The 72,089-nt window shown below is 43.4% G+C and overlaps 1 pseudogene; it reads right to left on the minus strand.

The window, feature by feature from the left end:
- Positions 1-37,131: 37,131 nt before the first annotated feature.
- Positions 37,132-37,250, minus strand: LOC124614688 (annotated as a pseudogene).
- Positions 37,251-72,089: the final 34,839 nt, after the last annotated feature.

Consider the following 72,089-nt stretch of genomic DNA (forward strand, 5'->3'; position numbering starts at 1 on the left):
TGTGGGTTCAGTTCCCGGTATTGCCAGGGATTTTTCCTTGGTTGGAGGAATTGAACGGGGAGCGCTCAGACTCGTGATGATAACTGAGGAGCTGTTGCTGCTGCGGTCTTCCATCTTAACATTAGTTTGATTGCTGCTGTGCACGCTAGTCTATCCGATGCAAGCCGCTTCATCTCTGAATAACTGTACCTACATCCATACCAATACTCCGGAATCTACCTTGCAGCTTGAAACGGGGGGGGGGGGGGGGGGGGGGGCGTAATTTGTGTACCAGTCTCGCTGATAGTTTCTGCGATGCCAGCGCCGAAGGAAAGAGGAAAAGGATCTAATATACAGTTGTTTACAGATTAGTCTCCAGTAGAGCTTTATCCGCACCTCAACAAGCAGAAAAGCCCATATCCGTACAACTGAAAGAAAGAAAATATCCCCAGTCCACCGTCAAAAGCAAGGACTGAAGATAATGGTCTCTGACATCATCTCCCTCTTTTTTCTTCCCTAAGGAGAAACTTAACTGCATGTAGCTAATCCAAAAAGGATCGTCAGTGGTGGTTGTTAACGGAAAATGATTGTTTGTTTCTGTGCTCAAGCAGTACAGAACAGTCTTTTCTCGAATTAAGAGATAATGCGCTGCTTATGCGAGATGGAGCAATAGCTCACACAGCCAAACAGGCAAGGTACATCTAAGAGAACGTTCCCTGTTGTTTGGGGATGACTGGTCTGGCAACAGTCCTGACGTAAATCCTGTAGACACCTATGTGTCAGACTGCAAGATGCAGAGAACTTTTTCCACGCAACACAGGCTAGCTTATTGCACGTTTTCAGAAGGAATGGAACTCAGTAGCCTCTGAAGAGACAGCAGTGCTAACGGGAAGTCTTCACAAACAGGGACTTCATACAAATACTGAAAGAGTGGACAGCTGACTGTCCAAACTATTCGTTCAAATGGAGAAATGTGCTGCCTTTGTTAAAAAAAGGTCTCTTAACAAACATTCTAGAGCAACATGTGGGAGAATCTTTCCATCCCTCTTGTATTATTATATACCTATTTCATTGCATAGCACTTTTTAGTACCACTTGTAAGCATTCACCTGGGTTCTGGAAATAATCTTGTAATTGGATACCATCGCGTTCTTTCTCTTTATTATTGGCATTATCATGTATTTACTTTCATTAAAGTGAGCTGTCATTCTCATTTAGAAATGTTGTGCTAGGCTTTTACATTTCATTTCGATTATCCAACAACGACATTTCTCTGTAGACAACGGCATCGCCGTCAAACAATCTGACAGTCCCGCTGATCTCATCTGATAAACCGTACTGTGAAGCTAATATGCAATTAACTGTCGCTTACAATATTGTAGCAAGCATCTGAAAGTGTACATCACCGTTGGTTAGCAACATGCAGCAAAAAAAGCAGCTGAGTGGAAAGTGACATACCATGCAACGAAAAGAGAAAATGTTAGCTATTATGCAAATTCATATGAAACTTAAACATTAAATATACAATAAATCTTTAGTCACCATTCATTACGCGACAAAAACTCCACGACTAACAACAACGCATTCTCAGCAACGACTCTTCACTGGCGTCGCGGTATTTAGGTTCAGCTTTGTACACTGTAACATGTATTCTGAATGGTCACCTGACGATGATCTGATATTCGAAATGCATGGTAATAATAAAATACACATGACATTTAGTAATGCTTGTTTTGTGTTCCTAGTGAAAACTTAACTTTCATTTAGGATCTCTTCTATTCCTCAACAACGTACATTATTTTGGGTTGTGGACAGTCTGTTCCTATTAGACAAACACAAATTCGTATTACTGTAGAATTCTTAACAGTCGAGCTTTCGAATGGATGGAAATTACCTTGAACGAAATGATTTTCATTCTTGATTCGCATATCGTTTGCTTACAGAGTTTATTGTGAATGGCGGAGTAATTAAGTACGAAGGCCACTGGTGACATTTCCCGAAGCTGAGTGATATTTCACTTTACTTGTCGCGTAACCTTGAGGAGGCTTGTAGATATTTCAGAACTAAAAAGAATATTAAAGCTACAAGGATGTAAAAGATCGGTGGAGTAAGTGACCATGAAGTCTTATGTGACGCATCCATCGTATGAAATACTCCAAGTATTCTCGTCAGCCAATTACGTAAGTCGCAAGATCGCGCATATTGGGCCAATGTTTAGGATGGACGCAGTTCAAATCCCGATTCCGTCTTTTAGACTTAGGTTTTTATGTGGTTTTTCCAGATATTATAAGGCAACAGGAAGGGTTTCTTTCTGAAGGACAGGGCTGAATTTCTTTCCAAACTTTATCCAGTCGGAGCTTTTGTTCCGTCGCTAATGACAGTATCACTGACCCGCTTTTGAATCTTGATCTTCCTTGCTTACTTTTGTCACAGTAGTAATATCCAATATTCTATTTTATTCATGAAGAGGGAAACGCGATACGTTCTCAAAATGGTAATCTTAAAAGAAGGCACTGTGTGAAAATGTTCCTAGTCATCACTTCCTCTAACATTTTACTCCACGTACACTGACAAGATACGCCAACTCAGTAAGATGAGTTACCATGCTGTCGCGTAAACCTGCGAGAAGCGAAGATTTGTAATTTCCAGATTATTCTACTCTTATCTTGACGGATCAGCACATTGAGAAGATTCAGTAGTAAACCTTATAGAATCAGAATATTCCCTTGGTTCATCTGGATAATGTTGTTTAACATGTTTAAGTGGAGATAAGAATTGTCCTTATAGTGGTATGCGGTTATCAGCTATCTTACACAGATAAAGCAGAACTCGTAAACACATTTCCACTGGTGAGAACCAGCTTTGGAGTTTAATTGTGCTGATAAATCTTCCATTTACAAGTTCTTAGTCTGAAGGTGTGATACGAGATGTCATACAGCCAGAGAAATTCTCCATTACCACGATGGCCATCTGAACTAAATATCCCTTGTTAGCAATGGTGGTGGTCTTAACATTCATATTCGTAAAAAGTGTTCTGAGAGTAAAATGCCTTTTTTACTAAAAATTGTGCGTACAAATAATTTGTTTCCTGCATCATCTGTGTTAGGCGTTTTCAACCGTTTGAATGAGTGATTGTAACACAGTTTCTGTAACATAATCAGGAAAGTGATTTGATGTATTAGACATACATTTTGAAATTGGCTGCGTTAATTAACGTCCTTTCTTCTTTTACAGGTTGGTTGGCATGGGCTGTAGTGCAACTAGCAATCTTTCGCCATCAAATAAATATCATTAGCGGCCGCGGAGGTCACAGGATCCAGCATGGAAAAAATATCAAAGTAAGTTACTGTAGGAATCGCAAAAGCCTTACAGATCTTTCTTACGTCATTCTTCCTTTAGACTGATTGAAGGACAGGCACGTGTATAAATCTCTTTGATATTGTTTATCATGCTGTATTCCAAATATATGCAGTATTTTCAGTCATGTATGAATATGAACCAAGCCAGAGAGAGAGAGAGAGAGAGGCACTGGGAAGGAGGGGAGAGAGAGAGAGAGAGAGAGAGGCAGCAACTGAATACAAATTTTACATAGAGAGATTATTACCTTGCTTTTGTTTTCAAGCTATACAATGGCGATTAACATTATGTTAGTGAACCTACACCTGAAGTCGATCATAAGACTCAAAACGCGCAGTTCAAATTCATATTGGGGTAAATGTCATATCAATTTTGTGGTGATTTCCTGCTTAGCCCGCAGTTAATGTAAACCATGATCATTGTCTTTCTATCACAGTCTTCGTTAACATCCTCACATTCTGTCCTATATAAAAAAATTTCTAGCAGTATCGGTCGATAAATTCCTTCCGTTCAGTGAAGACAATAAATGAAATAAATCCTGGTACCAATTGTGTACCATTTTTTTTGTACAGAATTTGTACAGAAACCAGATGGCAGTTACAAGAGTCGAGGGACATGAAAGCGAAGCAGTGGTTGGGAAGGGAGTAAGACAGGGTTGTAGCCTCTCCCCGATGTTGTTCAATCTGTATATTGAGCAAGCAGTAAGGGAAACAAAAGAAAAATTCGGAGTAGGTATTAAAATTCATGGAGAAGAAATAAAAACTTTGAGGTTCGCCGATGACATTGTAATTCTGTCAGAGACAGCAAAGGACTTGGAAGAGCAGTTGAATGGAATGGACAGTGTCTGGAAAGGAGGATATAAGATGAACATCAACAAAAGCAAAACAAGGATAATGGAATTATAAATAGTCGAATTAAGTTGGGTGATGCTGAGGGAATTAGATAAGGAAATGAGGCTCTTAAAGTAGTAAAGGAGTTTTGCTATTTGGGGAGCAAAATAACTGATGATGGTCGAAGTAGAGAGGATATAAAATGTAGGCTGGCAATGGCAAGGAAAGCGTTTCTGAAGAAGAGAAATTTGTTAACATCCAGTATTGATTTAAGTGTCAGGAAGTCATTTCTGAAAGTATTCGTATGGAGTGCAGCCATGTATGGAAGTGAAACATGGACGATAAATAGTTTGGACAAGAAGAGAATAGAAGCTTTCGAAATGTGGTGCTACAGAAGAATGCTGAAGATTAGATGGGTAGATCACATAACTAATGAGGAAGTATTGAATAGGATTGGGGAGAAGAGAAGTTTGTGGCACAGCTTGACCAGAAGAAGGGATCGGTTCGTAGGACATGTTCTGAGGCATCAAGGGATCACCAATTTAGTATTGGAGGGCAGCGTGGAGGGTAAAAATCGTAGAGGGAGACCAAGAGATGAATACACTAAGCAGATTCAGAAGGATGTAGGTTGCAGTAGGTACTGGGAGATGAAAAAGCTTGCACATGATAGAGTAGCATGGAGAGCTGCATCAAACCAGTCTCAGGACTGAAGACCACAACAACAACAACCAATTGTGTCTTTTTTTGCGAACAATGACGTCACCATATGAGTCACTCAGACACGGCCTAAGGTCCCACCTCAGAGTTTATAAAGCAGAAGAGTTGCTGGAACACAGTGCCCTATTTCTTGTCGTGAGTGATTCCCAGATACCGCAGCTGACAGCAGACGAAAGACAAGTGTGAGAATTTCGGATACGGTCCGGCACAAAGTTTCACTGTGTGAGCGAGTTTCGTAAGAGCGTATACTCCTCTGAAGAGAGAAAGATATTTCAGAAGAAATAGATGTTATTTAAGAAACCATGTGAAAATGTAGTTATGTAACGAATTTTAATACGGCATGTTAGTCCAACGGAATACGCAAATCATCGACATTGAAACAGCGGTCGCAAAAAAATGGTTCAAATGGCTCTGAGCACTATGGGACTTAACATCAATGGTCATCAGTCCCCTAGAACTTAGAACTACTTAAACGTAACTAACCTAAGGACATCACACAACACCCAGCCATCACGAGGTAGAGAAAATCCCTGACCCCGCCGGGAATCGAACCCGGGAACCCGGGCGTGGGAAGCGAGAACGCTACCGCACGACCACGAGATGCGGGCAACAGCGGTCGCAGTTAGTAGTTACAGCTCTTCAGCTTATTGGTATATGTCCATGACGCATTCGGTGTTCTATCGATAAAAAAAGCGCGAGGAAATTCGGCAACATTTCCGCCAGAGAAGAAAAGGTCTGACCGATATTGAGGAGAAGAAGCGGAATAATTTAAAACGCTTCCTTCATTCAGTAGCAGCTTTCCCAGCTGATCTAGGAGGATGTCTCGAACATTTGACATCATGAAGACGTAACAAACTGTGTAAACTGAACAAACAAAAAACAGCATATTTCCAAGGGATAAACACTAAAACGTTTGAGCATTTTGCAACCTTGTGAAAGAAGTTAGTTCGAGGATATCAATGTCAGAATGGAAGACCGCGGAACACCCACTCGTCAAAAAACTACTTGTACACAATTTGCTTCAATTAATTTTTTTATCAGCACCAAAAGGAGCAAGGGGAAATCTTTGCATTAAAATACAACACAAAATGCACCCAATGACAGCGAGTGAATATATCATGTTGCAAGTAAAAAGTGGAGGATTAAGTACGTGTGAAGCATTGGATAGTGGAAAAACGCGTGGGTAAGCTATAATCAACAGCAGTGAAAGCCGAAAGTAAAGAGAAGACAACGAACAACGTGCCCTGACAGCACAGTTTTAATTTACGGGCACGAAAGGAATCAGCGCAAATGGTTCGAGGTTTTTTGGGTCGCAGAGTTACAGCCCGCCCGGCGGGCGCTGTGTGGGAGCACTTTCAGTTTTTATGCCTCGCGCTTCCGCGAGAACGGGTATGCTAATCTGGGCTCGAAGGCGCGTTTTTATCTTCTGCGAGAGCTCGAACTCTGACCTTTACCATTTGTTTATCAGCGATACTCAAGGTTAGCAGCTCGCGCTCACTTCTAACGCCGCGGGGGCCATGTGGTGTAGGAGCTGTCGTGAATACTTAATTTACCACAAATTAAGCTGTCCAAAAGAAGTGGAAAGGTTTCGGCATTGGCGTCAACATGAAAGCGAGAAAATGTTTCACCTAATTTCTTCTGAGAGGGAACAGATTATTACAGGAAACGTTAAGTGTGGCTTCTTGTCAGAACGACAAGGCACGTCAGTTCCTTACAACCAGACCTAAAAAATATATCTGACGTCATATAGGGGAATGCGTTATATACATATATATACCCACTTAACATTAATTTCGTTCGCGGTCATAGGTCAGATTGTCATGCGATCTTTGTTGGAACAGCGAAAGTAACGCTTATGGTGTGTGGTTCCATCTCTTCTACCTTCAATGGCTTGCTACGATATTCTCTGTCCTTCTGATGCTACCATCACGGATTGAAATCTGATGTACACTCAGGCTCGTTCAGTCAATACGGAAATTTCTTTTCGTAGTTGACAATAATAAGGCAACAACCAAAACATTATTTCAGTTACGAAGAAGGGATTGAAAGTTAGTGACTATTAGGGTGATGAGTAGAATGAAATAGTGACCTTTTGTGGTTGGGAGAAGAAGCCTTTTACGAGAAAGTTTTCATATATGATAGTGGATACAGTCTTCTTACAACCTTGGTCAAAAGGTTGTAGATTGTAATATGGTCCTGAGCACTGTGTGAAGGATTAGAGAAAGTGAAGTATGTGGTTGATGAGAACCACATAGTTCCATTCGTTCCTGGTCACTGGAACCAAGGAAGCATGCTTTCTTTCCACACCGGAGGAATGAACCACAACGCCTCAGTTTTAATTTTGTATGTTCTGCATTCCACTGAGCAATTGTTTTTGATTCGATATACGTTTCCTGTGTTTCCCCATCACGATTAAGGTGAATGGTGAGGTAGTTTCTCTTAAAGAGACCCAGCCAGTTTCGTCCATCTTTGTCTTACCCGAGTTTGCCCTCCCTCTCTGAAGCTCTTGCTGGCAACGGGGCGTCGAACCCTTGAATCATTTCTGTTTTCTTCCTTCCTTCCTTCCACACCGCTGGCATAGACAGCATTCCTCCCATTCCGGTCCAGGCGACTTCTTTTTCCAAGCTATGAAACTGGAGTCATATTCGGACAGGGGCTGTGTTCTATCCCTAGCCCCCCCCCCCCCCCCTTCACATGCCCCATCCCCCACCATGGTATATCAGATTTAGGTTTCCCCTTGAGTCCCTAAATTGAGTCAATCGAATCCCTGATGACACAGGCCAATTCCTTCCCAACCCGAGACTACCAAGTCGGTAGTCGATGGTTGGAAACACAAAATCATTGTTACAGCCTACGGAAATCAGTTCACAGATGTTGGCCTCTGATGGAATCGTGTATACGATTGGAGTTAACCCCCTCAGCATCAGTTAAATCTTGAAGATGGTGTACTGAATCACCAAAGCTGGTAGCCATATAATAAATAACATCGAAAGGATGGCTGCAGATGTTCCATTTTATTACACAAGTGAACGGCCGAAGTCCTTTCAAATCACCAGTCAGATGGATGGACATACAAAATCTAAAAACTTGTGTCAACCAAGATTCTGTAGCCAGCTCGTTATTTTGTTTGGTACGATAATTTCAGAGAAATTGCTTCGCAGACTGTCACATATAAAATCCTGTTCAATTGCCCATTAAACAGGCTGATCCAAAACTGATTGGTGACTGCCAGCGCTGTTTCTGCAAAAATACATTCACATTAGATGACAAATAACTGAGACGGCGTGGGAATTTAATGTAAATGTCCACGTATTATTTCTAATGGGCGTATAAAAATACTATTTATAAATGACCCTCGAAGTTAATCAGATATAACCGGATATAGATAATATGTGATTCTACGTGCAATACCTTCTGAAGAAGACAGTTTTAAAATTTTGGAAAACATGGTCAACATTTAGTAAACCTGTGTCTTCCAACTGGTTGGCTGTTATTTCCAGTCCATTGAAGCTCGTAATAAGGTTAGTTAAAATGTGACAGAAAAACTTTACGTCGTATAAAGACACCTGCAGGACAAACTGAAAATTTTAAGGTGTACAGTAGACTGAGACAAGGGAAGATCGTTTCACACATTTTAGTTAATCTCGTCTTAGAGAAGACAGATACAGAATTTTCTAAAACTAATCCAAAGGCATCCAACTGCAGGAGGTGCGTGAACATTACTAGACGTACTTACGCAGACGATGAAGCATTAATAAGTAATTCCAAATCAGAATTAATTAGAATGATGAAAAATTGTTACAAAAACACTGAGAAAACAAAAGTGACGCACCTTGGGCTGTAGATGAATTCATTTTCTAGATCGTTCATCGCTCCAAGTTATTTGGAAGTTTTTTCAGTAACAAAAACGGAACGAATAGAGAAACAGATGCCCATCTAGCAAGAGCGATTAAAACACTTCTTAGATTCATCAAAAACTTTGAAGAAAAGGTCACTTAGCAATAACTGCAAATACGCTTGTATCAATCGATTATTCTACCGGAAACATAATACGAAGGTGAAGCATTAATATTTATTAAGAAAAATTAAGAAAAACTGTTAACATTCGGAAGAAAAATACCGAGGAAAGTTTTTGGACCCATGTATGATGAAAATAACATGGAATGGTAGATAAAAAAAAAAACGAAGAATTAAGAGCGCCGTACAAATAACATTATCGAAGTGTTAAAGAAGAGAAGATTGTATAGAGTATCCATGTAGCAAGAATGGTAGAAAACAGACTACCTAGAACAGCTTTCTACAGAACAACAGGCGGAATAAGAGGTAGACGAAGAACCAGAATTAGGTGGTCAGATAAGATTTGGGAGGAAACAGTCAGGCGAATGGTCGATAAGGTCCTTGCTATAAGTAAAGTATAAGCAAATTATAATTTTTTAACGCGCATTCGAATGCTATTGAAATCATGAATACAGCGACAGTATAATCTTTGTTAATGTTGGCGTTGAAACTGTTCGCAAAAGTGTGCGAGAAATGTGATAAAGTTGAAAGGCAAGGCGGCTGGGATCAGCTATTGTGGTGCAAACTCCGCCAATTAGGGCTCTCATGCCAGACTCCGTGGTTATACGCACTAAGAAAATACGTCTACGATGCAGAGATGAAATCGCTTCAAGATGGGGTACGGATACAGCGGTCGGCCAACTGAATCATCTGAACCACTTGTGCACTGCCCAGTATGGATTGACGCTTTTCAGAAAACTGAAAGCAATAGCTTGTGGTTGTCTCGAAGAAGTCAGTGGCAAACTGATTCTCGAGTCGTAGATGTAAAGCAGTTAATGGAACGGCGTCAGAAAGTGTGCACAAGAGCCACAAAATCTGGAAAGCTCACAAAGGAAACCTGTCATCGCTTTTCGGATAAAGTTTTGAAACAGGCCGGCCCCGGTGGCCGAGAGGTTCTCGGCGCTTCAGTCCAGAACTGCGCGACTGCTACGGTCGCACGTTCGAATCCTGTCTCGGACCTGGATGTGTGTTATGTCCTTAGGTTAGTTAGGTTTAAGTAGTTCGAAGTTGTAGGGGACTGATGACCTCAGATGTTAAGTCCTATAGTGCTCAGAGCCATTTGAACCATTTGAAATTTTGAAACGTTATGTAAAAATGGAGTCTTTTCTGTGCGTTATTGCTTCGTAAGGTGGGCAAAAGAGTCCCGATGGAGCTGTTTGTCAATGAAATCGGAGCACTAACGGGTTCATTAAAAATAATTCCGTCAAAGTGAATGCCGTTATGTTGACCCATACGACATATTTCTTTACCGACAATTGAATAATTGCATTCACCGATTATAGAAGTGCTCAATTCTGCTCGGCAGCAAAGGGGAAAACACAAGGATAAGCGCCGCAATTAAAATACACAATTTATTCCCTAATCAGTTGCAGACTCTAGCTTTCGAGAAAGTGGTTCGATTTGTGTGGTTGCCGGCAAATTGCCGCCAGGTTGTGAGGTATTTAGCAACATTGCTTTTGCTGTTGATATTCACATTAAAAATGTGACTGTGGCATATTTGGTACAGCACGTTGCTCGTGGTGCTCTGAACTTTGATGCGCTGAATGTTTCTTAGGATAGATATCACCCTCAGGGATGAACTGGTACTCTTGAAGTATAAATATAAAAATCAAAGCAAAAATCTAAAAAATTAAAATTAATACCTTTTCTACTTCTAGCTAGCTGTTTCCGGTCACGCTTTGATGTGGCTGAGTCTGGTTAAATGGAAAAGAAGCAAAAGAGAATGCCCAAGTTTCTAGTATGTATGGGAATTGGATGTAAGTCGTAATCTCCTTCTCTCCCCTGTCCCTGTCCGTCTCCTACTCCTCCTTTCTCTGTCCACCACCTCCTGGCCCCTTTCTCTGACCATCTTTTCCTCCCTCCTCTCTCTCCAGCTCCTCCATCTCCCTCTCTGTTCCCCTCTCTCTGTCCCATACATCCTCCTCACTTTCTATACCAATCTTTTCCTCTCCTCCTTTCCTCTGTCTTTCTCCATTTCCACCCTCCCCTCTGTCTATCTCCTCTTTTCCCCTCTCCCTGAAATTGGGCCTTGTTTATTTTTACTGCTATTCTGTAGTAGTATTCTAATCATAAGCCGGTAAGCCAAAAATAGAACTTTCCTGTTTGCTAACAACGTTTCACTATGCCCTTCCGAACGTTCATTAGAGTATTGTGCAAAAATTTAAAGTAAATCGGCCAAGAACTTTTTGAGACATTTAGTAATAACGTTTCCCCTCTATACATCACATATTTATTATATATATTAAGAACAGGTACATAAAAACACTTGCCTTTTCGAATGCAACTTTGTGTCAAAATTTCAAAGCAGTCGGTGAAGAACTTTCAGAGATTTACGATTTTTTACAAACGAATTTTTACATTTTTATTAACTTCTCCTATGATATTATGTATGTTTGTTTCGTAAATAAAATCGCTTTTTCTTGCTGCAACTGTGATTTATTTTTCCCAGACGCGTTTCGCCTTTTTCTTACTCTAAGCCATCGTCAGTGGGGGTCTAGTTTGTTATTCTTAGATTAACAAACAGTTCACGTCAGGTTCTTTTATTTAAATAAGTGATCATTCATAGTTTTTTGGCATCTACGTTTCCTCTCATCTGGTCTGCAGGTGGTATTACCACTTCGTTTCCGAAACATAAGCACAATTTTATATTCCGAACATTTTTTTTCACATTGTTCACCATGTTTATCCTTATTCTTTGTCGTGCACTCTTACTGTTTTGCCACTAATTACAGCTATCTGCTCGAAAAATTCACTTTCAAAGGGTAGATATTGTGAGTACGTTATGTGTTTCCTCCTATGGTCTATTCATGATGTTTATATATGTGTGTGTGCGTGTACAGAGACTGAGCTGAAGTGAAGAGTGTGTATATGTATTTTTTAAACTTTTTTTTAATAGATGAGCCACAAACAAAAATTGAAAAACTACCTACTGACATCAACAGTGTAACACTTGTGATGGCGGATACAAAAGACAAACAGGTAGAACATTTGATGGCAGATACAAAGAACACATGAGAGCCTGGAAATATGGGGCAAATCACTCCACATTTGCAGAACACCTAAGAGAACATAACCACAAACCAACCACTAGAGAAGAAGACATGAAAATAATTAGAATCAACAATAAAAAACATCTCCTAAATTTGCCAGAAAATTACTACACACAGAAAACCAAAGCAAAAAAGAAAACCCTGCTGAATGATCAAGTACACATACCAAACAATTCATCGTTTACATTAATAGATAAAATAATAGAATAACACTCCAAAAGAGGATAATATAATAATAATAATAATAATAACAATAGTACCACCCAACACTTGTCCATGAACCCCTCCACAAAACATTTAAACCGAAACTCAAATCAGCTGATCACCGAAGCTTTCAACCACTCTCTCACAGCTATTACATTCATATTCAACACTCTACAATTCAAACCACCAAACCCTCGCCCCCCCCCCCCCCCAAACACACACACACACATAAAAAACCACGTACAAAGTCTTCAGACCTCTCTCCCTCCCTCCCTCTCTCTCTCTCTCTCTTTCTCTCTCTCTCTCTCTCTCTCTCTCTCTCTCTCTCTCTCTCTCACACACACACACACACACACACACACACACACACACACTGATATAAACACGCACCGAGATATAAGCATCATGAACAGATGCTAGTTTTCAACATATACTTCATTAGGTAGGCAACATGTAGGTAAATAAACCCAATTGGAGGAAACACATAATGATCTCACAATATTTCCGCCTTTAAAAGCACAGTTTTCAAACAAATAACTGGAACTAGTCGCAAAAGAGTAAGAGTGCACCACAAAAAAGAAAGAGAAACATAGTGAACAGTGCGAAATAAAAAGTTCGGGACATAAAATTGTGCTTATGTTTCGAAAATGAAGTGGTATTGCGACCTTCAGACCAGATGAGGGGAAACACAGATGACAACAAACTGTAAGTAACCATTTATTTACATAAAAAACGCGACGTGAACTGTTTGATAATCTATAAATAACAAAACTGTATCGTTCTAGATTCCACTGAAGATGCCTTAGAGCACGAAAAAGAAAAAACACGTCTGGGAAAAATATATTACAGTTGCAGCAAGAAAAGGGGGTTTGATTTACGAATCAACTATTTCTGTGCTTGCTGCGGAGGACAGCCACGCAAATAAACTTTTGATTTATATATCCCTAGTACGTCTATTAAAACACGAAAATACTCGAATGCAACATAGTGTCAAAATTTCAAAGCAGCCGGTGAAGAATTTTCGGAGATATGAGATTTTGAACCAGCAAACATGAGCTCTTTGCTAACAATGTAACCCATTATATATACGCACCATATGGCGCCCCAGTAGGTACATAAAAACACACTCTTATTGGAGTGCAATACTGCGTCAAAATTTCAAAGCAGTCGGTAAAGAACATTCAGAGACATATGATTTCAAACAAACGAACAATTAAATTTTCATTTTTATATATTACTTTTAGTTAAATAAGAATGTGTAAGATACGCAATGATTTTAAATGGTTATTTATTTTGTCAATAACTGCGTTTTACTTCGCGATGTCACAAAAATATGGCTGTTACATAATTCTGCGATAACAAAAGACAAAAAAGGCAGGTTTGGTTTGGAACTCGCGGCGGGAAAACTCGAAGGTGTACTCTTAGCCTGTGCGCTATAGACTCATTTAGTTTTACGTCACGTGAGGTGACTGATGAAGTCGCGTTGAATCGTTAACCTCCATTTTACTGGAAACCACTGTGTCGACATCTAACAAGCCATAATATGCGTCTTTTCATTTTCACCCTTCTTTAATCCTGTGGGGTTTCGGCGGTGTCAGAGTGACCTATGGTGGGTTGCGCCTGCAATTGAACAGCGTTTGTGGAAACAATTATCTGTCGAAAGGCTTGACGTACCGGCGTAGTCTGACATGAGAACGCCATTTGGCGCCGTTTATACCGCAGTGGCTTTGAATTTAAGCGCGTTTATCGACTTTCTTTTGCAAAAAGGTTCAACGCCAACATTAATAGGCTTTACATCGCTTTACTCGTGTTTTGAAGAGCTTTCGAATGCAGTGTTCTATTTAAAGAACACCATATGTGTTTCAACATCTCGGCTGATACAAGAGTTAAGAGTAGTATCTATTAAAAATATATTTATATTTATGTATGCGGAGCCCCTATGCCTGCCACCAATTGAAAAATTTCATTTCGATATCCTGACCTGTTGGCGAAGTAAAAAAACTGCATATTTTAGATGATTCTCCCGGCACATGGTGCCCTAAATTCTACATAGGTGCGAAGCAAGACCTCTACAGTTGAATCTTTATGTACCATACATTTCGTGTCTTGTACAGAATTCTTGTAATGACCGCAGCTGTAGTGAAGCAGCTTTTTATTTCGGCTTCGCCTAAGACTTGTTGTGAAACGGAGGCAGTTATCTTACAATCAGCCAGTTGTGACGGACGAGAGTATTCCTGGCACGGCTTGGAGTTGAGGGCATTTACCGAAGGTGGACGACCCGCTGGGAGCTGCCCAAAATAGAGCGAACGCTTTGCGCCCAGCCAGAAAGTGGCACGTGCTAAGTAAACTCGCACGCTCTCCGTCCGTACGGTATAGCTCCCAGCAATGCGGAATCTTCTGGCCGCACGTGCTGGCAATTGAGGAAGTCGTCAACGTCATCATACTGCGTTGGGTGGACGTTACTTGCGTTTTCCAGTTTTAGAAAACCAGATTTTGCTGTCACTTTCGCCGACTGCTTCAGAAACTTGTGCGAACCAATGTCTCGTTTAGTTACTAAACTAAGAAGTGAGTGTTGAAATGTTGGAGCAGACTGTAGACTGTGCTGCTGTCGATAATAGACATTCTTTGCTGACCCCAATTGCGACAGTCTGTTCTATACTGTGTGCGGATGTAGCACCACACGGATGATAAGCGGGTGTGTCACAGGAGAAAATTCCTTATAACTGCAAAGTTTTTAATTGTAAACCACGAGACTGAAAAGCAGAGCTACCCATGAACGATTCCCGACATGCAGCACATCTTTGCATCCTCTAGTACCTCTCTCGTACCTTTCAAACAGCACGGAAGTTCTGCTGCATATCTTACTAGACCGGTACTGCTGGAAGAATGGGTAACTCAATCGGAAAAGGTTCTGGGTTCGAGCCCCGATCCAGCCCACAGTTTGACTCTTCCAGGAGGTTTTAGATCAGTGCACTCTCCGCTCGAGAGTGAAAATTGATTCTCGTTGTTGTCAAAGACTATTACGTTTTCGTCACGTAGTAATGATGGTGATAATACTGTTGTATTTTACTTTCATTTTACCTCGAAGTTTTCAAAAATGGTTCAAATGTCTCTAAGCACTATGGGACTTAACATCTGCGGTAAGCAGTCCCTTAGACTTAGAACTACTTAAACCTAACTAACCTAAGGACGTCACACACATCCATGCCCGAGGCAGGATTCGAACCTGCGACCGTAGCAGCAGCGCGATTCGGCACTGGAGAGCCTAGAATCTCTCGGCCAAAGCGGCCGACCCTCCAAGTCTTCAAAGGAGGATGTAAGATGAACATCAACGAAAGCAAAAAGAGGATAATGGAAATTAGTTGAATTAAGTCAGGTGATGCTGATGGAATTAGATTAGGAAGCGCGACACTTAAAGTAGAAGATGAGATTTGCTACGTGGGCTGCAAAATAACTGACGATGGTCGAAGTAGAGAGGATATAAAATGTATCCTGCAACGGCAAGAAAGGCGTTTCTAAAGAACAGAAATTTGTTAACATCGAGTAGAGATTTAAATGTCAAGAAATATTTTCTGGAAGTATGTGTATGGTGTGTAGCCATGTACGGAAGTGGCCAGCCGGCGTGGCCGAGTGGTTCTGGGCGCTTGAGTCTGGAACCTCACGACCGCTACGGTCGCAGATTCGAATCCTGCCTCGGGCATGGATGTATGTGATGTCCTTAGGTTAGTTAGGTTTAAGTAGTTCTAGGGGACTGATGACCTCAGATGTTAAGTCCCATAGTGCTCAGAGCCACTTGAACCATTTGTACTCAAGTGAAACACGGACGATAAACAGTTTAGGCAAGAAGAGAATAGATAATGGTTCAAACGGCTCTGAGCACTATGGGACTTACATATGAGGTCATCAGCCACCTAGACTTAGAATTACTTAAACATAACTATACCTAAGGACATAACACACATCCATGCCCGAGGCAGGATTCGAACCCGCGACCGTTGCAGCAGTGCGGTTCCAGACTGAAGCGCCTATAGAACCGCTCGGCAACAGCGGCCGGCTAGAGAATAGAAGCTTTTGAAATGTGGTGCTACAGAAAAATGCTGAAGAGTAGTTGGGTGGATCATGTAACTAGTGAGCAGGTGATGAGTAGAATTGGGGAGAAAAGAAATTTGTGGGACAACCTGAATAGAAGAAGGGATCGGTTGGTAGGATAGATTCTGAGACTTCAAGGGATCACCAGTTTAGTACTGGAGGTGAGCGTGGGCGGAAGGGGGGGGGGGTGTAAAAATCGTAGAGGGAGACCAGATCCAGAAGCATAGAGCGTCTGTCCATATGAAGGTTTTTGCTTCAAATTCCTGTCACGTCCCTGAATATTGATCATAGCTCCTAGGAGTCCGCTGCTCGTGGTCTCACGATAGCGTTCTCGCTTCCCGAGCACGGGGTCCCGGGTTCGATTCCCGGCGCGGTCAGGGATTTTCTCTGCCTCGAGATGTCCTCCGTTAGAGAGGATACATGCATGCACCCTCCGTCGCATGGAATCCCTGATGCGCTGATGCAACCCTGGAGAATGGCGTATTGTATCGCAGCCGTCCACAATACGAGCACGAAGAGTCTCTACATTTGGTACCGGGGTTGCGTAGACAAGAGCTTTCAAATGCCCTCATAAATGAAAGTCAAGTGGGTTGAGGTCAGGAGAGCGTGGAGGCCATGGAATTGGTCCGCCTCTACCAATCCATCGGTCACCGAATCTGTTGTTCAGAAGCGTGCGAACGCTTCGACTGAAATGTGCAGGAGCTCCATCGTGCATGAACCACATGTTGTGTCGTACTTGTAAAGACACATTTTCTAGCAGCACAGGTAGAGTATCCCGTATGAAATCATGATAACGTGCTCCATTGAGCGTAGGTGGAAGGACATGGGGCCCAATCAAGACATCACCAACAATGCCTGCCCAAACGTTCACAGAAAATCTGTGTTGATGACGTGATTGCAGAATTGCGTGCGGTTTTTCGTCAGCCCACACATGTTGATTGTGAAAATTTACAATTCGATCACGTTGGAATGAAGCCTCATCCGTAAAGAGAACATTTGCACTGAAAAGGGGATTGACACATTGTTGGATGAACCATTCGCAGAAGTGTATCCGTAGAGGCCAATCAGCTGCTGATAGTGCCTGCACACGCTGTACATGGTACGGACGCAACTGGTTCTCCCGTAGCACTCTCCATACAGTGTCGTGGTCAACGTTACCTTGTACAGCAGCAACTTCTCTGACGCTGACATTAGAGTTATCGTCAACTGCACGAAGAATTGCCTCGTCCATTGCAGGTGTCCTCGTCGTTCTAGGTCTTCTCCAGTCGCGAGTCATAGGCTGGAATGTTCCGTGCTCCCTAAGAATCCGATCAATTGCTTCGAACGTCTTCCTGTCAGGACACCTTCGTTCTGGAAATCCGTCTCGATAGAAAAGTACCGCGCCACGGCTATTGCCCCGTGCTAATCCATTCATCAAATGGGCATCTGCCAACTCCGCATTTGTAAACATTGCACTGACGGCAAAACCACGTTCGTGATGAACACTAACCTGTTGATGCTACGTACTGGTGTGCTTGATGCTAGTACTGTAGAGCAATGAGTCGCATGTCAACACAAGCACCGAAGTCAACATTACCTTCCTTCAATTGGGCCAACTGGCGGTGAATCGAGGAAGTACAGTACATACTGACGAACCTAAAAATGAGCTCTAACATGGAAATTAAGCGTTTCCGGACACATGTCCACATAACATATTTTCTTTATTTGTGTGTGAGGAATGTTTCCTGAAAGTTTGGCCGCACCTTTTTGTAACACCCTGTAGAGAACAAGAGCGCTCCTTTCGCACTTGTCTGGGCCACTGCTGACGGAACGTGCTTGGTACTTTCAGTATTACGGTTGAGGAAGGCAGCGGCGGGTTGTGTGACGTAGGGCGCCCGCCTGCCACCGCTGGGCCGTGGCGCCTCCTGATTTAGCCTGGCGCGCGCCGCGGCCCACGTGACTCACCAGGCACGGCGTCACGCACCGCCGACCGCAAATGGCGCGCCGCGTCCTCTGCCAGAATCATCTCACTTCTCCTCACCTGCTCTGAGGTGACAACAGTCGTGGAACAGCGATATTCACACACACAAATGGCGGTAGCAAAGCCTACACTAGGTATAAAAGGGCGGCGCGTTGGCGTTGCTGTCATTTGTACACAGGTGATTCATGTGAAAAGGTTTTCTACGTGATTTGACCGCACGACGGCAAATGACGGACATTGAACGCGGTATGGTAGTTGGAGCCAGACGCATGGGACTTTCTATTTCGGAAACCGTTAGGGAATTCAGTATTCCGAGATCCACAGTGTCAAGAGCGTGCCGAGAATACTAAATTTCAGGCGCTACCTCCTACCACGGACAATGGAGTGGCAGACGGTGCGGCGGCGCGGTTCTTTCCGTCCCTTTACGACGTACCTGCACCTACCTGTGAACATTGTCTCAGCATATCATCAGTAGGAAAGCCGAGTGAAACCTACTGTACTTCGACGTGAACCAGGCTGCAATTAAAGTCACTAATCTACGTTTCTGGTGAAACACGAAATGAAAGGTTGGAAATTTTGTCTTCAACTAATATATTCTGAAACTTAGGTGAACAAGTATCACTGCCAAGCCCGTGCTAGTCTTAACACAGTCACTCACAATCCCTTTCACTCACGTTAGCAAGTTTATGGTATTGCATTTCCCGAAAACGTAATAGCTACAAAAATACCGATTGTTTTTGATTGAGAATGCTCGCCATATATTAAGTCTGTCGGTACCAAATGCAGTCACAGTTTTTAGCCACCGACATGCTAAATACGCCACGCGCAATATATGTCTTTTCTCGTCACAAAGTTCAACTAAAAATTCCGAAATTTCTACACACACATCGGAATAATTATGCCGACACTTTCCAACACTTTTGGTGTATGAAACACTGCTAGATCCGGCAACTTATCGTTTCCATCGGAATTGCTACTACACACGTCCGATCTGTTTCATGGCTAGGCTTCGACTCCTCTCTAGAATACTCTAGTCTTCTCTACCAGCAGACAAAGGCGCGCGAGGAATATTGCTTTACCATTGGTCAGTTTACTCAACAGCGAATAGCAAAACAACATTCTGCCGCGTCAATCCGCGCTTTTCATCAACAACCAATCGCAAAATAGTAAACCTAACGACAGCACTTTTTACCGACGTAATTATCTAATATGCTGACGTTTTGCTTATGCATAAAGTTATTTTTTATTGTTATTTATACCTGAATTAACTTTCCCTTTACCATAAACATACTTTACAAATCTATTCTGCAAAAATCCCCTTTGTCCGTATCCATACTTCTTTGATATGTTCCCACACTAAATCCTACTACACAACTCGTTAAACAATTACCTTCATATTAACCTTAAAGCACACTCACGCATCATTCATACTGCTAAAATAAATTTATAACATTTTACGTACACAAAAAGACATAATAACACATTATGAAAATAATAGAACAGTTTATGAAAAACATTCTATTACTTTAGAGCACTCTAGTGGGCACAATCGAAACTAACATCACAGTCCCCCTATCCAATATTGTCCTCTATCGGCTGATACATAAACTACGTGCGCGTCCAGTCTCGCGTCACCATCTGTCACTATCCAGCTCTGAGACACATCTCCCACTTAACCGTCTGCAAGGCAGGATCGTTATACGGCGCTAAGCCTCAACGGCCTTCACTTAACGACCGAGAGCTAGACTTCGTGAAATAACGGCAGAAATGAGTGTGGGACAAACGACGAACGTATACGTTACTATTTTACTGCGAAATTTGGTGTTAATAGGTCATGGCACCAGACAACCGCCGTGAGTGCCTTTGCTAATAGCACGAAATCGCCAGTAGTGCCTCTCCTGGACTTATGACCATATCAGATCGACGCTAGACGACTAGAAAATCGTTTCCTAGTCAGATGAGTCCCGATTTCAGTTGGTAAGAGGTGACGCTACGAAACCGTAGAGCCAAGTTGTTCTACATTGTTTAGCTCTGGTATTTACAGGGTCACAGAGAAAGCATCCTAGGATTTGGAGGGAAAAGCCGTAACTGTAATGATCTCCACTACGACAGAAACAAAAAGCACAACTTAAGGAAATATAATGTACTGTGTGTTCCAGCTCACAAGCGACATTGAAGCAGGTAGTTCAAATGGTTCAAATGGCTCTGAGCACTATGGGACTCAACATCTGAGGTCATCAATCCCCCTAGAACTTAGAACTACTTAAACCTAACTAACCTAAGGACATCACACAAATCCATGCCCGAGGCACGATTCGAACCTGCGACCGTAGCGGTTCCAGACTGAAGCGCGTAGAACCGCTCGGCCACAGCGGACGGCGCAGGTAGTTCCTGTGACTTAGTATAGACAGAGGTTATATTCGACAACCGGAATAAATTAATAACTGGCTCCTTTTACCGACCTCCGGTCTCAGATGAAACAGTTGCTGAACATTTCAAAGAAAACTCGAGTCTCATCGCAAATAGGTACCCTACTCATACATTTATAGTTGGCAGTGACTTCAATCTACCTTCTGTATTTTGACAAAAAACCATTTTCAGAACCTATTGTAGATAGAAAACAACTTCGATAATTGCTCTCAATGCTTTTTATAAAATTATTTTGAACAATTAGTTCACGAGGCCATTCAAATTGTTAATGGTTACGAAAACACACTTGACCTCTTAGCCACAAATAACGCTGAGCATCACGATGGATACGGGGATTAGCGAACACAAAGTCGCAGCGAGGCTCAATTACCTAACAAAGAAATACACCAAAAATAAACGCGAAATATATATATTTATAAAAGAAACTAAAAATTCGGTTGACGTCTTTCTAAGAGACAGTTTCCAATCGTTCCAAACTATGTACGTGAAGACCATATGGGACTTAAGTTCAAAGAAATAGTATCAACAGCACTCGAGAGATTCATACCAAATAAACTAATAACAGACGGAACTGATCCGCCATGGCACATAAAAAAACGACAGAAAGTTGCTGCAAGATCACCGAAAAAGGCACGTATAATTTAGACGAGCGCAAAATCTCCAAGATTGGCGAAGTTTTACTGTGGCTCGAAATTTGGTGCTGATTTCAATGTGAGATGCATTTAACAGTTTCCACAACGAAACTCTCTTTAGAGATGTGGCGGAAAATCCACAGAGATTCTGGTCCTATGTTAAGAAAACCATTCGGAAAGGCTCAGTAAGTACCTTTGCTGCGCGACAGCGACGAGGAGCAGGAGGGAGAGACAAGGAACCCAACCCTTCGGAGCAGGTAAAATCGTGGCAAATGTCCGGCGTGGCAAATGTCCGCACACCCATCGGATCACGTATGGATCTTCTGCAGCGGAGGCCCATATTCAACAACGTGCGCTGAACGGTTTCCTCAGAATTACTTGTGGCTGCATCAGCATTGCACTATGCCGCCAGATCTGCCACAGGTCGCCGCCTACCCTGCTTTAGTAAGTCCTCTACATCCTGTGGTGGTTCAGCGCCTCCAACATCTTGTCATCTGCTCTCCACCCTTCAACCACTTTCCACAGATGCTCATGGAAACAGCGTACTCGATGCCAGCCGACAGGCCATAACAATATGCACTGTGCCAAAACCACACTTGTCACCGGATTTTCTCGTTCGCAACCCGCATCGCCGCTAGAACGTCTCTTCATTTATCTCTGCTCCGCTTATATTCTTCCTTAGCGCGTCAAGTGCCTGCAACGCCACCAGCTGCATTCAGTCTTGTAATGTGCAGTTCACAACGTTTTCGCTCGTCAGCGTAAGAAGTATTGCTGTGATCTGGAGGACATTGTTGGTTTAAGGTAACCAGACCGAGATTCACAATAGTTGCGGTATTTACCGTGTTGTTACGTGATGCCATTAAAAGACCTTTCACATCATTAATGTTTCCGAGGGGTTGTATTCGTATCTAAAGAAGTGTGTTGTAATGTGCGGAGGAGGTTTCGTGTCAACATATCCCTCTCGAGACACGTTTAGTATTATCAGACATTAGATTATTACTGAGGTATAACGAGCTTTCTGTTGAGTCTCGTTAACTCCTTCACCACCTACGCAGAGCGGTCCGACATACACTACTGGAAATTAAAATTGCTTCACCAAGAAGAAATGCGGGTGATAAACGGGTATTCATTGGACAAATATATTATACTAGAACTGACATGTGATTACATTTTCACGCAGTTTGGGTGCAGAGATCCCGAGAAATCAGTACCCAGAACAACCACCTCTGGCCGTAGTAACGGCCTTGATACGCCTGGGCCATGAGTCAAACAGAGCTTGGATGGCGTGTACAGGTATACAGCTTCAACACGATACCACAGTTCATCAAGAGTAGTGCTGGCGTATTGTGACGAGCCAGTTGCTCGGCCGCCATTGACCAGACGTTTTCAGTTGGTGAGAGATCTGGAGAATGTGCTGGCCAGGGCAGCAGTCGAACATTTTCTGTATCCAGAAAGACCCGTACAGGACCTGCAACATGCGGTCGTGCATTATCCTGCTGAAATGTAGGGTTTCACTGGGATCGAATGAAGGGTAGAGTCACGAGTCGTAAAACATCTGAAATGTAACATCCACTGTTCAAAGTACCGTCAATGCGAACAAGAGGTGACCGAGACGTGTAACCAATGGCACCCCATACCATCACGCCGGGTGAGTACACCATCGCAGGTGCTCCTGTCTGTGATGCAGCGTCAAGGGTAACCGCAGCCAAGGTCTCCGAGCTGATAGTCCATGCTGCTGCAAACGTTGTCGAACTCTTCGTGCAGATGATTGTTGTCTTGCAAACGTCCCCATCTGTTGACTCAGGGATCGAGACGTGGCTGCACGATCCGTTACAGCCATACGGATAAGATGCCTGTCATCTCGACTGCTAGTGATACGAGGCCGTTGAGATCTAGCGCGGCGTTCCGTATTATCCTCCTGAACCCATCGATTCCATATTCTATTAACAGTCATTGGATCTCGACCAACGCGAGCAGCAATGTTGCGATACGTTAAACCACAATCGCGATAGGCTACATTCCGACCTTTATCAAAGTCGGAAACGTGATGGTAACCACAACCTTTTCACCAGGCAACGCCCACTGCTGTTTGTGTGTGAGAAATCGGTTGGAAACTTTCCTCATGTCAGCATGTTGTAGGTGTCGCCACCGGCGCCAACCTTGTGTGAATGCTCTGAAAAGCAAATCATTTGCATATCACAGCATCTTCTTCCTGTCGGTTAAATTTCGCCTCTGTAGCACGTCATCTTCGTGGTAGCACGTCATCTTCGTTGTGTAGCAATTTTAATGGCCAGTAGTGTATATTAAGATTCGCACTCATGTGGAAGGTGTGTTTCGAAACTGAAACCCTTAAGGTACTATGAATATGCTTTACAAGCCACGAACCCATGATTGTTTAAATAGGTAACCATTCTTCGCCGTTCTTTCTTAGGCTATATATGCTCCGTCAACAGTAACGTGATGCTAAACCCCTATTTTCTTCCTTATATCCTTGCGTGCATGTGATATACAAGTACCTTCCTAGTTCTTGATTCATGTAGTACTAATTTATTTTTCAAAACAGTCTGCAGCTAATTCCACTTCTTATTATTTTTCGTCATGAGTGTGCTGGATATCAGTAAAATAAGGGCCAACAACCTTTAAGGAGAAAGTAAGATTGGACATATTCTTTTACTTTATTCAGTATCGCACACATCACAGCACATTGAAGATTTGTGGGACAACAAGCATATACATAAAGAAACGAAGACTGTGTTTAACTCGGGAGGTAGGAACAATTCATCATGACTCGTTCAGAATACTGCCTGAATTGATTTAAGTTAACCACTGAAGCCTTAAGTCAGAGACCATCCAATGTGTGAGACCAGTTCCCTACGAAGGAGCGTACCTGGACCCAGGTTACTACGGTTTTTGTTTATAGCTCAAAGCGAGATTAAATGTGGAAGGAAGGCTGGACAGCACGATTGCTTGAGCGAGGGCAGACGTAAAGAAACTAAAAAACTGTACGTATCTCTTAACTTCATGTACTTTCCCCAGAACACATATTTATCAACACGTAGCCTGATTCACCGGTTCTTGAAAGTTCCACTTGTTAGTGACTCGTTCACCTTGCTCTGAACCAGTTCGGACTCATCCAACCATTGCCGAGCCGTGTTTCAGAACTTGCGAAGCGCTAGACATGTGTATGAGGAGCAGAGGTCTTCTACTATTTCTATCAATGTAAGGACACAGTCGTTTCCAGCTTCCATCCTTGACTAATGGAGGTTGCTCCGTCTCTATCGACCTTGATGTGAATGAGACTATCATGTGAGGGCCACGAATGGTTGAACACTCACCCAAAGTCTGTAATGTTATTCCAAAATGGTACTGCAATGAAACATATCAGTTAGTTGATTACATCTTAGTAAACAATATTCTACTTGCGAATAATTTACACTGGATGTCCTCCGCAGCTGATTGTCGTGCAGAGGATCCTGATTCATTTCCCAGTACTGCCAGAGATATTTCATCGGTGACAAGACTGGAAATGGGGGCGCTTAGCCAACTGAAATTTTTTAATGAACTGCTTGACCGAAATAGCGGCCCATGATCTGTAAAACTTGACACACCGAGAGAGCATTGTATGGATCCCATGACCCACCGTACCGCGTCCGAAGGACTCCCATATGATGTAGGACGACGTGACGGCCAATATGCATCGAGTGACCCTGTGAGCGTGATCACAGAGCTAATTTTTTATATTTTTTCATCATCATGATCAGCTCCTGGTAACCTCCTTAACAACGGAGAAAACAGGCGCCAAGTATCCAACGAAAGCCTGCTTACGGAGTTTCAAGAACTTGTATTAAGTGAGGAATCAAAGAACATATTACAGACTCCCGCGTTTCGGTCCCTTACGGAACGCGAAAATAAGACTGGAATTATTACAGAACGCATAGATGAATTAACTAGTGATTCTTGCCACTTTCCAATATGTATGACACGACGGAAAGTGCTCTGTGTCATCTACTTCTCAATCATTTGCAGAGTATACATGTAGATGTGGATATCGGTACACATAGGAGTAAGTTTACAGTGGTACACAGTATATCAAATAACTAGTTTACGTTCTTGTCTGTAGTATAATGTAATAACAGAAATGTACTTTAGACCCTACGATAAAAGTAATTCTTTCCAACATTTAAAATCTATAAAGTCATTAGAAAGTTTAGGGTTATTACAGGCCAAGTTGTATCAAAATGCACACGTTTCAAGGTGTACTTCTTTGCGTTTCGTGATAATCAGTACAGTTGGGGATAAAAAATGTAGAGGGAGGCCAAGTCTGAATATAATAAGCAGTTTCAAATGAATATGGGTTGCAAAATTTATGCTGAGATGAGAGATCTTACTGGGAATGGACTATCATAAGAGCTGTATCAAATCAGCCTTTGGACTGAAAACCACAACAACAATACAGATGGCAAATGTATTCTTCTAATATCATAAGAACTAAGATGTTGTGTATGAAACATGGGTCGTTGGTTGTACGTGTCTGTTTTAAACGTCAGCTAGGTACTTCATATACGTAACTGTAAATAGAATCGTTGGTTGAGTATCTATCGCTAGAAGCTTTCCGCATACAGCTTATTTTATCTTTGCGATGGCCTAATAAACGGAAATCAACTGTTTATTTCTTCAAAATGTAGAGAGTGGTTGCGAAATCAAAGTAATGGTGACGGTATATCAGTGTATGCAATGAGACATTATAATAGCAGGTAGTACTGTACAAATGCTTCATTCCCACATTCATTGTGAGCGTGAATCGAAACATTATATTGTCATTATATGTGTAGTATGCACCACATTTACAGTAATGTGAGTAATGTGTAGTGGATTCAAATTGTTTAAGTTTCGTAACTGACTTCGATGATGACATTTTATCACAATATTCGTATGTCATATATGCACTGTGGTATCTTGTGTAAGTACGTAAATCTCATCTCGTTATACTTTCAGTCGGGTAATCGATGGTATCTTATTAATTTGTGTGTAGTTGTAGTCGATGAGTTAGCTGTCCCTAGCGATTAGTTTTATGCAACCTGCAGTATATCTGTATCAGGAACGATATCCATACAGGCGACCGCTATGTAATCAATATTAAGTTCCCTCTCAAAGATTTTGGGTGACTGTTAAGTGTAAAAAATATTCGTGAGGGTTGGCCATGAGCTGCACGGTACTTTTCAAGCAAGATATACCTTACTTCTGCCCTATTTATCCAAGTGCCTCCAATCTTTCATTGTGTAATCAGGGGTCAAGTTGTACAGGTTTTGGATGCCTGTGTAAGTTTATTCTGTGTATAGTACTTGATGTTTTCGAAATGGTTCAGAAACATATCCTTATAGTGTGTCTTTCACGATTGGAGACAACCAAAATAACAGCGGAAATCAAAATAGGACGTGCGGATGTAACAACATTCTGGTGGATAACCTCTGAAGCTTTTCATAGGGATTAGGTACTATAAACGGAATAGACTTACGGACGCTCACAGAAGCTGTGAGACTACAGTGCTAATAACGCAAGGAAAGATTGGGAACAATTGGATAAGTATGGCAGAAGTAAGGTGTATCTTGGTCCAAAAATACCGTGTAAATCATGGCCAATCGTCACTTGTATTACTTACAGTAAGAATGCCTTTGCTAACAATTCCCAAAACTCTGACACGGAACTTAATCGCTTACATGGCTATCGCGTGTCTGGCTACTATTCCTGATACAGAAATAGTGCAGGTTGCATAAAACGAATCGGTTGGGGCAGCTGAATCGCCCTGTATAGTTTATCAGGAAGAGGTCATGTAGTTTTAAACTATTAACAAATGAAGTGTGACTGCTCCTTTAACAACATTCTTAGTAGATTTTTTAAAGCATTAACAGTTGTTACAATCATTTATGGAAATGATTATGCAGTAGCGATACAAAAATAGTTACAGAACTGTAACTTCCTGGCAGATTAAAACTCTGTGCCGGTCCGAGACTCGAACTCGGGACCTTTGCCTTTCGCGGGCAAATGCTCTACCAACTGAGCTACCCAAGCACGACACAGGACCCGTCCTCACAGCTTCAATTCTGCCAGTACCACGTCTCCTGCCTTCCAAACTTCACAGGAGCTCTTCTGTTGGAGGAGCACTTGACTGCGAAAGGCAAAGGTCCCGAGTTCGAATCTAGGTCCGGCACACAGTTTTAATCTGTCGGGAAGTTTCATATCAGCGCACACTCCGCTGCAGAGCGAAAATCTCATTCTGGAACCATCCCCTAGGCTGTGGCTAAGCCATGTCTCCGCAATATCATTTCTTCCAGGAGTGCTAGTTATGCAGGTTCGCAGAAGAGCTTCTGTGAAGTTTGGAAGGCGACGAGGTACTGGCAGAATTGAACCTGTGAGGACAGGTCGTGAGTCGTGCTTGGGTAGCTCAGTTGGTAGAGCACTTGCCCGCGAAAGGGAGAGGTCCCGAGTTCGAGTCTCGGTTCGGCACACAGTTTTAATCTGTCAAGAAGTTTCATATCAGCGCACACTCCGCTGTAGAGTGAAAATCTCATTCTGGAGTTACAGAACTGATTTTTATTGTACTTATGACTTGAAGTGCATATGTATTTAGAGTGAGAATGTTCCAAGATGTACTTCATGCGTCATGTAAATATAAACATTGGCATCAAAGTGCACTTTTACTGTATATTGGGACTTTAAGAACTGTCAAGAATCAAAGGAGTGTACATATTCAGACATGCCAAGTTCCACTAGGTGAACTTAAGCCGAGCATGTTTTTACTTGCGACAAACCTGTCTGTAATATTATTTTTGACAACCCTGCGTGGAACGTGCAATATGCTCGCCACTGAAGTGTTAACGAACGCACAATGGGAACGCGAAGTACAATCAACAAAAGTTTTCGAAGATCTGAAGGTGCCAGTCTTACCTGTCGACACAGGCCAATAAAAACAATTTTGAACGCTATGTTGGTTACAGAAGATTTATTTAATGTACTTACGGAGATCAAAGAATGATCTCGTAATCAACAGAGGGACACTCATTGATGCGCCCATTTGCTGCATACACTGACAGCTAAAGATCTGTTAGTGTTTGCGCCGATCCAGTCATACGAATGATGGTAGTTTCGAGTTTAAAGGCAACGAGGAGTAGTGAATCCACAAAGGAGGTACGCGAGGCCAGCTCGTGCCGCAGTTGCGCCTGGAATCGTATGTATCTCTCCGCCGCATCGCTGCACTGGGCGCTACAAGCTACTCGCGGCAGACCGGGCCGCAAATCGTCGCCGTGCCGCTGCCACTCCCCTCCTCGCAGATAAACCGGAAAAATTTACAGCCGTGTCTGGCGTGGCGTCGGCCTTGGATAGCAGATGTCGCGACGCTGGCCGTGAACTTCGCTCGCGGGGCCACTAAACGGCACCTTGCGAAGCGTCTGCCCCCCCCCCCCCCATTCCCCCGTTCGAAACTCCCCCCTCCCCCCCCCCCCCCACCAGTAGGTCTTGTCTAGAAGCCCGTGACCGTCATCAAGGCCGCCGCTTTCGAGTCAAGGCCGCGGTCGGACGGGGCACGAACCCTGTGCCACAGCTTAACGGTTCGTGCGGCTGTAGTTCCACTGTCTCCTATTCCGATACTTCGCTGCGCGTTTATGGCTCATGTCATTTATGGTACTCACTATTTTCACATTTCTAGGTTTACTGTTAATCCACAATGTGTGGTCGTTCGACTCCATTCCATTGAATAGGTCCTGTAATTATTCCTCACTTTCACAGGGAACAGCACTCTTCAGCTAATCTTATCGATGATATCCTTTCATCCCGAATTTTAATCCCATTCTTGAACCTTCCTTTTATTTTCATCATTGCTTATTCAATGTACACATTGAACAGTAGGGGTGATAGACTATATTTCTGTCCTACACCCTTTCAGATCCGATGACTTCATTCTTGGTTTTCTATTCTTATTTTCCCTTTCACTTCTGTTCCATAATCTTTAGTACCCGTCCTTTCCTATACATTATTCCTCTTTTCCTGAGAATTTCGAACGCCTTAAACTATTTTATAGGGCAACGGCCTTGCCGCAGTGGATACAACGGTTCCCGTCAGATCACCGAAGTTAAGCTCTGTCGGGCGTGGCCGGCACTTGGATGAGTGACCATCCGGCCGCCATGCGCTATTGCCATTTTTCGGGGTGCACTCAGCCTCGTGATGCCAATTGAAGGGTTACTCGGCCGAACAGTAGCGGCTTCGGTCAAGAATACCATCATAACGACCGGGAGAGCGGTGTGCTGACCACACGCCCCTCGTATCCGCATCCTCCTCGGAGGATGACACGGCGGTCGGATGGTTCCGGTAGGCCACTCGTGGCCTGACGACGGAGTGCTTTTTTTTCATACCATTTTATACTATTTCTTTTCTAGATCGACAGGTCCTATGATGGTGTTTTGATTCCTCTTGACTCTTGCTTCCATTATCAATCTCGAGGTCAGAATTGCGTCTCTGATGTCTATCCGTTTCCTAATTCCAAAGTGATCGTCATCTGGCACATACTTTTATTTTCGTTGTGTGTAAACATCCCATAAAAATACTCCACCACTTGCATCTTGTTGGCATGCGGAATGCATCACGTCATGGGATTTCGACGTACTGACATCCTAAGAGCGGCGAGTACCAACTTACACCGTTGCTCATCAGTAGTGGCGACCTTTTCCCATGTTTCACGTATCCAGTGGTGGAGACTTTGAGACGCAGCTGACCCCTCCGCCGATCATGTGTGGTGACTGATGCAACACGTGTGGTTCTGGATGGTGTGGGTACTCACCAGTTGTTGTTCTGTAGTCAATTGGCGAGGGATTTACCACAGTTACCCTCTTCCCAAATCCTAGTACAGGGAAGGTTCACTAATCTGGGCTTACCAATGCGGTATTCGCGATAATCTGGGCTTGTTTGTCGCAAGGTGGAACACAGTCCTGCAGCATCTACCACACAGTAGTGGATAACTGATTCAACAGTTACCGATTTGAAGCCGTCATTGCCTGGACGAATATGAGTGGCTCAAATGGCTCTGAGCACTATGGGACTTAACTTCTGAGGTCATCAGTCCCCTAGAACTTAGAACTACTTAAACCTAACTAACCTAAGGACATCACACACATCCATGCCAGAGGCAGGATTCTAACCTGCGATCGTAGCGCCTAGAACCGCTCGGCCACTCCGGCCGGCTCGAATATGAATGCTCGCCTTGTGATTTGAAGGATATAAGAGACAACTAAAGGAACCGAGAGCAAAATAAAATGATGTTTACTTCATAGCTCGTGCTGAGTAATCAATTTACGTCATTGTGCGTACACAACTGGTGAAAAGACTTCTTTGCATAGTGATTGCTGTTCAGACTGCCAATGGAGTCGACATCGCAAGTTGCATCCAAAAGCGCATCCCTTGCGACACATAAGTTCGAAATTTACCTCAAAGGTGCCTACAACTTTCCTCTATAATGGTGGACTAGCTTGCTGCCCTGTGCCATCACCCTGGGGCTCGGCGGCGCTTCGAAGAGCAATGTGTCGACACATACGGAGAAAAAGCCATGTCATCTCTAAGGTGGATTAGTTGTGTCACTTTGGCATCTGGTTTCACCCAGATTCTACCCAACGCCACTGTGGATATGTCACACGATGAGATGGTCGTCCGCCTCTCTTACCCCTATTTCACCCTGCTTTTGACGTCTCTGCGATGGACGTCAGAAGCGCAACACCTAGCGTTGAAATCACCTTGTTTTCTTGTGGGTGGACGAGGAGAACCTTTCAGACACACCGCCGATCAGAATGGATACGAAAAGGCCTCAAAGGATGGCGTAGAGGGCGTCAATGAAACCACCCCTCTCCCTGGGGCGTTGACTGCCCGCATTTCGTGGTTGAAAAGGACAGTTCGTAATGCGATGCGCAACAGGAAGTTGTTCTTGATAACCTTTGACAATGCTGACACTCTCGGACGTTTCAACCGCTTTCTAGGGAATACTGGGGCTGCATCCCCATTGAAAGTGTTCACGCCCCCTTCGGAGTGCAACGCGACGGCTGTTTTTGCTCTCGAGTACAGTTTGGAACTACTAGGCACCGTTCAAAACCATTCCACAAAATCTGAACTTGATACGAAACATCAGAGGATACTTATGCTTCTCAATCCTCCTGGTTCCTACCCTCTTGTGTTGTGATCACGCGGTATGGTATCATTATTACGCGCTTGAATGAAACGGTGTAGGGTCCCTCTTAAAACCTCCAGCTCGGCAAAACCCTCAGTGCCACCCACAGAACCATGTTGAGCATGGTAGCCGTTACAAACATCGACACAAATTCATCGAGGAGGCTGCTCTAGCGCCTAAATGTAGGTAAACTGCAGGAAAGTGTTGTCGAAGTGGTTGCGTAACCTTTGAGCCCCAATGGGTGGCGACTACTAGGTTTGAAAAAGGGAACCTTTAATTCTGTTGCGCAGTATATTAGTAAAGTCCTGTGACATGGTTGGCTGGGAGACCAAGATTGGCACGTTCAGCCCCCTAATTGAAATTTTTCTTATCCCTGGTGTACTGTGACATTTTCTCCGCTGTGGCCGAGCGATTCTAGGCGCTTTAGTCCGGAACCGCGCTGCTGCTACGGTCGCAGGTTCGAATCCAGCCTCGGGTATGGATGTGTGTGATGTCCTCAGGTTAGTTAGGTTTAAGTAGTTCTGAGTCTCGGGGACTGCTAACCTCAGATGTTAAGTCCCATAGCGCTTAGAACCATTTGAACCATTTTGAACATCTTCGCTGGGAACGAGATTTGTATGACCTAGTGTATCTAGTAAGTCTAGGTGCCCGAAATCGGTGCATGTAGTGTGGTGTCATGTTTGTATTGAGGGAGAGAACGGCACAAGGAGACGGTGGGGCTTATCGTCCCTATCTGACAGACGGATCACCAGTAACAGTGTTACATAACTTCATGACGCACTGCGGACTTAATATATGTACTGTATATGTGCTGTCTGTTCTGTCGGACATGTCACGGTAATTTCAGTGCGGAGGCACACTGAGTCCGAACTCTTGCCGCTCTCAGCGAAAAGCTGCAAGCAATGGTGTTCATGGACAGTAGAAACTACTAGAGTGTGACAGGTTGAGAATTTGGGTCGGATAGGAAGCGTGTCTGAATGGCTGAGGCTGTCAAGGTGACCGCTCGTGTGAAGCTTGATATCCGGGTTCGAGTCTCAATTGGTCACAAATTTTCACTTGCCACTGTTGAATTTATTTGAGTGCCTGATTGCGGCAGAGTTCTTCGTTTCTCTTAAAGCATTGCAGAAAGGTTCAGAATTTAATCCAGGACATCTTCAATTTTTTGGTCCTGTCCTCCTCAGTTGCGCGTAATACTACGGTATGTTGATGATTTTCACTTATGGACCGTCTGACAGCAACTGAATGAAACACAATGTTAGTGCCATACGCGTTTCGCCTTTATTTTCTGCAAGGCATCATCAGTGGCCTGTAATATGTACATATGTTAGCAATTTTATTTACATTTTTGTCACTGTGCCTATAGGCTATAAACAGTTCTGGTGGTTGGTATTTCCTATTAAGTAGTAATGTTTTGAACTGTACTTACAGGTTGCGTAGACAGTTTCTTACATATTACGCTCCTGTTGCATTTTTGGTCTTGTTCTTCTTCCTATGAGCGCCAATTTGCTGTTTTTTCTGCATTCCACAGCACTATGCACTGAACGCTTTTTTTAATGCAATGTTTTGGTTTCTGTTGTCGACTGTCAAATGTTTTTGCCAGAGATCGAATATTACTGCCAAACTTATGAGTGTAACTATCGAAGTATCTGTGGTCTGTTCGTTGTTACTTCGATAGTTACACTCATAAGTTTGGCAGTAATATTCGATCTCTGGCAAAAACATTTGACAGTCGGCAACAGAAACCAAAACATTGCATTAAAAAAAGCGTTCAGTGCATAGTGCTGTGGAATGCAGAAAAAACAGCAAATTGGCGCTCATAGGAAGAAGAACAAGACCAAAAATGCAACAGGAGCGTAATATGTAAGAAACTGTCTACGCAACCTGTAAGTACAGTTCAAAACATTACTACTTAATAGGAAATACCAACCACCAGAACTGTTTATAACCTATAGGCACAGTGACAAAAATGTAAATAAAATTGCTAACATATGTACATATTACAGGCCACTGATGATGCCTTGCAGAAAATAAAGGCGAAACGCGTATGGCACTAACATTGTGTTTCATTCAGTTGCTGTCAGACGGTCCATAAGTGAAAATCATCAACATACCGTAGTATTACGCGCAACTGAGGAGGACAGGACCAAAAAATTGAAGATGTCAATACAGCTATGTCAAGCATTCCCTGTCAACGTGTACAACAGGTTCAAGAAAATACATCTGAGACTCCATAAGACGATACAGCATATAAAATTCAACAGAACATGCAAAAAGAACGATTTAATTCCAAGCTACATTAATGTAAAGGTTAAAAACAGTTCTACAGTGGCACAAAAGTCGAAATCATTTGCAGAACGGTATTGGTTACTACATGAAATTAAGATGCTCTATTCGAAAAAACAGCACCTAAACATGATGCTCTATGAGACTCATCTAGAATTGGCAAAAAACGTAGGAAACGCCGCAGTTTTCATGGCACTAGTAGAAAAAACTGAGCACAACACATGCATAGCAATGAAACATTTACAAAACAAACATAAACACAAGATAATGAAACTAACAGTAAAAAAGACGCAAAAATACATTTACATTTTAAATGTGAAACCACATGAACACCAACACTCATTCCATCCATGCTTAGTTAACCTAACAGAGACAGAACTACACGAAAACGAAAAAATGCTCTTGGAAAAAGGTTTGAAACACTGCACCAATAGCAAGGTGAACAATCAATACATAGAAAATCTCATAATAGAAACCGAACACATCCTTACACGTGAAGAACAACAAAATAATTGTGAAATAAACATAGGACTGACAAGAGAACTAGTAAAAGAAGAAATAAAAGGCATAATAAAACAAACACAGCAGACACACAATAAGAACAACCAATCAGAAGCAGCTACTATGAAAAGGTTAAAACAAAAGTTAACAAACAACAACGTATTAATAACAAGAGCAGACAAGGGAAATGTAACAGTACTCATGGATAAAGAGCAATACATCACAAAAACCAAGGAATACATAAACACCAACGCAATACAAAAACTGAAGTCAGATCCTACTACACGATTCCAGGCAAATGTGAAACGAACACTGAAAAACATTGAACACACACTCACAGACAAACAAAAATACTACTTAACGCAGAAAAACCCTCAAGCACCAACACTCCGCAGTCAACCAAAAGTACATAAAGACGGAATGACAATGAGACCTGTTATCAACTTCAAGAAAGCCCCAACATACCGCATAGCCAAACACCTCCAAAAGTTAGTTACAAAACACTATAAAGTAGAAAACAACAGAACACTGATAAACACAGGAAACCTAATAGAAAATATACAGAACATACAGGTACCACACACAGCATCACTGATTTCATTCGATATAGAAAATATGTATACCTCCATCCCTATCACAGAAACAATAGAAATCATAGAACAAAATCTTTCATCCCACAGCAACCTCACCACAGACGCAATAAAAGAAATAACAGATATGCTCAGACTGACAACTGAACAAAACTACTTTCAGTTTGAGGAAGAATATTATCTACAAACTGATGGACTGCCCATGGGATCCCCAATATCAGGAACACTAGCAAACATTTTCATCAGTCACCTTGAAAATCAGATATTTGATAAGATAACCACAAATGAAAGTTTCAAAATCATATATTGGTACAGATACGTGGATGACATTATTTGTTTGATAGACGAGCCAAGTGAAAAAATAGATGAACTCCATTCAGAAATAAACAAAGCTCATAAGAACATAAAATTCACACTTGAAAAAGAAAAAGAAAATCAAATAAATTTTCTTGACATTACAATTAAAAAAGAAAATGGAAAACATACATTTAACATCTTTAGAAAACCAACAGCCACGGACACAATAATACATTCCACATCCAACCACCCCCAAAGCCAGAAATTTGCAGCACTAAGACACATGTTACATAGATTAAACAGAATCCCACTCAGTAAGAGAAACTATGAACAAGAAATGAACACGATCATACAAATAGCTAGGAACAACGGGTATGACACACATGTGGTACACAGGCTCAATCAAAAAATAAAAACACAAATAAAAAACAAACACAACATTTCCACAATACAAAAGAACTCACAAGATGAAAACTTACAAACACACTCAACAAACACACACAATGACAACACCACACAGAAAAGAACCAGATGGTACACCATGACCTACACACATAAACTAACACACAGAGTTGCAAACATCCTAAAGAGACAGGGCTTCAAAATAGCATATAAGCCTGGGCAAACCCTTCAGTCACACCTAAGCCAGCCAGCTACCAAGAGGGACAAATTCCAACAATCAGGAATATATAAACTTGAATGTCAAAGTTGTGATGCAGTATACATAGGCATGACATGCAGGAATTTTGAAACAAGATACAAAGAACATATCAGATGTTGGAAGTATGAAACAAACCATTCCACATTTGCAGAGCATTTAAAACACTACAACCATCATCCTACAAACATGGAACAAGAAATGAAAATAATGAGAATAAGCAACCATGACAAACATCTTATACAAATGCAAGAAAACTTCCACATCCAGAAAGCCATAGCAGAAAACAAACATGTGATAAATGAACAAACACACATCAGCACAGGCTCCTTACTACAATTAATAAAGGAAATGATAACATAAAAGAAAAGTATATAACACCAAAATACACACACACACACACATACACAGCCGACCCCTCAAAAAAAAAAAAAAAAAAAAAAAAAAAAAAAAAAAAAAAAAAAAATGCATAACACCAAAATACAGACAGACACACATACACAGCACAAAGGAAAAAAAAAATTATATATATATATATATATATATATATATATATATATATATATATATATATATCACACCAAAACACACACACACATACACAGGACATAAACAAAAATAAATAATTAAATACAAAAAAATAAAATTAAATTAAATTAATATGACACCAAAAACACACACACACACACACACACACACACACACAAGCGCATACACAAATGCATACACGAACAACGAACAGACCACAGATACTTCGATAGTTACACTCATAAGTTTGGCAGTAATATTCGATCTCTGGCAAAAACATTTGACAGTCGGCAACAGAAACCAAAACATTGCATTAAAAAAAGCGTTCAGTGCATAGTGCTGTGGAATGCAGAAAAAACAGCAAATTGGCGCTCATAGGAAGAAGAACAAGACCAAAAATGCAACAGGAGCGTAATATGTAAGAAACTGTCTACGCAACCTGTAAGTACAGTTCAAAACATTACTACTTAATAGGAAATACCAACCACCAGAACTGTTTATAACCTATAGGCACAGTGACAAAAATGTAAATAAAATTGCTAACATATGTACATATTACAGGCCACTGATGATGCCTTGCAGAAAATAAAGGCGAAACGCGTATGGCACTAACATTGTGTTTCATTCAGTTGCTGTCAGACGGTCCATAAGTGAAAATCATCAACATACCGTAGTATTAATCCAGGACGTCGGCGCAAAGATTGGTGATCAAGAACTTGACGTCGCCACCATTCCTCCCCTTTGTAGTAAATGGCAAAGGGCAGGCAGCTAACAGCACGGGTTGTACCCAGGCGGTTACCCATCCAAGTACTGGCCACGCTTGGCGTTGCTTAACTTCGGTGATCGGACGAGTACTGGTGTATTCAACGAGGCAAAGCTGTTGGTATTTGCTAGATATGCTAGATATGCTAGACAACTGTGCTGACCGACAGATAACGTCACCACCGTACTGCAACACTGTTGAACGAGTTACACTAATAATACACTTTGCTATCCAGCATGTCAACACTGCAGTTCACGAGCTGATTGTTGTCTGAGGCGTTTACGATTTCAGGACAATGGATACTGATACAATGACTTGTATGTCACCAGTACAGCCATCAGCGGGCGGCTCAAAATATGGTTCAAATGGCTATAAGCACTGTGGGACTTAACGTCTGAGGTCATCAGTCCCCTAGGCTTAGAACTGCTTAAACCTAACCACCTCGGAAGATGTTCTCCGTAGTTGAGAACGAAACGTCAGGGAGAAGAAGTTCTACAGATCGACCACGGCAACTTAGCCCGGAAGAGTTTACTGATAAAGAGGCCGGCCGTGAAAGCCTACATGGAATGATTCAACCTAAGGCCATCACACACATCCATGCCCGAGGCAGGATTCGAACCCGCGACCGTAGCAGCAGCGCGGTTCCAGGCTGAAGCGCCTAGAACCGCTCGGCCACAGCGGCTGGCGCAGCAGACGGCGCCGAACAGTCAACGTAGTCAGGTGCAGACCCACTGCAGTACTCTTTCTGCGTCTTTCAGTTTTAAAATACGTTACTATACACCCACCATATGTAATTGATGCTGCACATACTGAATGAATGAAACGTAATGGCCGGCCGAAGTGGCCGTGCGGTTAAAGGCGCTGCAGTCTGGAACCGCAAGACCGCTACGGTCGCAGGTTCGAATCCTGCCTCGGGCATGGATGTTTGTGATGTCCTTAGTTTAGTTAGGTTTAACTAGTTCTAAGTTCTAGGGGACTAATGACCTCAGCAGTTGAGTCCCATAGTGCTCAGAGCCATTTGAACCATTTGAACCAAACGTAATGCGAAATTTACAACGAAACCGAGGCCATTTCAAAACAGCTAATACACTCGCACACAAACTCACTCATTAGACGCGTACACTGTGCAATGTTGCATCGAATATGGTCCATGAATTGGAGCACGACAATAACAGACAGCATAATTATACGAATACCTTACGGAGGACAGCATTTCAGGTTTTTCGCATGTTGTACACTAGTCTGATTAGTGTAGAATTTAAGGGGTAATGTGATTATGTGTATGTTTTCGCTCTTGGCCTAGTTGATTTCAAGATATTTTGGGAACTAGAGCTCATGTCTGTAAATAAGCACCTTTAGCGGTGACGCCACGATGTTGAAACAATCGCAACAATCAATGAGATTAAGTTCACAAACGGAGTAAAAAGTGAACCTTTCAGTCACAAACTGTGTGCTGCTATCTTCAAGTTGTCAGATGCATTACAGCGATGGAAAGTACATTCGTCGTTAGACTATGGTCTATCTATGTGGAGAAGAGACTGTACTTCACTATTAAAATTAATCGTCTTCGCTAATGGACGTGTAGAAATGCTTTATAAGCTGTATCGTTCTGCTAGAGAACACAGTTGCTTCCACCTGGACGCAGCCTTTCTCTTTACGAACGTTTATTGCGCTTTAACAGCGCCCGACTTCACGACTGTAGCACGTCCGTTAAGTTTCTCGTTATTGAGTGGTTGCCGTCAGCTTGTATAGAGATAGCAGTCCATTCCCTGAGACTGCGAAGCTTGATATAACTTACAGGTTTACGACTCTCATCTCTTAAGTCATTAAATTACCGTAATGCGACACGCTCGGCCATGAAAGTAGGCTTTTGACTCTAAAGCTGGAATGAATGATCGGTATCATTATTATTTTTTTTAATTATTGGGTAGTGAACTGCGTAGCGGTGAACTGGGTTAACCTCTGAACATGCCCGTAGCGTGTTGCGCAGTGAGACAAGATGCAGTTGATAGTGCCACATCCGTTGGTTATGATGCTTGCCTGTAGGTGTTCTTGATGCTTTGACAGAGGAAGTTACTACACTCCTGGAAATTGAAATAAGAACACCGTGAATTCATTGTCCCAGGAAGGGGAAACTTTATTGACACATTCCTGGGGTCAGATACATCACATGATCACACTGACAGAACCACAGGCACATAGACACAGGCAACAGAGCATGCACAATGTCGGAACTAGTACAGTGTATATCCACCTTTCGCAGCAATGCAGGCTGCTATTCTCCCATGGAGACGATCGTAGAGATGCTGGATGTAGTCCTGTGGAACGGCTTGCCATCCCATTTCCACCTGGCGCCTCAGTTGGACCAGCGTTCGTGCTGGACGTGCAGACCGCGTGAGACGACGCTTCATCCAGTCCCAAACATGCTCAATGGGGGACAGATCCGGAGATCTTGCTGGCCAGGGTAGTTGACTTACACCTTCTAGAGCACGTTGGGTGGCACGGGATACATGCGGACGTGCATTGTCCTGTTGGAAAGCAAGTTCCCTTGCCGGTCTAGGGATGGTAGAACGATGGGTTCGATGACGGTTTGGATGTACCGTGCGCTATTCAGTGTCCCCTCGACGATCACCAGCGGTGTACGGTCAGTGTCGGAGATCGCTCCCCACACCATGATGCCGGGTGTTGGCCCTGTGTGCCTCGGTCGTATGCAGTCCTGATTGTGGCGCTCACCTGCACGGCGCCAAACACGCATACGACCATCATTGGCACCAAGGCAGAAGCGACTCTCATCGCTGAAGACGACACGTCTCCATTCGTCCCTCCATTCACGCCTGTCGCGACACCACTGGAGGCGGGCTGCACGATGTTGGGGCGTGAGCGGAAGACGGCCTAACGGTGCGCGGGACCGTAGCCCAGCTTCATGGAGACGGTTGCGAATGGTCCTCGCCGATACCCCAGGAGCAACAGTGTCCCTAATTTGCTGGGAAGTGGCAGTGCGGTCCCCTACGGCACTGCGTAGGATCCTACGGTCTTGGCGTGCATCCGTGCGTCGCTGCGGTCCGGTCCCAGGTCGACGGGCACGTGCACCTTCCGCCGACCACTGGCGACAACATCGATGTACTGTGGAGACCTCACGCCCCACGTGTTGAGCAATTCGGCGGTACGTCCACCCGGCCTCCCGCATGCCCACTATACGCCCTCGCTCAAAGTCCGTCAACTGCACATACGGTTCACGTCCTCGCTGTCGCGGCATGCTACCAGTGTTAAAGACTGCGATGGAGCTCCGTATGCCACGGCAAACTGGCTGACACTGACGGCGGCGGTGCACAAATGCTGCGCAGCTAGCGCCATTCGACGGCCAACACCGCGGTTCCTGGTGTGTCCGCTGTGCCGTGCGTGTGATAATTGCTTGTACAGCCCTCTCGCAGTGTCCGGAGCAAGTATGGTGGGTCTGACACACCGGTGTCAATGTGTTCTTTTTTCCATTTCCAGGAGTGTATGACCAGTCGTCAGATATTACGCCGTGCACCCGTAACACTGGAAACTGTAATTTCCAAACAACACCTGTAAGTCTGTAAATGCCAGTATGCAGGTGTCCCAGTGATGTTACGACAGACTTCAAGTGGTGGTGGAGAGTATCTTGAGAAAGAAATCGAATATAGCAACCTGGTCCACAAACGTCATCCAATGACGCTACAGAGCGTCGAAGTTCTAGGCGTTGACGTCTGCCACTAGATCACCCATTCAGTTGCAAACGTGACTTTGTAAGCTGACGGTCCATACGCGCAACGTCTCATAATGTTATCTGTTACTCACAAGGGAACCTCCCCATCGCACCCCCCTCAGATTTAGTTATAAGTTGGCACAGTGGGTAGGCCTTGAAAAACTGAACACAGATCAATCAAGAAAACAGGAAGACGTTGTGTGGAACTATGAAAAAAATAAGCAAATATACAAACTGAGTAGTCTATGTGCAACATATGCAGCATCAAGGACAACGTGAGATCCGGAGCACCGTGGTCCAGTGGTTAGCGTGAGCAGCAGTGGAACGAGAGATCCTTGGTTCAAGTCCTCCTTCGAGTGAAAAATTAATTTCTTTATTTTCGCAGTTATGATCTGTCCGTTCGTTCATTGACGTCTCTGTTCACCGTAATAAGTTTAGTGTCTGTGTTTTGTGACCGCACCGCAAAGCCGTGCGATTAGTAGACGAAAGGACGTGCCTCTCCAATGGGAACCGAAAACATTTGATCGCAAGGTCATAGGTCAACCGATTCCTCCACAGGAAAACACGTCTCATATATTCTGTACGACACTGGTGACGGCATGTGCGTCACATGACAGGAATATGTTGTCGACCCACCTAACTTGTACACTTGGCGAATAGGTAAAAAGATTCTTCTACCTTGCCCGATTTAGGTTTTCTTGTGGATGTGATAATCACTCCCAAAAAAGTGATGAAAACATAACAGTTTGTCACATAAACTGCAACAAATGACTGCAACAGTCGCACAGTTTTCCCTGTGCTCTGTCAAAACATATGTTTTTAACGTTTTCAAATTTTTCCGTGTGTAGACCGTCAAATCCTGCATATGTCCAAGCAAATATGAACATGTCCTGGAATTTTGGAGAACGAAGTTGATTGTGTGTGTGTGTGCCTGAACTTTGATAATTGAAAATAAAAAATTAAAGTTCTCACTCGGGGGAAGAATCGATCCAACGACCTTTGGTTCCACAGCTGCTCACGCTAACCACAGGACCACGGCGCCACTGCGTAAGTATAATCCTTAATGTTACATATCTTATGCATGGACTACTCAGTTTGTATATTTTGCTTATTTTTTTCGTAGTTCCACACAACTTCTTCCTGTTTCTCGATTGATCTGTGTTCAGTTTTTCAAGGCCTATCCACTGTGCCAACTTATAACTAAATCTGAGGGGGGTGCGATGGGGAGGTTCCCTTGTCAGTGATCGCGAGTGATTTCCACAGTCACCAGTGGAAAGGACGAAACTAGCTGCAGCGTAGCAAGGTCTTGTCTCGTTTGAACGCGATGCTCTGTTACCTATGTGGATGTTGGTTTCGGATACTGGTTTCCATCCACAGTTTATTTTTCACTTGGAACCCTCTAAAATCTCCAACGTTTTTCGGTGTACAGGAGAACAACATACTATATATGGAAACTCGTGTCCGAAACCATCGTCCGCTGAGGCAATACAGTATCATAATAACAGGGAACAAGGAGTTTCTACGCAGCAGCTAGCTCCATCTTCTCCAATGGCGATCGTGGCAAATAGTCGCGATCACTGAATAAACAAACAACATTGTGAGACATTTCGCCTACAGTTCGTTGGCGTAAAAAGTCACGTTTGCTGCCGAAGTTCTGACCTAGCGGCGAGCGCCAGCGCGTGTAACTTCGACTCTTTGTGGCGTCGTTAGATGACGTTTCAGTACATGCATTCCTATCCTCGATCTGTTCCTCAAGACATCCTCTACAACTCCTCGAAGTTTGTCGCAACATTTCTGGGCCACCCTGTATATAGTACGTTATTTTTGTTGCTTTTAAATTGTCAAGTATCGTTACACAAGTGATCTAAGAATGAAGCAAACTACTACTACTGTTAATCATCATAGGGTTGAAGCTCTTTTTCCCGTGTTTGCTTTAAAAATACGTATGTTTCTGGACAGGGTTCGCCTTTAACAAAACACTATTTTGTTTTTTAACGCAAACATGTTTCACTACAGTTGCAGGATCTTCAGTGGCTTTTATTTTATGACTTTTTACCACATGGTGTGGTTTTGCTAATGTATTGTGTTTCTACAGTGACTGTTTTGTTTCACAGTTTGTCATCTGCAACCACTTACACGTTTTCTTTTTCCTCGTCTTCTTCACTGTGAAACACTATATATTGAGCTGTCACTGTGGAACAGTGACAGTGACACCTCAGTGTATGATGATTCACAGTGCAGAAGTTGAGGAGAAAGGAAACGTGTAAGTGGTTGCAGATGACAAACTGTGAAAAAAATCCAAAAAGTAAAAGCCACTGAAGATGCTGCAACTGCAGTGAAACATGTCTGGGTTAAAAAACAAAATTATGTTCTGCTAAAGGCGGACCCCATCCAAAAACATATCTATTACTACTACTGTTACTACTTCACAAGCTCTTAGCACCTTTCAGTCCAGGTTATAGACAAATACACTTATAGAGGAGAGACGAAAACATTGTGAACTGTGTCAAACCACGAATCCAAAAGTCCTTAGCTCAGTACTCTGACGGTAATACAGCTGTTTGTGTCACGTATCACTTTTTTGCACCTCTGACACCGATTAACTAACGTAAAAAAATACCTAGTCGCAACGTGTACATTAAACGGCGGATCCCCCTATAAATGGCTTGGCTCAGGGGTGTGAGGAAGGAAAGGATTTATCACCTCCAGTACAACCATACCTAATGAATCACTGTGATGTTAAAAAAAATATCTTGAGGACAGCTTTACTTTACGCGTAAAATATTCAACGAATATACGTAATAATCACATAGTTACAGCAGTATGCACATCTCACCATTCGGCTCTCATTACATGATTAACTTTCTCAAGAAAAAAGTGGCCTAGGTAGAAGAGTCTAGGTTTTTATTCTTTTCAAAATTGGTTGTAGAACCCAACAGAAAAGAAAATATTTAAACTTTCCATGTTTCCGAAAACTTACGTTTCCTCAAATTCGATAAAGAAAATGAAGAAATTACTGGTCAGTAGATGTTGTGCATTTACAGAAGCTTACCTTGAAAAGTTGGCGATTATATCGACTACTAGTATCCTGAATTGCTTCAGACAGCTTAAAGAGCAGATTTATGATGACTGATCCGTGTCAAAGGGTCAGATTAAAAATAATCTCTGTTGAATGAAGCTTGGCTCTAGGTAATACTGAAAAGGTCTCCTCAGTAATATCGATTTGTCTTCCATCTTCACCTATCGACACAACAAATGTGAAGGAAGATAAAATAGGAGACAGTTTGAGAGAGAAAAAGACTTTACGCTAAATAACGAGTGACATCCTTCACTTCCTCCATATTCACTGCAGTGACTAGCAATATACAATACTCCGCCAGAGGTAATCCTTCTGAACGTAGGAAAATTATATATATGTATTTGAAGCTATTCCTCCGCAGTCGCAGTTTTATTAGTACAAGCAGTACGGGGACATTCTGTCTTTTGCGACTGTAATAAAGACATAATTGGACCAGATATGTTTTGCTTCCTTTAAAGCATCTTCAATAATCAATCACTATAACAATTGCCGTTTCCACTCGAAATCATTTAACGGGATTAAAACAGTTCTCACGTTTAAAATTAAATTTGTTACTTACTTTTTTTGATACCTGCATTATTTTCCTGCTTTCTTTCACACACAAAAACGTATTTTTAGCTCACTACAATGCAGTGACACACAATGTTTTGTCCGCACATGTTTTCATAAATCCACATTCACCTCATGTACTTAGTTTTCGTCCCGCGGAATGCTATAGTCTCTTGTTTTGTTTTTGTGGCTGTGGGAGAGTATACATACACTGAAGTGTCAAAGAAACGTCTTTAGGCAAGCGTATTCAAATACAGAGATATGTAAACAGACAGAATACGGTGCTCCGGTCGGCAACGCCTCTGTAAGACAACAAGTGTCTGGCGCAGTTCTTAGATCGGTTATTGCTGCTACAATGGCAGGTTATCAAGATTTAAGTGAGCTTGGCGTACAAGCGATGGGACACAGCATCTCCGAGGTAGCGATGAAGTGGGGATTTTCCGGTACGACCATTTCACGAGTGTATCGTGAATATCAGGAATCCGGTAAAACATCAAATCTCCGACATCGCTGCGGCTGGAAAAAGATCCTGCGAGAACGTAACAAACGACGACTGAAGAGAATCGTTCAACGTGGCAGAAGTGCAACTCTTCCGCAAATTGCTGCTGGGCCATCAGCAAGTGTGAGCGTGCGAACCATTCAACGAAACATCATTGATATGGCCTTTCGGAGCCGAAGGCCCACTCTTGTACCTTTGATGACTGCGCGACACAAAACTTTACGCCTCGCCTGGGCCCGTCAATACCGACAATGGACTGTTGATGACTGGAGACATGTTGACTGGTCGGACGAGTCTCGTTTCAAATTGTATCGAGCGGATAGACTATACGGGATGGACACAACCTCTTGAATCCATCGATCCTGCATCTCAGCAGGGGACTGCTCAAGCTGGCGGAGGCCCTTTAATGGTGTGCGGTGTGTGCAGCTGGAATGATATGGACCACTGATACGTCTAGATACGACTCTGACAGGTGACACGTACGTAAGCTTCCTCTCTGATCTCCTGTATCCATTCATGTCCATTATGCATTCCGACGGAGTTGGGAAATTTCAGCAGGACAATGCGACACCCCAAACGTCCAGAATTGCTACAGAGTGGCTCCAGGAACACTCTTCTGAGTTTAAACACTTCCTCTGGCCACCGAACTCTCCAGACGTGAGAATATCTGGGATACCTTGCAACGTGCTGTTCAAAAGAGATCTCCACCTCCTCATCCTCTTACGGTTACATGGACAGCCGTGCAGGATTCATGAGGTCAGTTTCCTTCGGCACTAATTCTGACAGTCAAGTCAAAGCCACGTCGTGTTGCGGGACTTGCGAGTGCTCGCGAAGACCCTACACGTTATTAGGCAGGTGTACCAGTTTCTTTGGCTCTTCAGTGTATTTAAAAGGAAACGACAGAATATTTTTCTTTTCAAAACTGAACGCCTGTGACCAGAAGAACGTATGGAAATAATGTTGAATCCAAAAAGCATTAAAATAAAAGTAAGTTAAAAGTAAGTTTAAACATATATACACTACTATTACAACGACCATTGAATATTCCATAAATAAAGCGTAACGCGTCTGGTCCAAATAAAACTGTTCGTATTACAGTCGCAAAAGAGGGAATAACTCCCATGTTACAGGTATTTGTTGCTGATTTAAAAAAAAAATGTTTTGCTAGCAGCCTTTGAGGAACACGACTTTGATTCAGTGTGTTTTTGTGTTCTGAAGAAAGTATACATTAATGCTACACGTCCCTTTATATTTTGATTGCGATATGTGCAACCTAGAATTGAAAAAGGTACCAGGAAACGCTATTCCATTCCACGGAAACTATTCCCACGATTCCTAGATGGATAATTCAAAGTTCTTACTCTCGGAGAAAGAAAAACCAGCCAGAAGTTCGCGTTGCGCGCCGGACTCTCAAACTGTAGGCCTGCCTAACTTTTAACAAGCGTTTCCGTTCAAATATGAATAAGTGGAACGGAAGCACTGTTCAAAAAACAGCGTGTTCAAAACTCAGCTGCCATATATATGAAAAAGCAAGTTTGCAGTCAGTTTGTATGATAGTTTTGATTTGTGACAATGAGACATAGTGTTTCAATGTGAACACCATTCGAAATATGAGTGCTGGTTATCGAGTAATGGAGGAACGGATGGTGGGAATTATTAGGGCAGACAAATTAATTGGACAGTCAGGAAAACGAGCTACGTGATTACTCAGGGGACATACTGGAGTGGAAGAAGTAATTATGTAACGAAAATGAAATTTCAGTGGGCGAGAGCTGTAGGCAGGTTTTCTCAATTAATTGCGTGAGGCTGAATGGTCTGGTGCCAGTCTTCGGCGACATGCTTGTCCCTAACCTATCCCAGTTATTCAGCCGAAGTGGGGGGGGGGGGGGGAGGGGAGGGGAGGACGAAACCTACAGTTTAACGTGAATCGTGAATTCTGAACCATGAGTTGTTTCTGGGGACTTCTCTGTACGCATGTCAGGGAATGGTAGATGAACTAACGAATTTCTTGGCGAGATCCAAGACATAGGAAAACAGTGGTCTTGGTGGGAGATTGGTAGATGACACTGCAATCTATGACGGGGCAACGTAGATGCGGACAATCCATGGAGGCGTCTGGAGGAGGTCTTCATACAGCAGTGCGTGTTGAGTGACTAATGATGATGATGATGAGGATGATGATGATAATGACGACGACAGTCATGAGTAGGTACAACAATCTCGGGTCGTCTTAATTTGTCAGTAACAGTAAATTGAAGTGAGTGTTTCGGCAGATTACAGCATACACCGAAAACGAATGTAAATCTGAATTACTATTGATAATGATTGTAGACGTAAAGTACGAAGCAAAGAAATTTTCTCCACTGACCTACAGCCATATGTCTGGAATATTGAGGAATACAGCGATTGACGCTCGAGAGCGGAACGTGAATGATCTGTGCTACGAGAAGGAAACGAGGAATCGATGAGACGTTTGCAAGTGGCGCGGTTCAGCCACCTAGTTCTTGGTGATATTCTTCCGACTAAAGTTTGTTATTACAATGTTTCTTTAAGATCTCGGCTCTTGGACGAAGGTAACAGGCTCCAGATGTCACGTAGATTGTCAGGAGACGTCCATGAACTCCGAGTTAGAAAACCATAGCCTATAAGACGTCAAGTTTAGCGAAATTGTAAACCTGATAAATCAAGTACTCTGCGAGGGCTTTCTGTATGTAGTAACAGTATGAAGCCCTAGACATTACCGTTCGTACTGGCAGTAGGGCTGTTGATAAAATATCGATGTACACTACTAGCCATTAAAATTGTTACACTACGAAAATGACGTGCTACAGACGCAACATTTAACCGACAGGAAGAAGATGCTGTGATATGCAAATGATTAGGTTTTCAGACCATTCACACAAGGTTGGCGCCGGTGGCGACACCTACAACGTGCTGACATGAGGAAAGTTTCCAACCGATTTCTCATACACAAACAGCAGTTGACCGGCGTTGCCTGGTGAAACGATGTTCTGATGCTTCGTGTAAGGAGGAGAAATGCGTACCATCACGTTTCCGACTTTGATAAAGGTCGGATTGTAGCCTATCGCGATTGCGGTTTATCGTATCACGACATTGCTGCTCGCGTTGTTCGAGATCCAATGACTGTTAGCAGAATACGGAATCGGTGAGTTCAGAAGGGTAATACGGAACGCCGTGCTGCATCCCAACGGCCTCGTATCACTAGCAGTCGAGATGACAGGCATCTTATCCGCATGGCTGTAACGGATCGTGTGGCCACGTCTCCATCCCTGAGTCAACAGATGGGGACGTTTGCAAGACAACAACCATCTGCACGAATAGTTCGACGACGTTTACAGCAGCATGGACTATCAGCTCGGAGACCATGGCTGCGGTTACCCTTGACGCTGCATCACAGACAGGAGCGCCGCCGGTGGTGTACTCAACGACGAACTTGGGTGCACGAATGGCAAAACGTCATTTTGTTGGATGAATCCAGGTTCTGTTTACAGCATCGTGATGGTCGTATCCGTGTTTGGCGACATCGCGGTGAACGCACATTGGACGCGTGTATTCGTCATCGCTATACTGCCGTATCACCCGGCGTGATGGTATGGGCTGCCATTGGTTACACGTCCCGGTCACCTCTTGTTCGCATTGACGGCACATTGAACAGTGGACGTCACATTTCAGATGTGTTACGACCTGTGGCTCTACCCTTCATTCGATCTCTGCGAAACCCTACATTTCAGCAGGATAATGCACGACCGCATGTTTCAGGTCCTGTACGGGCCTTTGTGGATACAGAAAATGTTCGACTGCTCTTGGCCAGCACATTCTCCAGGTGTCTCACCAGTTGAAAACGTCTGGTCAATGGTGGCCGAGCAACTGGCTCGTCACAATACGTCAGTCACTGCTCTTGATGAACTGTGGTATCATATTGAAGCTGCATGGGCAGCTGTACCTGTACACGCCATCCAAACTCTGTTTGGCTAAATGGCTCTGAGCACAATGGGACTTAACTTCGGAGGTCATCAGTCCCCTAGAACTTAGACCTACTTAAACCGAACCAACCTAAGGACATCACACACATCCATGCCCGAGGCAGGATTCGAACCTGCGACCGTAACGGTCACGCGGTTCCAGACAAATACTAGACGTGACGAAACCGGACCACGGACCCATCGGACACCTACTATGGTGCCATTTACACCCAGCTATCACTGTTAGCAAAGTGGTTATTGGCAAGCACGAAAGTGCATCGTTTCCTTTCAATTCTTGCTCTAAGGGGTATAAGCAGGCTGCTAGCTTGTTGATGTACAGAGAATCTAATAATAAATCAATACTTAAATATACACTATGTGATCAAAAGTATCCGGACACCCCCAAAAATATACGTTTTTCATATTAGGTGCATTCTGCTGCCCCCTACTGCCAGGTACTCCATATCAGCGACCTCAGTAGTCAACTGATATTGTGAGAGAGCAGAACGGGGTGCTCCACGGAACTCACGGACTTCAAACGTGGTCAGGTCATACTTCTGTAAACGAGATTTCCACATTCCTAAACATCCCTAGGTCCATTGTTTACGATGTGATAGTGAAGTGGAAACGTGACGGGATGCGTACAGCACAAAAGTGTACAGGCTGACCTCGTCTGTTGACTGACAGAGACCGCCGACAGTTGAAGAGGGTCGTAATGTGTAATAGGCAGACATCTATCCAGACCATCTCACATCAATTCAAACTGCATCAGGATCCACTGCAAGTACTATGAACGTTAGGCGGGAGGTGTGGAAACATGGATTTCACGGTCGAGCGGCTGTTCAAAAGCCACACATAATGCCGGTAAATGCCAAACGACACCTCATTTGGTGTAAGGAGCTTAAACACTGGACGATTGAACAGTGGAAAAACGTTGTGTGGAGTGACGAATCACGGTAGACAATGTGGCGATACGATGGCAGGGTGTGGGTATGGCGAGTGCCCGGTGAACGTCATCTGCCAGCGTGTGTAGTGCCAACAGTAAAATTCGGAGGCGGTGGTGTTATGGTATGGTCGTGTTTTTCATGGAGAGGGCTTGCACCACTTATTGTTTTGCGTGGCACTATCGCAGCACAGGCCTGCATTGATGTTTTAAGCACCTTCTTGCTTCCCACTGTTAAAGAGCAATTCGGAGATGGTGACTGCATCTCTCAAAGCGATCGAGCACCTGTTCATAATGCACGACCTGTCTCGGAGTGGTTACACGACAATAACATCCCTGTAATGGACTGGCTTGCACAGAGTCCTGACCTGAATCCTATAGAACACCATAGGGATGTTTTGGAACGCCGACTACGTGCCAGGCCTCGCCGACCGACATCAATACCTCTCCTCATTGCAGCACTCCGTGAAGAATGGTCTGCCATTCCCCAAGAAACGTTGCAGCACCTGATTGGACGTATGTCTGCGAGAAAGGAAGCTGTCATGAAGGCTAAGGGTAGGCCAACACAATATTGAATTCCAGCATTACCGACGGAGGGCGCCACGAACTTGAAAGTCATTTTCATCCAGATGTCCGGATACTTTTGATCATACAGTGTACAGTTCTATTACTGGCAGTACATTCACAATGTGCCGGTATGTCGATACAGCTCCGTCATTATATATCGATAACTTTTCTTGATATATCGATTGTAGTTCATCGTATGCCTTTAATATCGATATATCGGATACACTATATTTTAAAAGTATCAGCAGTCGTAAGTGGAAGTGTTGTCAGTGTCTCGTTGACGGGATCTGACAGGTCCCTGAACACTTTCATTCTCGCGCGGTGGCACGCGGCGCAGCTGTGTGCTGTGGGTAGCATGGGGCGCTGTGTGCAGGCGCTAGCCGAGTAGTCGCGGTTTTTGCCCTCCCAAGTAGCGCAGACGCCCCCCAGCTTTTGTTCTGACATCAGACGGAAATTAACTTCAGCACGGCGGAAGCACCTGTATGGACCTAATAATGCTTTCATTTCCTCGCTATTTCTCACTCGTTCACGGTGAAATGATGTAATATTAAAAACTGGAAAATTATTTTTGCAGAAAGTGCTTAACACTTCGTATACGAGTCCTACATACCGTACTGCTCATCAGTATTTTTGTAGAGAATCTTAATTTCTTTAAAACCACATCTTTATGGTCGGAACATATTCTGCGGAATGTGTATGTTAGACGAATTACCCACAAAACTCAGCTACTGCTTCCCCGACAAAACCATGAAAGCCGGCCGCTGTGGCCGAGCGGTTCTAGGCGGTTCAGCCTGGAATCGCGCGACCGCTGCTGTTGCAGGTTCGAATCCTGCCTCGGGCATGGATGTGTGAGATGTCCTTAGGTTAGTTAGGTTTAAGTAGTTCTAAGTGCTAGGGGACTGATGACCTGAGATGTTAAGTCCCATAGTGCTCAGAGCCATTTTGAACCATTTTGAAAACCATGAAATGCAGTGACACTACGACGACAGCGAGAACAGGCTTGGACACCGGATGGATGGGGATGGAAATCCGCCGTGTCCTCCTTGTCAAAGGAACCACACCGGCATTAGACCCGACCGATTTAGGGAACCCAAGGTAAGTCTAAATCTGTGAGACTCGATGGACTTTTGAACCATCGTCCTCCTGAATTGGACTCTACCGTTTTACCACAGTTCTACATCGCTTGGTGGACATGACCGACTTTTGATGATAGTTACAGGGAATTACTGTAGGAGCACGACTGACGATTCTGTTGTATTTCGTTGTTCGATATACAGGACGCCAGAAACTGGAGAGGTTGTAAAGGTTTTGTAAGGTAGTTTGCGCTGAGGAATAGTTTTCAAGTGAGAAATTTTATACATTGCACTGTTTCCAGAGTTAATTAGCATTGAAGTTAGCCAATCAGGCCGTAGTTCGCGGAGCTTCAAGCTGCACCAGAGACGGTTTCGCCAATCGCGTTTTTCGTTTGGTTTCCTAAAACAGAACAATAGAGCTATACAAAAATAGGACATAGGACGGTAGTAAGAATCGAATGCAAGACAAGGGCTGAGCAATCTGTGCGCTATCATCTACGCTATGAGAACAACTGACACTAATTTTATCTAGCGGGTCGCTTGAATCTTGGCACGCAACGGCCTGCTTTGTTATCTTCAATGCTTATTACGATAAATCTAAGGGCTGTCAATTCGACTAAATACGTAAGAATTACAATTACGAGCAACTTAAGTTGGAAAGACCACGTAGATCATATTGTGGGGAAGGCGAAATTAAGACTGCATTTTGTTGGCAGAATACTTAGAAGATGCGAAAAACCCACTAAAGCCGGCCGGAGTGGCCGAGCGGTTCTAGGCGCTACAGGCTGGAACCGCGCGATCGCTACTGTCGCAGGTTCGAATCCTGCCTCGGGCATGGAGGTGTGTGATGTCCTTAGGTTAGTTAGGTTTAAGTAGTTCTAAGTGCTAGGGGACTGATGACCTCAGATGTGAAGTCCCATAGTGCTCAGAGCCATTTGAACCATTTGAACCCACTAAAGAGACAGCCAACATTACACTTGTACGTCCTCTGCTGGTATATTGCTGCGTGGTGTGGGTTCTTTACCAGGTAGGATTGACGGAAGACATCGAAAAAGTGCAAAGAAGAGCAGCTCGTTCCGTTTTATCGCGCAATAGGCGTGAGAGTGTCACTGATATACTACGCGAGTTGGGGTGTCAGTCACTGAAACAAAGGGGGTTTTCTTTGCGGCGAGATCTATTTACGAAATTTCAATCGCCAACTTTCTCTTCCGAATGCGAAAATAATTTGTTGACACCACGTAGTAGGGAGAATCATAATAAAATAAGAGAAATCAGAGCTCGAACGGAAAGATTCCGGTGTTCCCCTTTCCCACGCGCCACTCGAGAGTGGAATGGTAGAGAAGTAGTATGAAAATGGTTCGATGAACCCTCTACCAGGCACTTAAGTGTGAATTGCAGAGTAACGATGTAGATGTAGATGCTGAAACACCATTACAAACATTTTAGACTGTTTCTGAGCCCACGTTGTGTACAGTATTTAACTCTGGTCGCGACCATTTATTTTAAAATCGTTTTTCTACGCTGGCCTGCAACTAAATGTGCAAGTACAGGATTCAAATTTGACTGAGGTCTCCTGGAGCGAAAAGTATAAGGGCAGAGCAAAATATACCTTCCTCCAGAGAGAGTGACGAAGTCATTCGAGGATGCCGCATAATAATTCACAGATGTTTTACCATCCGTTATTAAACATCTAGGAATCTGAAACCAGCGTCTTGCGCCAGGAAGAAATAAAAACAAGACCAGATTGTGACTGGCTTGAAACAGATACGCAACAGGTGAACAAACTGATAGCTGCTTGACCTATAGCCATAATCATAAAAGTTATAATCATAAAAGCGGCGAATTTCTGTACGGACGTGTTCTACAGTCTCACGGCTCACAGAAATCGTGTTCTACCTTATACGCTGTCACCTTATAGATACACATAGCCGCGAAATTTGAAACAATATGCCATATTATGGGGTTTGCGACTTAATTAATTGACTCACCCTCTAGATCACATAGTGATAGTTAATCTACTGAACCCTTCATATGGTTCAAATGGCTCTAAGCACCATGGTCATCAGTCCCCTAGAACTTAGAATTACTTAAACCTAACTAACCTAAGGACATCACACACATCCATGCCCGAGGCAGGATTCGAACCTGTAACCATAGCAGCAGCGCGGTTCCGGACTGAAGCGCCTAAGCCGGCCGGGGTGGCGGAGCGGTTCTAGGCGCTACAGTCTGGAACCGCGCGACCGCTACGGTCACAGGTTCAGTCTGGAACCGCGCGACCGCTACGGTCACAGGTTCGAATCATGCCTCTGGCATGGATGTGTGTGATGTCCGTAGGTTAGTTAGGTTTAAGTAGTTCTAAGTTCTAGGGGACTGATGACATCAGAGCCATTTGAACCATTTTTTGAAGAGCCTAAAACCGCACGGTCACAGCGGCCGGCTTGAAGTCTTCGTATCACACTTAACTCAACACGACTATTACCTACTGCGATGCCACCTGGTGGCGAGAATATATATAAGCGGAGCAAAGACGAATAGGGTACCCTTCTAGAGCAGATGTGGAAATCCACTGACATAAACGACTTAAAGAAAGGACAGACTGTTATGGTCCGGCGCCTGCAAACATCTCGGAAAGAGTAGAGCTTGTTAGCTGTTCACGTTATACTGTCGTGAGCATGAATGGGAAGTGGTTGAGGTTGGTGAAACCTGGAGCGGGCGACAAGGTTTTGGATGGCTACGCGTCATCACAGAACGTGGAAGTCTGATGCCCTCTCTGTAAAGCAGGGTAGGCAGCGATCTGTGAAAAAAATCTGACGACAGGATACAACGCTGGTGCATGCGCCAGCATTTCTGAAAACAGCGTTCAGCGCTCATTACTGAACATGTGGCTCCACTACAGACGACACATACATGTTCCCGTGTTTGATGAAGAACACTGTCAATTACGATTGTAGTGGGTACGGAATCGTCGGGATTAGTGGGTCAGCGGAAACGGGCCCCCTGTCAGTGCAAACATTTTCAAGAATTTTCGCCGGCCGAAGTGGCCGTGCGGTTAAAGGCGCTGCAGTCTGGAACCGCAAGACCGCTACGGTCGCAGGTTCGAATCCTGCCTCGGGCATGGATGTTTGTGATGTCCTTAGGTTAGTTAGGTTTAACTAGTTCTAAGTTCTAGGGGACTAATGACCTCAGCAGTTGAGTCCCATAGTGCTCAGAGCCATTTGAACCAGCCAGCCCATCAAGAATTTTCGTCACCTGTTTCGTACACACTTTTCCCATGTTTAATTGGTTATGTAAAATTTCCCTTACTAAATCTTTGCCAATTGCTATAGTTTCAGCAGTCGATCGAATACTCAACCGACGATCAGATCGATTCAGAACACGTAGCTTCCGGATATTTTCATCCGTTTGTGATGTTGAAAGGAATCCCGGGTGTGAGTCATCTTCAACGTCTTCTCTGCCATCTTGGAAATATTGGAACCACTCAAACCACACGATAAACAGTCTTCACCATAAATTTGCTTTAGTAAAACATAGGTTACACTCGCAGTTTTTCCAAATTTCCTGTGAAACGTCAAAACAATTAGGTTGCTCCGTTATTACATTTACCGTTTTTCCTGCAAAACAAAATACAAACGAAGGCCATGGTCACACTAATTTGTCTACAGGCACCAGATATGCAGCATTCGACTGAAAGGCTTTAAGTTTCATAGCTACTGGTCGTTCATCTTTGGCGCATGCGTACTTAAACCGCCGGCACACGGGGGCGAGTTAGGTAACGTTGACGTGGCGCCCTAAGAGCTTTGTGGCGTCACTTCCTGCTTTTTCACGTTGAGGAGCCATTTCGTCTCGTCAAACACAAAATAATTCTGCAGTAGTTCGGCGAGGTGTCCCCAAAAGTAGAACCAGTAGGAAGCAAGAACGGTCAGAAGCAGAAAGTTTGAATGCCGCAGAAACTTGTCTTATTCAGTAGAAGCCCATATTCGTTGACTTTAATGTTACGCCTTACACCCCATGAATATATGCTGTTTCTAAACACCACCTCATTGAATGTCTCGAGAAAGAACAATCTGTTGTAATAAAACTACTACGAGAAACGTCATATTGGCTATTAAAGAATTTTCTAATATAGTTATGATCGATTTATAATTCGCGTGTCATCAGGGTAAAACGTTTTAAGGCAACGACAACTGAAAGATTCATGAAAAACGTATCATTCTTGTTAGGATTTGTTACAATGAAACGTAAATTAATAACATTTCGCTGATTAAAGCCTGTAAAATACTGTAACATTAAATACAAAGTCAGTTATCGCTATTGTACAGCTTAGAGTAGTGGGTAAAGGCATCACATTATAGCACAGAAGTTAGGCCAGTAGATGTTCGAGTACTGCTCTATCAAATTTTTTTCACCTTCGCGTTTTGCAAGAGGTTGTAGGATTTCCTTACGGAATCAGTAGAAATAATCTCTCCAATGCTTGACGTATAAACACTTCCTCTGTCAGAAGTGAGTTTGTTCGAAGTGGTGACTTTTATAAGCTGGTGTCTTATTACATGTCCACTGGCATTGCAGTTTTTATTAATGTATACCTCAGACAGAACAACATGACTAGCATATGAACAAGGGACGAAAAGTGTGTTTCAATAGAGCTAAGGTAGGAATTTTACGCGCGTCTATTTTAGTGGACAAACTCTATGGTCTGCGAGCCAAATAAAGCCGACAACTGCCGCCGAAGAGCTCTGAGAGCGCAAAATCACGTTGACCAGATCGTCCCGTGTCTCGAGACAATTGATATACCGTCTGCGTGTCCGACAACTTCGGCTGCCTTGTTCTGGGTGCCGACATTTTCAAGGGGAAGTTGGGTAGTAATGGGTGCCTTAATTCTGAACAGTGACTGTTAAATTTCTAGCGGTATTTAAGAAGTATTGAACACTGTGCTTCGTTATAGAACTACAAACAACATTGAAAAGTATGAATGCTTAAACATGCATCTAAATATATTAAATTATGTCTTTTCTGAAACTACAGAAATAATCGATATCATCCCATACATAATGTAAAACTGGACGTACACTGATATCAATGGAAAAAAAAACAGTAAAATAGTTGAATGAATTTAATTTTAATTCTGAAACTGAGTAATTACATTATTGTATGACGTTTTGGTAGAATACCATTCGAAAAACGTTATTTTAAATTAGTTATTGTTTACCTGCATTACAAAAAATAATAAAATAATGTTTACATCCAACTTACGTTTTCTTAAGAATTTATTCGAACACTCGTTTCACATGCAGTAGCCACGCACAAAACTATCATCTTGTTCCTCTGCACTGGAATATGTTTCACAGGTGCACACTTTGCTGCACTTGTAGCACTGAATCCAGCCTTCCTTGGATGCTGAATGAGCGTACACCTCGGTGCAGAAAATGCGAGCTTCACTAAGGTCTTCTTCCACAGAGGAATAATCTGCAGTGTTATCTATCTTAGGTGTCGAAATCTTCTTCCTTTTGTGTTCTATTGCCCTATTTTTTGTTTTATGCTCTTTGTTTCTTTTATATCTCCATTTATCCCATTTTCTATTATACTTTTTGCTGATGCAGGACAACTTTCTTTTCGCTCCTGTCTGTTCTTTTTCTCTCTTTTTATTTACTTCTCCTTCTAGGGCTAACTTATACGAAGAGATCGTTAGCATTGCGCTTTTCCTCTTGTATGATTCATCTGCTTTTCACTTCGTTCAAATGCGTGTGGAGCAGGCATCAGTAAATTTGGAGAAACTGCAAAACAAGATTCTTTAGAAGTTGACGCCTGTGGCTGCGTTAGTTGGTTTATCTAACGGCGGCTGTGGGTCTTTTGATGTTTCAGGAACTGCAGAGTTTTCGTTTCTCACACAACACGTCATGACCACCTGTTTCATTAAGAGGCGGATTGTCGATTTACTTCAGTGCAACTTCAGGAGATGGCATAGACCTATCGGTGGCATCTGACGGGGCATAAAGGTGATCAGCAAAAATATTCCTGTTGGATGGGTTGATTTCACTCTTTTCAACCCCTTTATGGCTGTCTGCACAACAGCTGCTCTGGTAAATGCATCTCTGAAGAGCTTCCCGACTTGTAACACTGCGTGCAGGATGTGCTAGTATAAACACCGTCTCGCCTCTTTCTCATTAAATTTGCTTAAGGGGCTCCGGAACGCCCTATACTTGCAATGTTAAAATAACGCTTATAAATTACATCTTTCCTCACAAAGTATTTGAGGTAGGAAGTTGAACTTTTTACAGATTATTTATTGGAATATGGGCTACAACTTAACACAGGGATTTTACAAAATTTTAGCTCAGTTATTAAAGATGATTTTTTTTCAATTTTAATGAAAATTCACAACATTTTTTGCAATTTTTTATTTGTATATTCAAAAATACACAGTTTTTTTGGAAAAAAGGCTGTGGTAAATTATGCAGAAGGTACTGTGTAACATTTACTGAAAGTTTGAAACAAATATGTTTGGAAGATCCTTAGAAAACATGTAATTAGTATGAGAAAATAAAAGTTTTGGGAATCGAGCGACAAAGATTGGATTAACTTTTTAGTGCATTCCAGGTCCATAGGATGGATTATCTTCATCCTCTGCAAACTCCTCCTCCAGCTTCCTCTTGTTCCTCCTCCTGTTTACTCTTGCTTGTATTTCTAGACTCTTTACAGCCCTGTCTGCAGCCCGAAGGCGTTCCTTGTCTAAAGCAAGCATCGCTCGTTGTTGTGTTCGTAGATTTTGCTACCATTTTCTTCAGTTGCAGTTACTGCAACACTGTTCCAAAAGGTGGTCATGTATGAACACTTATCACATTTCAGTTGTATTTCACTAGCAAGTCCTACGTGCTTTATTATGGAGAGTTCCAGACCAACTTCACTACAATGAATACATCTTACACAGTTTGAAAAAATTCCTTTGAGAACCGACATATCAAATATTTCATTCACATCCGATTCGCCCATAAAACATTTATAGTTTTGTGTGTGCGTGTGTGTGTGTGTGTGTGTGTGTGTGTGTGTGTGTGTGTCCGTCGGAGGTTCGAGTCCTCCCTGGGGCATGGGTGTGTGTGTGTTCGTCGTTAGCATCAGTTAGTTTAAGTTACTTAAGTAGTGTGTAAGCTTAGGGACCGAGGACCTCAGTAGTTTGGTCCCGTAAGTCCTTACCACAAATTTCCAATATTTTTTGGGACCTTTGTCCATCTAAAATGAAAAATACTGGCTTGGTTTCCGAAAACTCAATAAGCTTCTGGAACCAATAAAAGAAACTGTCTTTGTTGATCCACACACTTTCACGATAGTAAGCAAAAGAGCTAGGAAGAGATTCATCCATTAGCAATTGTTTCTCTCTTTTCCGCGGGAAAACATACATTGGAGACATAAATTCACCTGATGCGCTCATGAGTATCTCTACAGTTACACGAACTCTTCATTCCGCAGTCGCTTCATTTTCCTCTGGTAGTTCCTCGGCACACCTACAGGAAAAAATCTATATATAGCGAGAGGTTATGTATTTACAGCTTCTAAAATAAACTACATGCAGCCAGATATGGCGTATACATAGTTTACATCACAACACAAATGCAGTTTGCGGACGTTCTAACTCTATAGGGACAGACATTTATTGTTCAGAAAGATTTTAAATGGTGTGATAACACCGGGTATCGCCCGCATTTATGCCTCTTTGCAATGTCCGGTTTTGTCCCTTGGCGCCAAGAAAAGGAACAATGGTATTTGTAAATCAGATACAAACAATGAGAGAGATTCGCTTCAACATTAAAATGTGTGTGTCAATAACTATAAATAAGTACGCATAATTACCGAATTATAAACTGAAATACAACAGAATTATTTTTAAAACATAGTAGAGCATAGAATTAAAGAAATTCCGACCGAAATCTTTGAAACACCATCACAACGAAACTACACTTGCTACGCTCACGAAACTCAACTCGTACACCACTAGATGGCATTCTGTAAGAGTTCTGATTCTATTCGCGAGATAGCAGCAGCGGTCACAGAAATAAGTGCATACCCGGTTTGACCCGCCTACTCGGTTTTGGACAACTCTCCCCTGCTCTGTGAAAGCATTAGTCCCGTTATTTTACAGCAACACCTCGAATGCGTTTCGGTTATGAGCAGACCTTTAATGAAATTGCACCCTTCTGTGCCGCCCCTCGTATGCGACCAGAGTTGGTTCCCTTGGAGACCTGGTGTTTGGTGCGCCAGCGAGTAGGAGCAGATGCCGGCCTAGGCCACAGCGCTGGACGCTCAGCCGGACAGCTGCCGCCGCCGCCGCCTCCGCCAAGGACGCCCACCCGCTCACGGCTCGGAGCGGCCTCGCCACGGCGCAGGTCCTGGCGTCGAGTCCCGTTGCGCGCTCCAAATATAGCCGCGCGCCGCCGACAGTAAACAACAGCTGGTTCGCCTGCCCGCTGTCCGTCAAATTGGTTTCGTCTGCCGATGCCGGTTCTTCCTGTTGCTGCAGTGTAATATGTAAACACGCAGGACCGGCTGTGCGAAAGCCTGTCAGTCTTTGGCCGGCAGAGTCATGAGTGTTTACGCTCGATTTTTCCTAGCCTGCATCCAGTCGTTCTGGATCCGCTGTTTTCATTACTTGGCAAATTTTTTTCTCATTTCGACTTTTGCCGGATATCCTTCTTGTCTCAATGACCGTCAGGTAATTACGGCCAGGTTCTCATTCAAAATGGTTGAAAGTTCGATTTCTTTACTGCATTTTTTGAAAGGTATATGTGTGTAGAATGTCTTTTTAATCCGTGAGTTACGACTGTTTCTACAGGCCATTGTTCGAAGCAGTGTCATGCCCGCCGTGGGACGATTTATACTACAGTATGCATGCAAACATATTCGCCGGAAAAGCTGAAGAATGGTGTGCGCAGGCTTACAAACGCAGCATATACAGCTCAGCCAAATCGGCTTTACTCTACATCTACATCTACATTTATACTCCGCAAGCCACCCAATGGTGTGTGGCGGATGGCGATTTACGTGCCACTGTCATTGCCTCCCTTTCCTGTTCCACTCGCGTTTGGTTCGCGGGAAGAACGGCTGCCGGAAAGCCTCCGTGCGCGCTCGAATCTCTCTAATTTTACATTCGTGATCTCCTCGGGAGGTATAAGTAGGGGGAAGCAATATATTCGATACCTCATCCAGAAACGCACCCTCTCAAAACCTGGACAGCAAGCTACACCGCGATGCAGAGCGCTTCTCTTGCAGAGTCTGCCACTTGAGTTTGCTAAACATCTCCGAAACGCTATTACGCTTACCAAATAACCCTGTGTCCAAACGCGCCACTCTTCTTTGGATCTTCTCTATCTCCTCTGTCAACCTGACCTGGTACGGATCCCACACTGATGAGCAATACTCAAGTATAGGTCGAACGAGTGTTTTGTAAGCCACCTCCTTTGTTGATGGACTACATTTTCTAAGGACTCTCCCAATGAATCTCAACCTGGCACCCGCCTTACCTACAATTAATTTTGTATGATCACTCCACTTCAAATCGTTCCGCACGCATACTGCCAGATATTTTACAGAAGTAACTGCTACCAGTGTTTGTTCCGCTATCATATAATCATACAATAAAGGATCGCCAAGAAGAACGAGGGAATTGCTCTCCAAGAACAATTCGAATTAGAGGAAGGGTTGATATACGGCCTGGAAATGCAGACAAAACGTAAGTAACGAAAACTGTTTGTTTTGATGCAATTTTGGTCAAAATCGGTCCAAATATAATTTTTGGTCCGCCATTTTGCATTAGCCATTTTAAGTTTTGAAAACTCCAGATTCGTGTTTAGCGGCATCAGAAGTTATAGAATAGCATATAGTTTTTATGCAAATTACACTAACAGTACATATAGAAGTTTTCGTTTAACTTTAAACAGGCTTTTCGAGGGAAACGATTTTTCAAAACTGCGTTGAGCATAAAATAAAAACAGTTCAACCTACTAACTTCTGGTTTTGACCACCGAAAAGTAAAAACTCATCTTGCGAGCTTATACCTATAATATGGAAATTTGTTAATACACTCCTGGAAATTGAAATAAGAACACCGTGAATTCATTGTCCCAGGAAGGGGAAACTTTATTGACACATTCCTGGGGTCAGATACATCACATGATCACACTGACAGAACCACAGGCACATAGACACAGGCAACAGAGCATGCACAATGTCGGCACTAGTACAGTGTATATCCACCTTTCGCAGCAATGCAGGCTGCTATTCTCCCATGGAGACGATCGTAGAGATGCTGGATGTAGTCCTGTGGAACGGCTTGCCATGCCATTTCCACCTGGCGCCTCAGTTGGACCAGCGTTCGTGCTGAACGTGCAGACCGCGTGAGACGACGCTTCATCCAGTCCCAAACATGCTCAATGGGGGACAGATCCGGAGATCTTGCTGGCCAGGGTAGTTGACTTACACCTTCTAGAGCACGCTGGGTGGCACGGGATACATGCGGACGTGCATTGTCCTGTTGGAACAGCAAGTTCCCTTGCCGGTCTAGGAATGGTAGAACGATGGGTTCGATGACGGTTTGGTTGTACCGTGCACTATTCAGTGTCCCCTCGACGATCACCATTGGTGTACGGCCAGTGTAGGAGATCTCTCCCCACACCATGATGCCGGGTGTTGGCCCTGTGTGTCTCGGTCGTATGCAGTCCTGATTGTGGCGCTCACCTGCACGGCGCCAAACACGCATACGACCATCATTGGCACCAAGGCAGAAGCGACTCTCATCGCTGAAGACGACACGTCTCCATTCGTCCCTCCATTCACGCCTGTCGCGACACCACTGGAGGCGGGCTGCACGATGCTGGGGCGTGAGTGGAAGACGGCCTAATGGTGTGCGGTACCGTAGCCCAGCTTCATGGAGACGGTTGCGAATGGTCCTCGCCGATACCCCAGGAGCAACAGTGTCCCTAATTTGCTGGGAAGTGGCGGTGCGGTCCCCTACGGCACTGCGTAGGATCCTACGGTCTTGGCGTGCATCCGTGCGTCGCTGCGGTCCGGTCCCAGGTCGACGGGCATGTGCACCTTCCGCCGACCACTGGCGACAACATCGATGTACTGTGGAGACCTCACGCCCCACGTGTTGAGCAATTCGGCGGTACGTCCACCCGGCCTCCCGCATGCCCACTATACGCCCTCGCTCAAAGTCCGTCAGCTGCACATACGGTTCACGTCCACGCTGTCGCGGCATGCTACCAGTGTTAAAGACTGCGATGGAGCTCCGTATGCCACGGCAAACTGGCTGACACTGACGGCGGTGGTGCACAAATGCTGCGCAGCTAGCGCCATTCGGCGGCCAACACCGCTGTTCCTGGTGTGTCCGCTGTGCCGTGCGTGTGATCATTGCTTGTACAGCCCTCTCGCAGTGTCCGGAGCAAGTATGGTGGGTCTGACACACCGGTGTCAATGTGTTCTTTTTTCCATTTCCAGGAGTGTATTAACTGTTTTTGTAAAGTCATAAAAAGTGAAAAAAAACAATACAAAAATCGGACTCATAGTTCAAATAAGCACCATATCGTTAAATTTAAGATTATTTCATTGTGGTTAGGTACAAGCTCCCATAAATTGAATATTATCGACTGATGTTATCCAAATTTGATTTGAGATAACTCCTGAAGGGCTACACTGCACGCGGTCTGCGTACTTAAGATTCGCAGGCCCTTGATCAAACAATAATTACGGCCCCCATTTTTTTTTCTATTAAAAATCTAAAATAAAGTTCAAAATATGACTAATCATAATCCCCAAACAGGCCTTCGTATGTCTTTTCATTGGCTCAAAAAATTCCTGTCCTTTGCCTATTGTTTGCTCATTTGAATGAGAACCTGGCGATAAGGGAGGGAAGCTGAGCAAACTGTATGTTTGTGAATCGTGCAAGCTTTTTTTATGTGTTATCGTATTTTAACTGTTTGTATTTAGTATACTAGCTTTTTGCCTGCCGCTTCGCCCGCATACGCAAACCCCACAGCCATATGAACGCTAGGGGTGTCTTACTGGCACAGCGTATTTTTCCAGAAAGTAAATGATAATGAAACTCGTTAGCTGGAAACTGTGTGGAGTGAAACCTCTCGCTAGCATTGTGGAAGCAAGTACTTTTTAAAATTTCGATAACAGTGTCGCCCATGTATTCTGGTCTGGAATTGCCTTTGCTATCCTATCCTACCTATCCAGTGATGAGGTTTCCTTAAATCATCACAAAATCAAAATCGCGTTAACTGATAAGCTGCGAACCAGCCTGGACCTATCTCTTCGGGTGGGAATTTGAATTCTGCATCTCCAAAATACGAACAAATAAGATTAGAATACAACGGTTCGTCGACGACGATCTCATTAATGACCGATCACAGACTGGGGTTTGTGAACGGTGGGGAAGGGAACCAGCCTTGGCTTTACACAGTTCAGCGTTCTCCTTAGTCGATTTAAGGCAACGACGTAAAACATAGATCTGGATGACTCGACGGGGATTTGAACCCACTCCTCCTGCATTCCAGTCGAGTAGACTAAACACTACATCACGTTAAAAAACACTTGTCTGACTGGTTTGATGCGTCCTTCCATGACATCTTTTCCTGGATACTAGGGGGGGACAACTCAACTGGGAGACTCACATGATAGTGGGCAGGAAATCGTGTGAAATTCGTCCAAAAGCCTTATCAGCAAACTACGTTTAGCAATTAATCAGAGAACTGACTCGAGCAAACAGGCCGGAATTTTCGACTAATTTAACGTCGAACAGAAAATCAGTGATCGTAAGGCCGTCATATCACTGGATAAAGCTGTAAATAGGAATATAAATAAAGCTAGTCAGATATTTCTAAAAAATGGTTCAAATGGCTCTAAGCACTGTGGGACTTACCATTTGAGATCATCAGTCCCCTAGAACTTAGAACTACTTAAAGCTGTCTAACCTAAGGACATCACACACATCCATGCCCGAGGCAGGATTCGAACGTGCGACCGTAGCAGCAGTGCGGTTCCGGACTGAAGCGCCAAGAACCGCTCAGCGACAGCGGCCGGCTCAGATATTTCTGCTTAGTAAGCGCGACAAGAAAGATTTCAAAGTATCTGAGCCGTCAACGAGAAACATTGCCCCTGACACTGAAAAGAATGAGAATAATGGATGAAGTTCAAGAATATTGTGTAATGGATCCTACACAGGCATGAGTGGAACGAAGGCGTGAATGATAGGAAAAACACGTCGTGCTTCAACAGCCATGTTAGAAAACTGCCCTGAAAGAAAAGAAAGATTCACTGCAAATTTAAACGTAGCCAGAGTTTCGCAGGCAGATAAAAACTAAACGAAAGCAAAAGGACAGCCATCTGTGTAGCGTTCAACGCTCTCGAAAGTAAAATTGTATCTACGATCTTCCAGAAAATCCTAAGAAATTCTGGTCTTGTGTTAAATCAGTGAACGGATCCAAGTCATCTGTTCAGACACTTTATGATCATAATCACATCGAAACGATGGATGTCAGAGACAAAGCCTAAATATTAGATTTCTTTTTCCAAAATAGTCTCACTCAGGGAGACCGTGCTGCTGTTCCACTTTTAAATCGTCACGCTAACGTCAAAATGCCAGATATCGAAATACGTGGTTCGAGGAACACAGTGGCGAGTTCCAATTGATGTGCTGGCCACTCAATTCGCCAGATGTGAACCCGATCGAACGCTTCACCGGCATCCCCCCCCCTCCCCCCACCCCCCTTTCGAGAAATTTACGGGAAATAGATGACTTGTGTGTACAGATGTGGTCCCAACTTCCTCCAGCGCCCTACCAAGGCCTCATTGCTTCTATACCACGTCGCGTCGTCGATGTTATTCGTGACAAAGGTGGCATACCGACAATCCGACAATTCGGTAGGTGGTCATAATGTTCTGGTTGATCAGTGTATGTCTAAATTAACAATGAAATGTTCTTTTTATGTCCTGTAAGAATTGTTTGAATAGCTGCGGAGAGTGATTTCAATATTTGTGCGGGTCTGTAAGTACCATCTAGACAGAACACGAGAACAGTATATAAGAAGCACAATTGGATATTACAAACCGTACCTATAGAAGGTAGACTAGTATTCAGACACATATGTGTAGAAGGTACATAGTGACATACAGGGTTATTACAAATGATTGAAGCGATTTCACAGCTCTACAATAACTTTATTATTTGAGATATTTTCACAATGCTTTGCACACACCTACAAAAACTCAAAAAGTTTTTTTAGGCATTCACAAATGTTCGATATGTGCCCCTTTAGTGATTCGGCAGACATCAAGCCGAGAATCAAGTTCCTCCCACACTCGGCGCAGCATGTCCCCATCAATGAGTTCGAAAGCATCGTTGATGCGAGCTCGCAGTTCTGGCACGTTTCTTGGTAGAGGAGGTTTAAACACTGAATCTTTCACATAACCCCACAGAAAGAAATGGCATGGGGTTAAGTCGGGAGAGCGTGGAGGCCATGACATGGATTGCTGATCATGATCTCCACCACGACCGATCCATCGGTTTTCCAATCTCCTGTTTAAGAAATGCCGAACATCATGATGGAAGTGCGGTGGAGCACCATCCTGTTGAAAGATGAAGTCGGCGCTGTCGGTCTCCAGTTGTGGCATGAGCCAATTTTCCAGCATGTCCAGATACACGTGTCCTGCAACGTTTTTTTCGCAGAAGAAAAAGGGGCTGTAAACTTTAAACGGTGAGATTGCACAAAACACGTTAACTTTTGGTGAATTGCGAATTTGCTGCACGAATGCGTGAGGATTCTCTACCGTCCAGATTCGCACATTGTGTGTGTTCACTTCACCATTAAGAAAAAATGTTGCTTCATTACTGAAAACAAGTTTCGCACTGAACGCATCCTCTACCATGAGCTGTTGCAACCGCGCCGAAAATTCAAAGCGTTTGACTTTGTCATCGGGTGTCAGGGCTTGTAGCAATTGTAAACGGTAAGGCTTCTGCTTTAGCCTTTTCCGTAAGATTTTCCAAACCGTCGGCTGTGGTACGTTTAGCTCCCTGCTTGCTTTATTTGTCGACTTCCGCGGGCTACGCGTGAAACTTGCCCGCACGCGTTCAACCGTTGCTTCGCTCACTGCGCGCCCCTTACAGAGGCATCCAGAAGCTTTAAACTGCGCATGCCACCGACGAATGGAGTTGGCAGTTGGTGGATCTTTGTTGAACTTCGTCCTGAAGTGTCGTTGCGCTGTTATGACTGACTGATGTGAGTGCATTTCAAGCACGACATACGCTTTCTCGGCTCCTGTCGCCATTTTGTCTCACTGCGCTCTCGAGCTCTCTGGCGGCAGAAACCTGAAGTGCGGCTTCAGCCGAACAAAACTTTATGAGTTTTTCTGCGTATCTGTAGTGTGTCGTGACCATATGTCAATGAATGGAGCTACAGTGAATTTATGAAATCGCTTCAATCATTTGTAATAGCCCTGTGTAGTAAGTGGCTGAGCGCTCCATATTCTTCAGAGCAGCACGTGGGGTTAGTCAGTTAATTGAGCGTTTGTGTTCCCTGGCATTCTAAGTACCAAGAACGTTAGATTAGAAACGCAGGGAGTTATATCTTCAAGTTGGGGCTGCAGACGAAGTGGTACAGTATTTTATATGTTGCTGTATTGTTGGATGTTAACAAGGTTTGGAGAATGCTTGAGAACTGATGACCAAAGGCTCGAAAATTACTTGCGAGGACATTGTTTTCCGAGGACACAGTAGGAATATGTGAACTGGGTCTTCTTCCCCTCCGCAAACACGCAGGAGCTTTTTGTTGATGGCGGCCAAGTTAATGTCCTGTTGCTTGACTTCCAGAAGGCGCTTGTCACAGTTACGCACCGTTGTTTAATGATAAAATATCAGACCAACTGTGACACTGAAGAGTTTCTAAGAAACAGAACACATAGTGTCATTCGTGTCTTCGGAAATGTCACGAGACTTTCCGCGGATGATGCTGTTATATACGGAGAAGTCAAATCGCTAGGGGATTATAACGAAATGCAGAAAGCTCTGCAGAGGTTCGAGGCTCGGTGCAGGGAATGGTAGCGGACTCTCAACTTTTGAAAAAAAATTTAGCGTACTGTGCATAAATAGACAGGAAGATATATTACCGTATGATAACGCTACTACAGAACAGTCATTGGAAGCAGTCACATCCATTAAATATATAAAACTAATTACACATAAGGCAGATGCCAGCCTGAGGATTCTCTGGAACAACCCTCAGAAAGCGTAGTTCACCCACTGAGGAGGTAGCTTACAAAACACTTGTTCGCTCGATGAAGAAATATCGCCTATCTCTCTGAGATCTGTATCAGACATGGTTGATAGCAGGAACAGGAACGATCCAGGAAAGAACGGACGTTTCTTCACATATGCATTTCGTGAGGTGAAAGTGTCGCGGACATCCGATTCCAGTGTAAACGAGAGGCCCGGGGCTTCAGGGCGTGGTCTAGTGTTAAAATTCCAAGAGCGTACGTTCCTAAAAGAACCTTCTACGTGTAATTCGCGGAAATACCTGAGACTAACGTTAAAGAGATTCGAGAGCACACGGAGGCATACCAACAATACTGTTCTTTCCGCGGGCTATTCGCGACTGGGACGGGAAAGGGGGACAGTGACGGTGGTACACAAAATACTCTCCGTGCGCGGAGTAAAGACGCACGTCTAGGAGCAGGCGTTACTGTTTATGAAGAGGTGACTAGTTGCTCAGCGTAGAAGGCAAAGCGACAAATAGATCACCGCCATGCAGGAACACTGTGCGTCTGATGTACATGCGCCCATCGTTCTTGTGTTGTTGCTTGCTGGCAATAAATTTCGCCGAGCACTTTGCATTATCGGGTGGACAACGGTCCGGCAGTGTGCCGCGTAATTCGGGCGGCCAGGCGCAGTTAAGTGACCTAATGCCATTATGGCCGCCTCTGGTTTTTCTCCCGTCACGGCCCAAGGCCAGCCGGATCCAGTTGCGAGTTCTAGTTTCTGCCACTAGGTGACTCTCACGCGGGGCACTCGATTTCTTGTGCGAAAGCGCGACGCGACGCCAACAACAGCGGAATCTGAGAGCATGTGACATGAGTGTTACGTCGCTTGCTGATTTTATACGTTGACAAGACAAACAATAGACAGATGTCGTGCGCTCTTCGTATTTGCATGTTAGTGTCATTCATTATGACATACATGCGTTGCATGAGTTCATGCCATTATCGTACCATTTAGAAAGAGTAATACAGAAATATCTACAACTTAAATAAACAAAGGCAAAGCCGGCCTCGGTGGCCGAGCGGTTCTAGGCGCTTCAGTCTGGAACTGCGCGACCGCTACGGTCGCAGGTTCGAATCCTGCCTCGGGCACGGATGTGTGTGATGTCCTTAGGTTAGTTTGGTTTAAGTAGTTCTAAGTTCTAGGGGACTGATGACCTCAGATGTTAAGTCCCATAGTGCTTAGAGCCATTTGAACCAGCCAAACAAAGGCAATTGTTTTTGAAGTGAGTGGATACAGAGCAAATTATAAACGTAGGTAAGTTCATTTGTGGGCTAGAGAAGCAATAATAGTGTGAGGGCCTGCGCAGTGAACAGGAGTTCTTGCAACCCTAGGAGGACTATTGCCCCCACCCCCCTCTCCCCCAACCCCCCAAGCCTAATGTAAAATTACCTTTCTGCAATTTGTCCTACTTAGATTCAGGAAATTTTATAAACTTGCAAGTAGGTTCATTAGAAATGAAGCTCAGCGAAACCGTCTGTCCACTCAGATTTGTTACGAAAACTGTGAAATAGATGGTCTCTACTCGGAAAGGCTGGATAATAATATTAGCTGAGAAACTATTTTAAGAACCAACCGTTTCCAAAAAGCTGCTTTTAACAATTAAAAATGTGATGGAGATGATAATACAGAAACCCATCCTTAACAAGAGACGGGGAACTAAAACTGCTTCTCATCAGCAATATTATGATGGGTTCAATAATTTTAAAAATCTGCTGTAAAATCAGTAAAATAATTTATCTACATTTCCTAGGCTTGCAAAGTCCCCGCTTAAGTGGGTTTATCAGCTAAGCCTAATAATCAAACAGCAGGTGCCATCGTATTTCTGCAAATATTTTCAGGCTAAACACAGTCAACACCATACAACTGATACGAAATTTTTAAAATAATTATCTCTTAGAAGTCAACCAAAATAATTCCCTCTTAGGACTTTCTGTACAACTACGAGAAAAATAATTCGGAAATAAGTAACATTTCGCTAGAATCGAAATAATTTCGAGGTTTACTTATTTATTAACATTACAGAGTTACCCAGTGCGTTTCGTCTTAAAATCTAGTAACAAGCAGCAGAGACAGACATTTTGCCTTTTTCTATAGCTTCTCTCAGTGCTGTTATTTTTCTCATCTTTTACATAATTACATTGTCAATCACAAAAAAAACTTGTAATACATAATGTACATTTTGAAAAAGGATAAGAAATTTCACTATATTCTTAAGAAGAAAATAGTAGGCGAAAGGAAAGATTTAGATAACAAAAGAGATCCATTTACCTGACTATTTCAAGTGGAAGGGCTACGGTTTTCACTTGGAGCCTGTCTCATCTGAATTAGCATACTCTATTCCACTATGGTTACTACTGCATGATGTCTACCGTGAGGTTATCTCTTCGTGGTTCTTTTGTATGAGGTATGCGGGAGAGGAGCCTCGGAAGGGTCACCTCGAACCTCGTCTCGCCGAATTGCACTTCTTATCCATGTTGTGTGTCCGTGTTTGTCTAGTTGGGTCTTGTTATACTGCATCTGTATTTTTATGTATGATATTATAAGGTCCACATATTTTACAATTTGCGTTTTACACAGTTTATGGTACATGATACACAGTTACATGTTTAAAAATACCTATCCAAAGACAAAACGAATTACTTGTTTTATTTTGTGCAAACAAGAACATTTGTTCTTGATATCAGGTGTTCCCCAGGGAAGCGTCCTGCGACCTCTGCTGCTCCTGATCTATATAAATGACCTGGGTGGCAATCTGAGCAGTTCTCTTATGCTGTTCGCAGATGATGCTGTAATTTACCGTCTAGTAAGGTCATCCGAAGACCAGTATCAGTTGCAAAGCGATTTAGAAAAGATTGTTGTATGGTGTGGCAGGTGGCAGTTGACGCTAAATAACGAAAAGTCTGAGGTGATCCATATGGCCGGCCGTGGTGCCCGAGCGGTTCTGAGCGCTACAGTCTGGAACCGCGCGACCGTTACGGTCACAGGTTCAAATCCTGCCTCGGGCGTGGATGTGTGTGATGTCCTTCGGTTGGTTAGGTTTAAGTAGTTCTAAGCTCTAGGGGACTGATGACCTCAGAAGTTAAGTCCCATGGTGCTCAGAGCCATTTTGATCCACATGAGTTCCAAAAGAAATCCGTTGGAATTCGATTACTCGATACAATTCTCAAGGCTGTCAATTCAACTAAGTACCTGGGTGTTAAAATTACGAACAACTTCAGTTGGAAAGACCACATAGATAATATTGTGGGGAAGGCGAACCAAAGGTTGCGTTTCATAGGCAGGACACTTAGAAGATGCAACAAGTCCACTAAAGAGACAGCTTACACTACACTCGTTCGTCTTCTGTTAGAATATTGCTGCGCAGTGTGGGATCCTTACCAGGTGGGATTGACGGAGGACATCGAAAGGGTGCAAAAAAGGGCAGCTCGTTTTGTATTATCGCGTATAGGGGAGAGAGTGTGGCAGATATGATACGCGAGTTGGGATGGAAGTCATTAAAGCAAAGACGTTTTTCGTCGCGGCGAGATCTATTTACGAAATTTTAGTCATCAACTTTCTCTTTCGAATGCGAAAATATTTTGTTGAGCCCAACTTACATAGGTAGGAATGATCATCAAAATAAAATAAGAGAAATCAGAGCTCGAACAGAAAGGTTTAGGTGTTCGTTTTTCCCGCGCGCTGTTCGGGAGTGGAATGGTAGAGAGATAGTATGATTGTGGTTCGATGAACCCTCTGCCAAGCACTTAAATGTGAATTGCAGAGTAATCATGTAGATGTAGATGTAGATGTTGTGTTGTTTCTAAATACTAAATTATTTAATAAATCCATGTATATATTACTTGCAGTATTGTTCTAGTCGTGTGAGCTGCTACTATGTCGTATATGTATCTGGATTTGGTGATTTCAAGGTATAGTTAAATTTACAATACTACAAAAACTTTAGTACAATTTATGTATGGCATATTTGGTCGAGAGTGTCCTTTCGGGGAATTCGGCTTTCTGGTGCGAGTCTTTCCTTTTGACGCCACTTCCGGCGACTTGCGTGTTGATGATGATGAAATGACGATGACAAGACAACACCCAATGCCCGTCGGGAATCGAATAGTGACTCTCGCTGAGAACTCTGCTACGGAGGCGGACAAAACTCCACGACTGGCGGAAAGAAATTTTACGTCCGCAGGTGAATCACACTTACGTGAGTGTTACGTAATTCTCCCAGGCGACACATGAAAACTTTT

This window comes from Schistocerca americana, chromosome 4 (genome assembly GCF_021461395.2).
Source record: "Schistocerca americana isolate TAMUIC-IGC-003095 chromosome 4, iqSchAmer2.1, whole genome shotgun sequence".
Taxonomy (NCBI): Eukaryota; Metazoa; Arthropoda; class Insecta; order Orthoptera; family Acrididae; genus Schistocerca; species Schistocerca americana.